General features: G+C 42.9%; 4 protein-coding genes across 4 annotated transcripts; all 4 read left to right on the top strand.

The window, feature by feature from the left end:
* The first annotated feature begins 1308 nt into the window (after positions 1-1308).
* Positions 1309-2286, top strand: LOC139660553 (trace amine-associated receptor 1-like). The gene has a single exon (XM_071538726.1). It carries the CDS (start codon positions 1309-1311, stop codon positions 2284-2286), a length of 978 nt encoding a protein of 325 aa, XP_071394827.1.
* Positions 2287-9842: 7556 nt separating this feature from the next.
* Positions 9843-10820, top strand: LOC139660558 (trace amine-associated receptor 1-like). Its single transcript, XM_071538732.1, has one exon. The coding sequence runs from the start codon at positions 9843-9845 to the stop codon at positions 10818-10820; it is 978 nt and encodes a 325-aa protein (XP_071394833.1).
* A 27626-nt stretch (positions 10821-38446) lies between these two features.
* On the top strand, positions 38447-54616 carry LOC139660557 (trace amine-associated receptor 1-like). The gene is made up of 3 exons (XM_071538731.1): positions 38447-38857; positions 48783-48798; positions 54066-54616. The coding sequence occupies exons 1-3, from the start codon at positions 38447-38449 to the stop codon at positions 54614-54616; spliced, it is 978 nt and encodes a 325-aa protein (XP_071394832.1).
* A 4131-nt stretch (positions 54617-58747) lies between these two features.
* Positions 58748-66132, top strand: LOC139660556 (trace amine-associated receptor 1-like). The gene is made up of 4 exons (XM_071538730.1): positions 58748-59077; positions 59171-59416; positions 61312-61356; positions 65155-66132. The coding sequence occupies exons 1-4, from the start codon at positions 58748-58750 to the stop codon at positions 66130-66132; spliced, it is 1599 nt and encodes a 532-aa protein (XP_071394831.1).
* The last annotated feature ends 5957 nt before the right edge of the window (positions 66133-72089 follow it).

Below are 72089 nucleotides of genomic sequence, written 5' to 3'. Positions count from 1 at the left end.
TTGGTTGACTGTTCGTCTCCATAAAATGATTTCTTCTCTGATTAATTATTGAGGGAATGATTAGCTAAATATCACAACATCCTCAGTGGCAGTGGTGTAAAATGAAGACACCACAAATCATATGGCAGTTCTCCACTCCTGCCATAGAACTACATAAGAGGAGTGGAGCAGTAGATGTGTATGTGAAAAAACAAATCAGGCCATCCCATGTGAACAGGACAAATTTTGGTTTAATCATGGCTGGTGATTTGAATAAATCTAAACCATTTGCGTGAAATTACTGTGAAACATCACTGAAAATAATAATTCCACAAGCAGTGTGCTCTTTTGTCATGGTAGATTAGCTGAAACATTGCAGTAAAATCTATTTAAGAGCTTATTCAAGAATGTATCATAATCTCCAGGTATTTTTGCAAATATAAGTTTTTAAACTGAACAGTTTTCAACAATAGGAGAGGTTTGTTCTTTTAGTCCTGAAGAAGTAAAAAGCAAGCAGAAACATTAGATAGCCTTTGCTAAACAGGGAGTCAATTGGCTGCTGATATTTCTGTGACTTCTTGGCATGATTTTTTTTTCTGCCCGGAATAGCAGCATCAAATCACTTTTCAGATCAAGGAATTTTTCTATATGAGCTTTATGTCACTAACCCAATATGTGTTATATCTGCTTTTTTCCACATATTGTAAATAGTATGATTTGATAACATCTCTGTTCAAATAGGAAAAAAGGAGAATTGACAACATGTTTGTTTCGCTGGTGAACCAAACATAAGATACATAAGTTACAGGTGAAAATTTGACTGTTATGAACCTTTTTCACAACTAGGAAGACACTCAGATGAGTGGGCATGCCAATATATTGAATTTCACACAGCTGAAGCTATGCTCAAGTGTAAAGTTTTATTATGATAAATATTTTATTAAATGAAGAACTCTTCACCTATAAGTTCCTTACTGTATATGAGTATGGTTCATTGCCTTGTGGAACAGATGTGAATCATCTTTTAAATCACTCGTAAAAACAGACTTTTATTGGAAAGCTTACCTTTAATCCTGGTCTGATTTTAGCCAAGTTTGTCTCGTTCATTATTGCATTTCTTTTGCATTTTTTTCATCTGATTTTGTGTTACATTTGTCCTTTATTTTATTTATTGTCATTTGTTTGTCTTTTTATCTCTTTCCTATGCTTATTTTATCAGTAATTTCAGTTTAATTTTAATGTTTTCTTCCTTGCACTTGGTCCTTGTTGTGAAGCACTTTGTAACTTTTGTTTTGAAAAGTGCTTTATGAATAAAGTTTATCCAGACAGATGGAGCCAGCGCTCTGTTTTGAGTCCAGGAACACTTCCTGTCTGAGGACCATCTATCCTCTGTCTGTCCGCGTCTCTCTCTACCTGTTCCTGGGTGTCATGGTCGTCTTGACGGTGTGTGGGAACCTTCTGGTCGTCATGTCGGTCGCTCAGTTCAAGCAGCTCCACACTCCCACCAACTACCTCATCCTCTCCCTGGCCGTCTCCGACCTGCTGCTGGGGCTGCTGGTCATGGTCCCCAGTATGATCCAATCTGTGGAGACCTGCTGGTATTTTGGAGATGTGTTCTGTAAAGTCTGGAATAGTACTGATGTCTTGCTGTGCACAGCCTCAATTCTAAATCTGTCTTTCATATCAATTGATCGATATTATGCTGTTTGCCAGCCTCTGCTGTATAGAAGTAAAATAACTGTTAATGCTGTGTTGATCATGATTCTGGTCACTTGGAGTGTTTCGGCTGTAGTGGGCTTTGGAATGATCTTCCTCAAGCTCAATATTTTGGGAATTGAGGAGTTCTACTATGATCATGTTGCATGTGACGGAGGATGTGTTTTGTTTCAGAGTGGAGTATCAAGTACAGTCTCATCGGCTTTCTCCTTTTACATTCCCGGAGTTGTCATGCTCGGCATTTACCTGAAGATTTTCCTGGTGGCACAGAGACAAGTGCGCAGCATCCACAACACGAGAACATCTGATCCGTCCCAAACTAAAGCCACCAAAACACTCGCTATCATCATGGGGGCATTTCTTTCTTTTTGGACTCCTTTTTTTGTGTGTAACATCATTGATCCCTTTATCAGTTACTCGACTCCACCGGCATTGTTCGGAACATTGGCGTGGGTCGCCTACTTGAATTCTACTGTGAATCCTTTGGTGTACGCATTCTTTTACAGTTGGTTCAGAAAGGCATTTCGAGTGATCATTTCAGGTAAAATCTTTAATTCTGACATTTCAGACATAAAACTGTTCACAGAATAAATCTTAAACTAGAAATAACCGCCTTACGGTTGTATGCCTCCACCAATAAACTTTGTTTTATCATTGCAAGGACAGTCTTTATTTATTGAACATATATAATTAATGTGATTATTACGTCAACTTAAAGGATTTTGGTGTCTGCAAAAGTAAGTGACAGCACTTTCACCGTTTTCGTAGAATGACCCAAGATCATTTTCTCAGCTAGAGTGGTAAGGAAAACATTATGATGTCACAGTGAAGTTGACCTTTGAACTTTTGGATATAAAATTATCCTATCAGACATTTGTGTGAAATGTTGTCATAATTAGCATATGAATTCTTGAGTTATGGCCAAAAATGTCTTTTGTGAGGTCACAGTGACCTTGATTTTTGACCTTTGACCACCAAAATCTAATCAGTTCATCCTTGAGTCCAAGTGGACGTTTGTGCCAAAGAAATTCCCTCAAGGCGTTCTTGAGATATTGCGTTCACAAGAATTGGACGGATGGACAACCCGAAAACATAATGCCTCCGGTCACAGCTGAGGCATAAAAATGATGGCATGGCAGGTGCCTCAGAGAAATGAGCTTATGAATGTATGGCAGAAAAAAGTATGGCAGAAAAAAATAAAGCTTATTACACTTTGTTTTCTCAACAGTCACTGCTGATGGGGGTCACGTGATGCAGCGAAGCTAGGTAGACGCTAGCCCAGGGGCTCTCCAAACGAATTCATTTTAAAACCTTTAAAAACACCCAAACACACTTTTAATTTGGTCGGACTGGACCTGAGACCCAGGAACAAACTACTAAATTCAGCTAGTGAGCAAATTCCGTCGTCTGCAGAGAAAACTACTCCGGGGGCTGGTGACCACATAATGGCGGTGGCACAGGAACACCTGAGCGGAGGAGACTCACTTATTCTTCAAGAGATAAGAAACGTAATCAAGCCCTCTCCAGTAAATTCGACTCTAAAACCGCAGAAATTAATCAGTCTATCTCCGGACTGAAAACTATGCTGAATAAGCTGAGCTCACGCGTAGCCGAAGTGGAAGAGTGTATTGGCACGGCGGAAGACCAGTTGGTGGAGCTGGACTCTCGTGTTATCAAGTTGAGAAAATGACTTTTTAATGGAGAAAGTCGACCAACTGGAAAACTACAGCCGACGCAACAATGTACGTGTCGTTAATCTTCGGGAAGGCTGCGAGGGGAACGTGTACCTGTAAACTTTTTTGTTGACTGGATCCCTGCCACCCTGGGACAAGAGCATTTCACTGAGCCCCTGATAATAGAGCGAGCACACCAGGCTCTTGCACCCCGTCCACCTGCAGACCAGAGACCGAGACCTGTCTTGATATGCCTGCTCAAATATCAAGATTGGGACAAAATCGAGTGGTCCAGAGAGAATAAGGGTCCCGTCATGTACGATGATAAGCCGGTGCTGTTTTTTCCCGACCTGAGCGCCAGCCTAATGAAACGCAGGAAGGAGTACGACCAAGTTAAGAGGGAGCTTCGGTCTAAGGATGTTCCGTTTGCCCTACTCCATCCCGCAACACTGAGGATCACGCTCCCCGATGGAAGGAGAAGATTCTTCAAAACACCTAAGGAAGCGGCGGCATTCCTGCGTAACTCTCTAGGAGAAACATGACGGACGAAAACAGGTGGATGAAAACCGGACAGGCAGCCAGGGTTTTCACAAGCTGCCATGTCTTTATGCTTAAAACTGTCGTCACTCTTGTTATATTAAAGACGTTCTAGATAATGTAAGTGATGACAGCACTCTAAGTTTACACTTGATAGACTAGTTTCAGCTTAAGTCGACTAATATGGTAACAATTTTTGAAACGGGTGTTTTCAGCATTTGTAATAATTTCTTGTTTAACTTAAAATTGGACTTAAAATTGGCTGTGTTGCGCTTTTTCTTATTGTCAGTGCTTCATTTTATTTTTTGGTTACTTTACTACACATTTCGCTTGCACAGGGACTTTACAAAGAAGTCATAACACTTTGATAGATGTATACGCTTATTGTTGACGAACAGGGTAGTGAAATTTGTTAGCTTTAATGTGAATGGACTAAATTAGTGTTTCTGAACGGGGGTGGTACTGCCCCCCAGGGGGCGTTCAGAGAACATTGGGGGGCGCTGGAAGCAATATTTTTGAAAGGGGGGCGTTGAGGTGTTCTTGGGGGGCATTTGTTTAAGGCGAGTTTACACCACAGATTCACGACGAGACGAGTTGAAATTTGCAACTACTTGCAAAAGAATGTGGTCTGCAACATTCTAAAACCTGCCAGTTTACACCAATGAGACTAGACGAGACGAGAGTATCGTTTCCATACTCTTCAGTGTTTCTGTCAGCTTTCTGTAGCGCAGCTTCATGCTGCCTTCACGGGCACAGGACGTCAGAGTTCCATCTATAAAATGTCACCAACATTGTGTTTACTGTGCCAACTCAGGAAAATGGATGCTCTCTTGCTTGGTATTCCCCGTGGGGGAAATTAAGAGTTCCTTCCTCTTGAAAGCATTAATTTCTCCCCAGGATCAAGCCGTGTTATCGCCGTGGTTACAAATGTACAAGAGGGATATTCCGCTGTCGGACTTCCTATGAAAGCACCTTAGCGTCTAGCATCCAGACACACACACTATAACTGTCACGGGTTTGAGGTTGGCGGACTCTTAAGGCAGAGACAACACGAGGAGGCAGCAGGACAGTTCAAACAATGGTTTAATGGAGGATCAGGTAAGGTGGCGTGGAGGAAGGAAAGGGGAGGCCAGGATGGGCGGACTGTGGAGGGGGAGGACGAGGCTGGTCTGGAGAATGGAGGAGTCCGGGCTTGATAACTGGCCTGGGGAGTGGAGTAGTCCGGGCTTGACAGCTGGCTGGAGAGAGGGCAGGCTGGATGAAGGACTGAGTCTTCCAGAGCTGGAGCAGGCAGCAGGAGTCAGGACAGGATCTGAACACAGAAGCAAAAGTGAGTCACAGCAAAAAATGCAGGACGGAACTGCAAAAACAGGCTAAATGGCTTGAAAGTGACTAACAGCATGAACTGAGTCGACAATCTGGCGGAGTCTGGAGGTTTGAGCCGGGCTTATGTAGTAGAGGAAGATTGGTGATGAGTTGCAGCTTGAGCAGGCCGGCTCCTGACTCCGCACACCTGACTCCAGCTCTGTAATCAGACCACACACACACAAAGAGAGAGACTAGGAGGCAGAGGACATGACAATAACACTATCCAATTCAAGTGGCTTTATTGGCATGACTGCATACAACGTTGCCGAAGCATATTAACACAAACTATACAATCAATAAACCTAAATAAACAATTTCCTAAAACAATATTCTAAAACCAGACACCTGCCTGACAAGCTGAGTCACAGCAACGCCATCAACCGACTTGATTCCAGCTGAGATGGGGGAGTTTACACTGATGCAACTTTTCTCTGCAGCATTATAAAATGGTTTTGTCTAGTCGTGAACTTTAAAGTCTCCATTAAACATCATAAGTCTATGAATAATCCCTTTATCCCTTTAATCCCTTTATCCCTTATTAATTGTGATATTAAATTGTATGCAAAGGTACTGGCCCGTCGTCTCGAGACAGTACTGCCGAAGTTGGTCCACCTGGACCAAACGGGTTTTGTTAAGCACAGATTGTCTTCAGACAATATGAGACGTCTCCTACATATTATACATTTAGGGCAAACTCTATCATCACCATGCGCAGTGCTGTCTGTAGACGCGGAAAAAGCCTTTGACCAGCTTCAGTGGTCATATTTGTGGTACATAATGCAGCATATGGGTTTTGGGATGGATTTCATTAACATGTTTAAAACTTTATATTCTAATCCAATGGCTATGGTCTTAACAGGCAATCAATGTTCTCCACAGTTTGCTATTGCACGGGGTACCCGTTAGGGGTGCCCAGCCTCGGCACTGCTATTTGTCCTATCCTTAGAGCCGTTAGCCCAAAAAATACGGATTTCTCAAGAAGTGAAGGGGATAGCAGTGAAGGACACCATTCATAAGACATCCTTATACGCCGATGATTTGTTAATATATCTTGACCAGGTACCGACTTCTCTTCCAATCGTTTTAAATATTCTTGAAGAATTTGGATCAATATCTGGTTATAAGATCAATTTGGAAAAGTCTTCTCTACTTCCTCTAAACGCGGCAATGAATACTACTAACACAAATCTTTATTCAGGTATACCAATAGTTTCAAATTTTAGATACTTGGGACTCGACTTTTATTCTTCTTTGGACAAAATTGTGACAAAAAATTATAAAAAACTTTCTAAATCCATTACAGAGGATTTAGATAGATGGTCAAAGTTGACAATATCATTAGTTGCCCGAATTTCTACTGTAAAAATGAACTTACTCCCAAGGGTTATTTTTTATAGTAGTATGTTGCAAATGCCTCGCTCAGCGGGTTACTGGAATATATTGCAGAATATTGTTTCAAAATGTATTTGGAAAGGACAAAAACCGAGGATTAGAACCACAATACTCCAGCGTGATAATAGATCAGGAGGTTTAAATGTCCCAAATTTTGAATGGTATTATTTATCTTTTATGCTCCGTTCATTGACAAAATGGTTTGAAGAGGAGTTAAAGACACCTTGGGTCCAATTAGAAAAACATATTATATCACCATACACAATTCATTTCAAGAGGGGATCAAGGATTTGCTGTCAGGGCCCCGAAAGTATGGAATGCGCTTCCCGAAGAGCTCAGATTAGCTAAGGGTGTATTGACCTTTAAAATACTCTTAAAGACCCTCTTTCTTAGTGTTTTTTTTCTTTTTGCTCTATGCATTCTCACGTTACCATTTGTCATTTTACCCTTGTTTTTCTTTGTGTTGAATTGTCACTGTTTTACTACTGTTTTATTGTGTTGTGTTGTTTTATTATTCTTTTTATTGTGTAAAGCACTATGTAACTTTTGTTTTGAAAAGTGTTCATATATTCAAAAATGTATAATAATAATAATAATAATAATAATAATAATAATTATTATTATTATTATTATTATTATACATTTTTGAATGATTATATCCTGGCCTGATTGGATTACAAACATTTTAGTCAGTAGTCAAGTTATCCTTACAACATGAAAAGATATGTAAAAAGAGTTGAATATAAACAGCAGTGAGTGCGGCCCATCATCCACTGGCCCATCATCCACTGTCCAGCTTCACTCCCTGAGGTGGCTGTCGGCCAGGAGTCACTGCAGTCCACAGGAGACATTGCAGTCCACAGGAGACACTGCAGTCCACAGAGCCTCGGGCTTTAAAGGCCAGACAGAGACCGACAGTTACAGCTGTGACGGTCTGTGTCAGGAAACACGCAGGAAGCTCATTCTGTCCAGCTGTGAGTGTGTGAGGTAAGAGACACTTTAACTAAATGTTTCTGCATTCAGGTATGATGTGTTTCTGGGAAGCTAGCTTGTGTTCACACATTGAGTATTGTATAAACACTTTTTATTATTGCTGCATTATTGCTATGCTAGGATTACTTAAGAATGTAGTACTTTTTAAAGGATAATTCTGCTTATTTTCAACATGTGCCTTAGTTTTTGCCATCATGACGTTTGATTGTGTTGAAAATGTGTGAAAATTTCATGACTTACTTCACTGTAGAGCTTGATGTATCTTAGCTGTAGCTTCAGTTCTACACACACACACACACACACACACACACACAGGGCCAACAGGTAATCTCTTATAGCTGAATCCAGAAAGTGATTAAAACACATTAACACTCACTGCAGTCAGACCTTCCTACATCCAATTACCGATTATCCATTGCCTGAAACTCTATATTGCAGTATTAGTTATGTTATTTTAACTAGCATGAGCTAGAACTCAAGAACTCTGATGCTGCGTTCAGTGCATATTGGATTTTCTGTAAATATGACTTGCTGACTGGGAAAAAACATTTACATCAACCTCCTAGTGGTAATGAAGCAGAATATGTGGGGATTTTTTTGCGCCTCTGTTATTTCCCACCTGGCATCACAAATTTAGGAAGTGAGTTTTAAAAATGATCAGTTCTATTCACACTAATCCAATCTATTGGTGTGCTATTTAAAGACATGTTCAACTGCAGTGTGGGTGTTATTGTGTTGAAAAGATGGTTTTTAATCACTTTTTGGGTTCAGCTGTTGGACATGACGTTGGCCCTGTATGTGTGTATTGGACAGCAGTGCTCCTGTTTAACTGAAACCATGTCAAGAAAAAACAACAGGAAAATAAGGGCCATGTTGAAAATGACCGGTTTTATCCTTTAACTATTGACTGTTGGTTGATGTCTCCATAAAATTATTTCTTCTCTGATTAATTATTGAGGGAATGATTAGCTAAATATCACAACATCCTCAGTGGCAGTGGTGTAAAATGAAGACATCACAAGTCATATGGCAGTTCTCAACTCCTGCCATAGAACTACATAAGAGGAGTAGAGCAGTAGATGTGTATGTGAAAAAAAAATCAAGCCCATCCTATGTGAACAGGTCAAATTTTGGTTTAATCATGGCTGGTGATTTGAATAAATCTAAACCATTTGCCTGAATTTACTGTGAAACACCACTGAAAATAATAATTCCACAAGCAGTGTGCTATTTTGTCATGGTAGATTAGCTTAAACATTGCAGTAAAATCTATTTAAGAGCTTATTCAAGATTGCATCATAATCTCCAGGTATTAAACTAAACAGTTTTCAACAACAGGAGAGGTTTGTTCTTTGTGTCCGTCCTGAAGAAGTAAAAAGCAAGCAGAAACATCAGATAGCCTTTGCTAAACAGGGAGTCAGTTGGCTGCTGATATTTCTGTGACTTGGCATGATTTTTTTTCTGACCTGAATAGCAGTATCAAATCACCTTTCATTGTCAAATCAAGGAATTTTTCTATATGAGCTTTATGTCACTAACCCAATATGTGCTTTTTTCCACATATTGTAAACAGTATGATTTCATAACATCTCTGTTCAAATAGGAAAAAAGGACAACATGTTTGTTTCCCTGGTGAACCAAACATAAGATACATAAGTTACAGGTAAAAATGTGACTTTTATGAACCTTTTTCACAACTAGGAAGACACTCAGATGAGTGGGCATGCCAATATATTGAATTCCACATAGTTGAAGCTATTCTCAAGTGTAAAGTTTTATTATGACAAATATTTTATTAAATGAAGAACTCTTCACCTATAAGGTCCTTACTGTATATGAGTATGGTTCATTGCCTTGTGGAACAGGTGTGAATCATCTTTTAAATCACTCCTAAAAACAGACTTTTATCGGAACGCTTACCTCTAATCCTGGTCTGATTTTAGCCAAGTTTGCCTCGTTCATTATTGCAATTTTTTTCTTTTTTTTTTATCTGATTTTGTGTTACATTTGTCCTTTATTTTATTTATTGTCATTTGTTTGTCTTTTTATCTCTTTGCTATGCTTATTTCATCAATACCTTCAGTTTAATTTTAATGTTTTCTACCTTGCACTTGTTCCTTGTTGTGAAGCACTTTGTAACTTTGGTTTTGAAAAATGCATTTTAAATAAAGTTTATCCAGACAGATGGAGCCAGCGCTCTGTTTTGAGTCCAGGAACGCTTCCTGTCTGAGGACCATCTATCCTCTGTCTGTCCGTGTCTCTCTCTACCTGTTCCTGGGCGTCATGGTCGTCTTGACGGTGTGTGGGAACGTTCTGGTCGTCATGTCGGTCGCTCAGTTCAAGCAGCTCCACACTCCCACCAACTACCTCATCCTCTCCCTGGCCGTCTCCGACCTGCTGCTGGGGCTGCTGGTCATGTTCCCCGGTATGATCCTATTTGTGGAGACCTGCTGGTATTTTGGAGATGTGTTCTGTAAAGTCTGGAATAGTACTGATGTCTTGCTGTGCACAGCCTCAATTCTAAATCTGTCTTTCATATCAATTGACCGATATTATGCTGTTTGCCAGCCTCTGCTGTATAGAAGTAAAATAACTGTTAATGCTGTGTTGATCATGATTCTGGTCACTTGGAGTGTTTCGGCTGTAGTGGGCTTTGGAATGATCTTCCTCAAGCTCAATATTTTGGGAATTGAGGAGTTCTACTATGATCATGTTGCATGTGAAGGAGGATGTGTTTTGTTTCAGAGTGCAGTATCAAGTACAGTCTCATCGCTTCTCTCCTTTTACATTCCTGGCGTTGTCATGCTCGGTATTTACCTGAAGATTTTCCTGGTGGCACGGAGACAAGCGCGCAGCATCCACAACATGAGAACATCTGATCCATCCCAAACTAAAGCCACCAAAACACTCGCTATCATCATGGGGGCATTTCTTTCTTTTTGGACTCCTTTTTTTGTGTGTAACATCATTAATCCCTTTATCAGTTACTCGAGTCCACCGGCATTGTTCAAAATACTGTTGTGGGTCGGCTATTTGAATTCCACTGTGAATCCTTTGGTGTACGCATTCTTTTACAGTTGGTTCAGAAAGGCATTTCGAATGATCATTTCACGTAAAATCTGTAATTCTGACATTTCAGACATAAAACTGTTCACAGAATAAATCTGAAAAATTTGGCATGGCAGAAAAAATAAAGCTTATTACACTTTTCTCTCTCAACAGTCACTGCTGATGTCTCCATTAACAAGACACTTATTCCTCAATAATAATAATAATTATAATAATAAAAATAATAATGATAGTAATAATAACAATAACTTACCTTATATAGCATTTATCAAAACAGAGTTACAAAGTTCTTATAAAGTGCCTCACGGGAGAAAAGACAGCTGGGATAGAAATAACAGATAAAATGTGAAACAAAATACATGGAATAAAACATTCCAGTACATTAAGCATAAACAAGCACAGATCCTGTACAGACCCACGGTGCGTGTGTTTAATTCAGTTCACTGCACTGAAGCATTACAACACGGTTATCAGTTCAATAATTTCGCTAACGTCACTTAAATACCACAGGTAATAATGTTACCTAACGTTAAAATTTATAGGGCAACTGAAGACGTGGATATATGTAAATTAACGGCAGAGAGTGGGGCTCAGTGTGGGAGCCAGGGGCCTCACCAAAGTTTGAATACATTTGGGGCTGAGCCCAAGTAATGTGGGGCTGAACCTGGGAGGGACATTCCATGTATTTTACCTTACAGATCAAATTGGGCAGCATTTGGGGCACTCTACTGCGTACAAGCCAAGTTACAAGATGCTTCGCATTAATGGAAGATGGAAGATTTCCATCAAACTTGGCACCAACAGCTGCAAACAAAATAAACAGAAAAAGGCTTTTGTAAAGCCATGGGTGGTGCAGTGTCCTGTCTAGATCTGGGTTTGGTTGGTGACCCTGACTTCCTCAATCTCTTGTTGTCCTTGCTAAGATACTGATAGAATGGACAACATTACCTTTGATAAAATACAATTCATTTGGTTCATATTTTACGAGCATTTCCCCCTTTGAAGGTGATTGTACCTGAGTATCACTATTTTGTGCCACTTCCCTCAAAACTGGCTCAACTTCCTTCTGCTAGAGGAAACATGACGTGACCAAAAAGTCAGCTCTCAAAATATTATTCATTAATATTTATTATACATGTGCTGATTGGCTGGAGGGGGGTTGATTAATTTCAGATAACCAGATGACTCTGACATAGTAGTCCTTATTACTGGTCTAAATTAATGCACCATGTTGAGACTTGCTTATGAACTGAATATTATTGTGTACAAGGGTACCAGTTAGGGGGTTGGAATCACTTTTATTATATCAGCAGCTTTAGCCAAACCAGGAACACACTTTTTTTATTAAAGGTACTGTTTGTAAGATTCAGAAAATGCTTGTTATTAGTGACACCTGTGGCCGTTGAGGTAACTGCAGTCAGCATCCTGTTGCTCGTGCTCGTGCGTGTGCCCGCACTCCGTAGGCGCAAGCGAGCATCCTGTGTATCGGCCAAAACAGTGACCATATGAACGTGATGGACCGGCATCATGTTGATAGATGAGGAAGCAGTTTCTTTTTTTTTTTTTACTTGCATTCAAATGTCAGTCACATTTGCTGATCGCCATGGTGGCACAGAGAAAAAAGTACGACCTGAAATTCAAGCTGTCAGTTGTCAAACAGCAGCAAGAAATTTCTCCGTTGATCTTTTTTTTAATTTTTTTAATCTTTTTTCTAAGGTAGGCTACCAGTATTTTGATACGGGGCTCTCCCTCCCTCTTTCTGTGCTTTAGAACGTAACCGCTGTGAAACAATCAGAAAATAACGTTTTATTTCTCTGATTCACCGGCTTTCTCGCTACTACCGCTCCCTCTCTTCATTCACTTTCTAGCTCGCTCGACCATCTCTCTCTCTCTCTCTCTAGCTCGCTTGACCATCTCTCTCTCTCTCTCTCTCTCTCTCTCGGGCTATTAATTGAAGTTGTATGTATGTTAAGTATGTTTTCAGTGCTGTGTTTTTGTGAGGAGGAACTGTGACTATGTGTGAACTTTTTCGGGTGATAACATTGGCTGTATTTATAACATTATAGGTCGGCGTTAGCTTGCTAGCCAGTTTTCATATGTGAAAACATCAATAGTTTCACCGTGAGGCTCAGCAATGTAGCTATCTGTTATCTGCAATAACGCTAACTGTTAGTGAACTACACAGAATATGTATATGTATTCATCATTTCCTGAATGACTGTAGTTCACCTTGCTGTGTCATTACAGCTTACCATTGTTTATTTCACCGTTACTGTAAATCAGCATTGTAGTTCACTGTACAAACGCCAGATCCATGCAGTGTAGCTAAGTTACAGCTAGCTGGCTAACCTTAGCATAGCTTTGTTTACAGTTAGATAACGTTATTTGGCCGCCGCTGCCGCACACGGGAGAAGTTTGCCTTCAGGGCTTTCTGCCAGAAAGCCTTTCTGACAGAAATCCACAGTTATGGTTTGGGTAAGGGTTAGGGTTACCCTAAGGCAAACTGGTCCCGTGTGCGCTGCTGCCTTGCATCGCTCTTGGCTAGTAGAAGGCAATCGTTATACACCTTTGCTTTGTAACGTTACATCATTTATTGTTGGCTAAAATCAACACTATTTGTCATAATAGCTACATAACTTAGTATCATGGATCACGTTAGCTGGTGAAGTGATTTGGCAAGCTAGCCAACTAACATATCCACTCAGAAAGTATTACGTTACGAGCAAGCAAGCTATAAGCTAGTGAAGTAGTGAAGCTGAAGAGACACCACGGGAGCGCGCATAATGTCACATCCGTTGGAGTCTCCCGGAAAAAACGGCCCGAGTCCTTCACATAGAACGTAGCTTTACACACTGTTACCACTGATACAGGCAACGGAGAAAGTCGGCGGAGGTCTCATTTTTTAACGTTACAACCCGCTCACACATTGGCAATAAAAAACGATTTATACATGTAAAAAGTTTGTAAAAGTTACATATAGAACCTTTAACTTTGTACATCATCTGGTCACTTGAACTCTGCTGACATATTCCTTCACTCTCCGGTAGCAAACTGTACTCACAGTAATTTCAGTTACATAAACATCGAACAAAAAGTTCGGAAATTTGTGTTTGGTAGATTATTTCTCTGTTGTAACAATGCTTCTTGGCAATACATTTTATACCGTTGGAAAGCCTGTTTCCCTTTTAAATGGTGCCTCATTTGTAAGGAACATGCATTTGTGGGATGAGCAGCACAGCTGAGTATGTGGGTTGCGCTCATGTAAAATTTGCCAAATCGTCTCTGCCAATGCCAAACAGCTTATTCTGCTGTTGCTATTGACTCTTGTTTGGTGTTGTTTGGTGGATTGGATGATTGAAGTCTATCAGTAACAAGGAAGAAACAAGACATATTGGCAATTTTACAATTTATTCATTTAACAAACAGTCAGGAGCCTCAGTAGCGTGTGGAAGAACCATACACAGCCACAACAGCCTGGCACCTCCTCCTCATGCTGGTCACCAGCCTGGTCACACACTGCTGTGGGATGGCATTCCACTCCTCAACCAGGATTTGTCGCAAGTCAGCCAACGTGGTCGTGTTGGTCACTCTAGCATGAACAGCACGCCCAAGCTGATCCCATAAGTGTTCAATTGGGTTGAGGTCAGGACTGTTGGCAGGCCATTCCATTCTCTCTACTCCCAAACTCTGGAGGTAGTCTCTGATAAACCCCGCTCTGTGGGGGTGAGCGTTGTCATCTTGGAGGATGGAGTTCGGTCCCAGACTGTGGAGATATGGGATCGCCACCGGTTGCAGAATCTCATCTCGATATCTCTCTGCATTGAGATCGCCTCCAATGATGACAAGCCTCGTTTTTCCAGTGATGGAGATGCCGCCCCACACCATCACACTGCCTCCACCAAAAGGTGTTACTCTATCGGTGCAGCAATCAGCATAGCGTTCTCCCCGTCTTCTCCACACTTTGACCCTACGATCCAACTTCCGTAGGCAGAATCTGGACTCATCGCTGAACATAACGTTCCTCCACATTCAGGTTCAGGTTCCAGTGCAGGTGTTGCCGACACCAGTGCAAACGGGCCTGACGGTGAAGGGCAGTCATGGCAGGCCTCCTGGCAGCCCCATGAGACCGGAGATCGGCTGCGTGCAGTCTGTTCCGGATCGTCTGGGCTGACAGCCGTGTGCCATATCGTCCTGCAAACCTTGACTGCAAATCTGTAGAAGACAGCCTTCCTAAGTGCTGAAAGGGTGAGGAACCGGTCTTCTTGGGGTGTCGTCTTCTTGGGACGCCCACTTCGTGGTCTGTCTCTGACATCCCCCGTTTCATGGAACTTGGCCTTCAGTTTGGAGATGTTACTATGGCTCACTCCAAATAATGCCGCAACTTGCTTTTGTGGAACACCAGCTTGAAGTTGCCCTATCGCACAGGCCTTATCGAGATCAGACAAACGTGGCATACCGATTCTTGGAGCAGACACCAATTGACCACTGTAGCAGGGCCCATGCTCACAGGTGCTGCCAATCAGGTGCCAATCAGGTACCTGATTGTCAGCACCTGGGGGTACCGGAAGCTCAAAACAAGAGTCAATAGCAACAGCAGAATAAGCTGTTTAGCATTGGCAGAGAAGATTTGGCAAATTTTTCATGAGCGCAACCCACATACTCAGCTGTGCTGCTCATCCCACAAATGCATGTTCCTTACAAATGGGGCACCATTTAAAAGGGAAATAAACAGGCTTTCCAACGGTATAAAATGTATTGCCAAGAAGCATTGTTACAACAGAGAAATAATCTACCAAACACAAAATTCCGAACTTTTTGTTCGATGTTTATTTGGGATAAGGTAAAACTATAATCTGCTGGTCCTAATTGTTCATCAAATTATTACCCAATTAATATATCATCTCCTCACAAACATTTATATAGTCCTAATTACATTGCATTGTGTAGCCTATTCTTATATGCCAATATTTTTAATATGTCTGGAGAGTGAAACTCATGGCCTGCTGCTTTTTCATATAGGCAAATAGGCTTTTGCCTTTAGTCAGTATGAAATTATTAGGCTACTCAATTTCTCCTTTTTCAACAACTTTTGATTAAGTGTTGATGAAAACATAATACACATATGCGTCAGCTGTAGGCCTTAAACCAACATCAAAACGCCATAGCCTATTTAATTTTTTTTATCTTTCTAATATAAACAACACAATGAAATTAGTGTCTGTGCATTTATTTGTTAAATGCAATAGATACAGGGGTAAACGGATGCATATTACTTTATTATATTAAATATACCAAAAGCACTTGAGTGAGCAAAACTACAAAAATAACTAAGCAAAAAAGCAATTAAATGATAAAGAGTAATGAACTATAAGTTATTTAAAAAACATGACAGAATTCTTCAAAAATAGGGAATTTACTGTATGGAATTCTGGGAACATGCATTTACGCACGCACTCATCTCACATTTGCTATAGCCTACCTTACATTGTTATGAAATAATAGGAAATAACCAGTATGGATAACATTTGCTAAATGTAAAATATTTATACATTTGTAATTAGCTCTGTCCATTAAATCCTTTTGGGAATGTGCTTTTACGCATGCACTTGTCTCTCTCCTCTCCTCTGTTCAGCCTTCTTCACCAATGGAAAAACTGAGGCAAGACGTAGAATGTGATTCATAAATGTAAACTAAGGATTCAAAGCAGGAGTTGCAATCCTGTTAGATTTACAGAACTGACTAGATTTTCAGATCCGTTTTTTACAATTGAACCATTTCACAATCTTGGGTTTACATAAAACATTTTTTGGTGGAAACATTCCTCCATACAGGAGCTAGTCAAACTTTGGAATGATAAATGCACAAATATTCTGGACTCTATTGCGCATATGAAAATAAGGACCTCCAAGCCAAAGTCTTAATAAGCACACTCAGACTCTAAAAAGAGTGTCGCAAAGCAGAGCGTAACTGGAAATCAAATAAACTGCAGGTTTCTTACGGGATCTTAAAAAGCTTAATGTGCACCTACCAGAAAGCTGTTAAAGATGCAAGAATGGCCTTCTTTTCTGAATTGGTCTCGAAACATTGTCACAACTCAAGGGTGTTATTCAATACTATTGATCGTGTTGTCAGCCCCTCATCACATACTGAATGTTCCCCTATCAAACGCAAATAATTTCTCACATTCTTTAACAAGACAGTTGCTGACATCAGAGCTCAGATTGTTCCCACCACTCCCTCTCAACATAACGGCCACGTTTGACAGTTTTGAGCCCCCCTTTGAGTCTCTTTTTAAGTATGAGGTCAACATCTTGTTCTCTTGATGTGCTTCCAACTCACCTGCTTACTCTGCAACCTTGCTCTGATGAAAAACAACAAGCCTGATATGTGGTCTCTCTCTAACATCATCCCAGTGCCTAAATCTGGAGATCTCTCGAAACCAGACAACTACCGCGGCATCAGTCTGACATGTATCATTGCAAAGATGTACAACCGCATGATACTAAACCGGATACGGTGCGCCATCGACCCCCATTTGAGAGAGACACAAAATGGCTTTCGAGAGGGAAGAACCACCGTAGCCCAGATCTTGGCCTTAAGGAGGATCATCGAGGAGGTGAAAAAGAACAACCTGACAGCGGTGCTGTGTTTTATCAATTTCAAAAAGGCATTTGACTCGATACACAGAGGCGTGATGATGAAGATACTCAAGGCTTACGGTGTCCCTCCCAACCTACTCCGGGCCATAGGGACCATGTACACGGGTACAAGAGCCAAGGTGGTGACCCCAAACAGCAACATTGAGGAGTCTGACATCCTGGCGGGGGTGTTGCAAGGGGACACCCTCGCTCCCTTCCTCTTCATTATAGTCCTGGGCTATGCATTTAGGCAAACCATCAGTGGACGGGAGCAGGAACTCGGCCTCACTATTAAACCTAGGAGGTCTAGACGACTCCCTGCTGTAGTCCTAATGGACCTAGAATACGCAAATGACATCAGCCTGCTATCTGACCGTGTGGAACAGGCACAGGAGCTCTTGACCAGAGTGGAGACAGAGTGTGCCAAGGTTGGTCTCAGGCTAAATGGCAAGAAAACCGAGGTTATCACCTACAACATCCTCCCGCACCATCCACCTATAATGACAACAGGAGGCACTGCTCTGAAAGAAGTCAATGTTTTCAAATACCTGGGCTCATGGGTCAACTCGTCAGAGCAAGACCTTCAAGTGAGGAAGGCGCTCGCATGGAAGGCTCTGAGCCGCATGGCCAGTGTGTGGAACTCCAACCTCCCCCGACATATCAAGCTCAGCTTCTTCTCTGCGACTGTAGAGTCCGTTCTCCTATATGGCTGTGAATGCTGGACCCTGAAACCCACTCTGCATAAGTCCCTGGATGGGTGCTACACCAAAATGCTGCGAGCAGTGCTAAACATTGACCAGAACGAGCACGTTACCAACAAGCATCTGTATGGGGGGTTACCAAGGATGAGTGAGAAGATATAAGATGCATCCAGGAGAATGAGGTTAGCCGGTCACTGCCAGAGACACCGGGAGCTCCCAGCCAGCAAACCGGTGCTGTGGGAGCACACGGGCATCGATCACGAAGGCGTCCCACACCAACGTACATGGATGTACTAAAGAAAGATGCAGGGGCAGAAAGTACTGGCGAGCTAGCCAGATGCATGCAGGATCGAGATGACTGGAAACGCCTCTGGAGGGCTCGTCCGAGGACGACCTAATTGATTGATTTCTTAAAGAGTTTCTGTTGTTTCCAGTATTCTTTCTATTATTAATAGCTCATTAAATAGTGGAACTGTTCCCTCCAGCTTTAAACATGCTGTTGTACATCCCCTTCTAAAAAAAACTCAGTCTTGATCATGCAGTTACAGGCCCATCTCAAAACTTCAATTTTTATTGAAGCTATTAGAAAAAGTAGTACTCAGTCAATTGTTGGATTTCCTAAATGGAAATCAGATTTTCGAAAGATTTCAGTCTGGTTTCAGGTCTCTACATAGCACAGAGACAGCACTTCTTAAAATCACTAAAGACCTCCTTTTAACTGCAGATGCAGGGCATTGCTTTATTTTAGTTCTTTTAGACTTGAGCATAGCATTTGATACTGTTAATCATGATATTCTTTTATTTTAGAGATTTATTTTAGGCATTTAATGCTTTATTTGATAGAGACAGTGAGAGAGAGAGACAGGAGGCTATGGGAGAGAAAGAGGGAAGACATGCAGCAAATGACTGTGGGCCGGATTTGAACCCGGGTCGCTGAGCCTTATGGTACACGCACTACTCAGTGAGCCACCAGGGCGCCCCGATAATGATATCCTTTTAGGTCGTCTTGACAACTGGGTTGGTATCTCTGGCTCTGCTCCAAATTGGTTTAGATCCTATCTGCCATGTTGACTTTATTCTGTTATGGCAGGTAGCTCTTCATTCTCGACTGCCCACGTTACATGTGTTGTACCTCAAGGCAGAATTTTGGGTCCTTCTCCCTATATATGCTCCCATTAGATCACATAATTTGTGATCATAACATCTCCTTCCATTGTTACGCAGATGATACACAGCTATATGTGTCTATCACTCCCAATGATCCTCATGGACTAGCCTCCCTTCACAAATGCATACAAGACATTAAAAGATGGATGTCCCAAAGCTATTTGCAGCTAAACGACAATAAGTCTGAAATATTGCTAATTGGCCCGCCTCACTCCATCAACTCTTTTCAGAATGATCTAGGTTCTTTGGGACCTTACGTCAAAACTTCTGCAAGGAACTTGGGTGTGGTTTTTGGTCAGGACCTCAATTTGAGGAGCAGGTTAAGAAAGTTGTTCAGACTTGCTTTCTTCAACTTAGAACTATTTCTAAAATCAGAACATTCCTGTCTTTTAATGACTTGCAGACAGTTATTCATGCTTTCATATACTCTCGCCTGGATTACTGTAACTCCCTCTATTCCTGCCTCACCCAGAAACAAATCTCGCGCCTTCAGCTAGTCCAAAACGCTGCTGCCAGAATGCTAATGGGTCTAAAGAAATGGGAGAATAGCACCCCTGTAGTGGATGCACCTTCATCATCATCATCATCATCACACATCTGGAAGGGCCTCGCATCCTGTGTGAATCTCTTCCCTGATAACAGATCAGGAATGTGGTTGGATCGTAAAGGAGGTCACTGACCTCTTGGTAAATCACTCCATTTTCACTCTTCATGGATGGTACCAAGAAACAGACTCAGTAAACAACCATAAAACACCAACACACAGCCTGTCTCTGATAAGCCCCTAGGCTCCAGAGAGTCTGTAATGACACCCATTGGAATGTTGCCAAAATAAGAAGAAATCTGTGATACAGACTAATGAAAATTTGGATATCACATTGTGATGGACTTTAATGTATGTCTGTAATTTTGTGTGTAACTGTGATGTTTTATATGATAGTTATTCCTGGTATTCGTGTTGTGCATCTTTACATGGGACTTAGATGGCCATGTTTGATATTAAAATACTCAGTAATGTGTGCTGAATGCAATCAGGTTAATGTTATGACGGTAAAGTATATTGCATAGAGCTGGGAGACAAAACCTAAGTTTTATGCATAGGAAATGAGATTTTTCCCGCTGTAACACTACACACACTAACCCACACACACGCCCCCTCACACATCACAACAAAACCACATGCACACAAGCCCAACGCGGATTTCACGCCTACGTGGTCATGAACACGTTACAGTGAATCTACACAACTTTGCCTTAAACTTTGTCTCTGAGACTTTGTCTCCGAGATTCGACTCAACATCAGCTCCACGAGCCAAGAAGAAGAACCTGCTTCACCCTCCAACTGGTGAAGTGAGTCTGCCGCATCTGCCTGACAAACACACACACAAACGCCTAGTCAGCGCGTGTGTCCTGCGTCTGTTAAGACATCGCTATTCAGCTAAAACGCAAATCTGACAATCATCGGATCCGCTGGTCGGCGAGAGCCTTGAGAGACCAGCACGTCATTCGTCCAGAACTTCGAGTGGGTCAGCCTTGAGAGACCCACACACCACCAACTCGCCGAGTGTGCAGCCTGCTCCGCCCCGCTGTGACCCTGCCGAGTTCAACTCAGAATCTTCGTTGGATCTTCATCACCTACCAGGCCCGTTGAGCTGAGATTCTTCACAGCCTCCCAGGCTCTGCGTGCCTCCTCCTCCTCCAGTCCCCGTCTGTGGCGTATGTATGATCATTGTCCGCTGGGCATCACGCATGCACTACACATAGTTATTCCATTACATGACACTCCACTTCATCCGCTTAGTGTCTCCCTATGATTCGTAACTCAGCGCTCTGCAAGTCTGTGCATAATCAGATATACCTCCGTTATTGATTATTCAGCTTGTTTCAGTGTTCAGGTATTATTGCCTTTGGTCCCACTTCTTAGCTGGGTCATATCCTCCAGCGTTCAATTTATACCATTGTGTGTTGATTACCTCATTACTATTATAAACGCATTTATTCATGTTACTCATTCACCACATTTCACTTGTATCTACCTCATATGCCTTTATTGATTTCACTGTTTATTGAGTGTGCTTTAGTAGAAATAAACATATTCTTTCACATAAAGTTCTCTCTTGTGTTTATTGTCTGGGTTTAAATTCAAGCAAGCTCGGAATTCATTCCTTCAAATGAGACTAATTGATTTGTCTGTTATCTGGTGCCCCATTCTTTAAATTCCATTGAACTAATTCTAAATTGTTTGATATCAGACACCATCAATACCTAACACCCACTACATCTTGGTGCGGCCCGCGTGAGGCGGACTTGCTTGAATTGCCCATACAATCAACTCAATATTCAGTGTTCATGTGCAATAGCAGGAGATATACTGTATATGTGGCTCATGTGCTTGTGAACTGGAAGTACGGATTGTTGATACTTGTGCCGTCAGAAGACGCTTAGGAAGTGCTTGAAACTGTAGCTATTGCCTGGTTAAATAGCGGCTTAGTTGTGTGCATTAATATTAATGTTGCAGTATTGTGCGGCATCCGCCTTTGTACTGTAGATTGAGGCATTTACGCCTGATTGTGCGTGTATCGCACCTTAGCCGATAATAGTGCTTTTGAGTAGTACTCAGAAAGTTACTACAGGCTCATTGTGTCTAGACTGTTGTTTTGAAGTGCTGATCTATACGGACGTGCCTGTAGATTTAGCCAAGCGATCGCATTGTGTAAAGTTCCGCGGTGGTAAAAGCTTAGCCCCCTTTTATCGTCTCTGCTGGGCCGCAGATCGGAACGTGTGGGTAAATCTCCGCTCTTAGTGAGCAATTGAGCGAGTTTGTTAACTTGTTGCATGCAGACTCAGCTGGAGAACTACTGTTTACCCTTAGCTTACCAACTAACCGTTAGTCGCGCTCGTAGCCGAACTAACTTCTCAAGCTGTGCTGTAAGCTGTTAAAGACCCTCTTGATTAACGTTTGAATAGACGAAGCTAACGTCGGGTCGATTGTGCCGCACAATCACCATTGTGAGCCATAGTGCCATAAGGTCAATTTATTGTGTGTAGCTTTTCTCTTGCTGGCCGCCGAGCCACAGCTGCGAGTATTCCACTTCCGGTGTATCCAGGTCACCGTGGTGACGTTGCAGTAGACCACTCACGTTACAGCGCCAACCTCCAGCCGCGGAGGAACGTGTAACTGTCGGTGTGTATTTTAAAAGCCCACCTGAGTGGCGAAATTGTGTGTTTCTTGCTTGTACGCTTGACACAAGATTGTGAATGCAGTGTACATTCACCCGAATAAATTAATCAGACAATTAGGCAGACAATTTATTGTGTGGTGGTTTGGTTGGAGTGGCTCACCAGCAACGCCCAAGCATTGCTCCAGCTTACTAAGCTAACTACTGTAGCCTCCCCACAATAAGCAAGGTGTGCTAATGCTCTCCTAGCCTAGCCTAGCCTAGCCTAGCCTAACCTAGCCTGACCTAGCTTGACCATAGCCTAGCCTAGCCTAGCCTCCTAGCCTAGCTCAAACTAGCCTAGCTTTTGCTTACCTTAGCTAAGCTCATAGTTTTAGCGTAACACAGGCCGTGCTCACCTAACAAATAGGGATTTCTAGCACCTTTGTCGCCTGATGCATGCTTACCTCAGCTAAGCTACTAGCTCATACCACTAGCAGTATTCACAGAACTAGTGTCGCTAACAGCCCCTTTGCATAGCTGTGCCGACTGCCTTAGCCTAACACTAGCTGTGTGTGTTGAATGCTTGAATCAATTGGCTTACTGTCAACTCATTAGCATTGCTCAAGGCCTGCTAACTTTAGCAGTAGCATTACAGGAGCTATTGTTGCTTGAGAGAAGAGGCTTGCTAACACCCTGATTAGCCATTAGCCCAGATAGTGATAACTTGAATGCATGTCCCCTGTCACTAATTACATTGACTAAATTGATGCATTGGATTAACCCTGCAGAATACTACTTCAGTAATTAGCTGTCTGCATTAACCACCTGTTGAATGCGTGCATGTTGCATGCCTTCTGAACTGTACTTTCACAGTTATTTCTTAACTAGGGTTCAATAACCATTCTGAAAATATTGTAGCTCACACGTGTTGCATGTGTACACCTCCTCATCAACCAGGGTATACAGCCAGAGCACACACGTAGCAATAGTGAAAGGAAGCCTAGCCTTAAAGTGCCTATCCATCCATAGATCAAAATGGCTCAGGGCCTTACCACTATAGAGCAGCTCGTGATTGATTTAACTGACACAATCAATCCAAATTATGTTGAGAAGATTAAAGATCACACGACAGATCAATTGCTCGATACAATCGAAGATCTCCGCGAGTCGGTTGACTTGAGCAAAGCAAGGGATAAAACAGCGGCGATAAAATTCCTTGCGAGTCTCTCACTCGCTGCGCTTGCACTGACCAAGACCCTTCGAGCCGAGCTTGGTGCATCACAGAACGTGACCGTGAGACAACAAGATGTCATCACGAAGCTTCAAAGTGACAAGCTTGCAACAGAAGGTAGACTAAACGAGGTGCGAGACCAAGTAAAAGTGAGTACAGGTAAGGTTGAACAGCTCACTAAAGAAACACAGGAGATGCAAACCCAAGTCGGACAGCTCATCAATGAGAATGACGAGTTGCAAGCCCAGGTCGACCAACTCACCAAGGAAAAGGAGTTGCTGCAAGAAGACCTCGAGGCGGAACAATCAGAGAAGGGTGGTGAAACCCTCTCTGGAGCCACCATGGTGGTGATTGATCTCAAAGCCCAGATCGTAGAAAAGGAGAGGCAGATTGAAGAGCTAAGCAGGCGTATGGATAGGGAACATGTTCTGCTAACAGAGGCAGACACCCACCATGCTCTTGAAATGGTGAAGCTCAGAGGCCATGTCACGCAACTCACCCAACAGCTTGATCAGTCTCAACTGCTAGCTCAGGAAACCGACAGGGAACTCAGAGATGTGAAATTCAAATACGATGTTGAGAAGGAATCATGCGATGGTTACATCGATGCACTCCAGCAACAGAAGGATGCCATTTGAGAAACTAAATGTAAGTATGAAGACCTCCTAAGGAAACATGAGGCAACACAGTCGGAGCTTGACACCACCAAAAGAGAGTATGAGTACACCAGGGCTGAGAGAAGAAGACAGCAGGAAATCTTGAAGCATGTTCTCCCTGCTGCGACGTCGGCCAACACAGGCCAGGAGGACAGAACACCTCCTTATGGCTCAAACACATTCTATACCACAGTGGATGAAATCACATCTACCCCAGCTGTGGGAGGAGCCTCTTCGCCTCCTCAAATTCCCCGAGCAGACCCTCAGGAGGCGTATCGACTTTATCAGCCTCCAGTCCCAAAGGGTATGTACACCAGAGACCTAGACAAAATTGCTAGGAACATCTCAAGGTTCGACCCGGTCCTGGGTGGCTCAAATGATACTGCTATGTACCTTAGACAGTTGGAATACCACCTTCATAGACATCCAGAAGCACGAGTGGATGACAAGGTGTACCTCTTGAAAGCCACCTCCAGTCGAGAGGTGAACAGCTTCATCGAACGACAAGCTCCCATAGTCCAAGCTGACTACAACGCATTGACTCAAGCCCTAATGCGAGAATTTTCCAATATCAGCGACAACGAACCTGATTTAGCAGCCGCCATGGCTATCAAACAGTCCAAATATGAGACGCCCCATAGCTACTACCACCGCTTACGCAAGACATATTTCGGCAATAAGAATGAGCCAGGAATGGAGGAAGATAAGTCATTCAAACAGCTCTTTGTCCGCAATTTACACCCAGCCACAAGCCTTCATCTGGGTGTTGCTGCAGATGAACGCACATTGAACAGCCTCCAATTGCGTGAACTTGCTACAAGGGCCTTCAACAAACTGAAATCTTCACAGAGTAAATCTGCTGAACCCCAGATTGTGAGCATGGATGATGAGTCACGTATGAGGGAACTACAACTTGAAGGCGTCCCAAGCTCCCACATGCCACTCACCACCGTGGAAGCATCGCGGCCAACACACGGTAAGAACTCTAGGTTTCACTCCAGGCACACTGATTCTCCGAAAGACTCTGTCTGGTAAGTATAGAGTCGGAAACCGCCCCGCTAGCCAAAATGAACGCCAACCTGCACGTGACCGCCCGCGGTCACGAAACTTTGGCAACGATAGGACTCATCAGAGGTCCAGCGATTATCATCGTCGCGATGGGTCTCACGACGACAGGCGCCGCCAACGGTCATACCGTTACCGCCGTGATAGATCACCAGAGGACGGTGAACCACATAAGGAAAACCAGGAGCATGGTAAGACATCCAACGTGTTATCTCAAGACATGAAGACCCTGTGTAAAGAGTTCATGAGTGAAACAGTGAAGGAAATGCTCCGAAAGCGCAAGGAAAAGGATAACAAGCAAGCATGACTGGCGGCGGATCAGGACGTCGCATCTCCCCACATCAGTGACAGCTGTGGGCAGAGAAAGGCGCCTGATCCACCAAGGGGTGCACGCAAGCAATCCCAGACCCGCTTGCCCATCACAACTGAAACTAACCAGAGCATTTTGGTGACTCAGACAATGGCCCCTGGCATCGGCAACAATGACAGCCCAGATCCTGGAGATTCAGACAATGAGTTGTACTTGGGAATAGATGATGAACGAGTCACATCTCTGACACCTCCATCCACAGATCCCAATTCACATGCTGAGATGGTAACCAGGGATCTGGTCATGCCTGCCGAATCAGAAGCCGACGCTACAGTTCTTACGGTTCAACTAGAGTCAGACATGGCGCCTGTCAATGCAGAGATCCTAATGGTGAATGGAAGCCCTCCCTTCCGTCAGTTCTTATGTGACCTCACCAGGAAAGGGACAGGACGAAAGTTGTACCTCACAACCATGCTTGAAAACTCTTTAGTCTGTGAGGCTCTTGTGGACACAGCAGCTGACTTGACAGTCATGTCTAGTGCCTTGTACGAACAACTGCAGAAATCCTGTCGCTTGAATAACAGATATCTCAGACTGAACCAGTGTGAAGTTAGCGTGAGCGGCTTCACCCAAAACAAGACTCCCCTTGACCGGGTGATACTTGCTGAATTCAAAATCGGACCACTGCATCTTGTCCACCCAGTCTATGTGTCAAGAATAGACGCATTTCCAGTGCTTCTGGGGTTGGACCTCTTAGAACGGTTTGAAGCCTTGATTGACATCAAGAACCTTAAAATCTACGCTCAGGTCAGAGAGCCATTGCCCATTTCCGATAAACGGATACGGGAAGTCCAATGCAATTCTCTGTGCATGAGCCTTCCAACTCAGACTGCCGCCCTTGAAAACGCCACTCTTGAATCAGCATCAGGAGGAACCAGTCAGGCTCCAGAGCCATGGCCACCTGCTGAGCTCATCCACAACCAAGACACATTTCTGTGCTCTTTGGATCCGTCACAGTCTGAAGGATACCGCCCCCTTGTGGTAAACGGCATTGAAGTGCAAGGTGTTCATGTTAAGGATGTCACATTGGCCCTCTGGGCAGAAAAATCTGCCATCAGCCTTGAACTCTTCTCCCAACTTGAAAAGGATCACTCCTGCTTCCCATTAGTGGAGAAAGCTGTCAGATTTCCTTTGGGTACAGTTCCCCAAACAACGGCTACTGCCAAGGGCATTGCCGCCATTCCTGTGCGTTGGGGAAAGAAGCACTTTGTTCACTACGTGCTGGTGGTGCCTGATCTGCCATCCTCTGTGTGCATCGGCTGTGACATGTTGGTCCGTTTGGGCGTTCAGCTCGACACCATCAACAACGCACTATGGTCTTTGGCCAGTGTGGCTCCAGATGCCTGCACCTTTGACCCAAAGCACATGCGCTCAGGACAGACAATACCTGACGCTTGTCAAGCTATCGCCGAGCACGCCGTCACCGTGCCAGCGCGTACCGCGGAAGTCGCAATTCGTCTAAACATGCAGAAAGACCAAAAACTTAATGGCACGTTGACATACTTCCAACCTTCACCCACATTCTTTGATTTGGGCCTGTCTCTTGAAGGTACACCACTTCTTGAACTCCAATCCCGCTCCACCTATCTATTGGTGCAGAACCTCACCACAACGGCTGTCGTGATCCCCAGGAATGAAGTTCTAGGCCACTTCATAAGTGCAGACTTCTATGACTTCGAGTTAACTGTTCCGGTGATTGGGGACATCCCCGCCGAATTGCAACCTGACCATCGACATGGCAATGTTGTGTTCACAAGCCCAGCAAAAGCCATCGCTCTTGTCACTCAACTTCCAGTCAGTCAAGATCTGGTGTGTAGGGTCGACTTAACTGACACCCAACATATGATTGTTCACACCATGACCGAAGGTTCTCCCTCAGATGATGACCAGGGACCTTCCGGTCCCACAATCCAGTCCTTGGACACCGAGAATGTCCACTTGATCTCCACCAAGCCACCGGATGGCATGGTGGAACCTTTCCCAGGTTTTGAGGCACAGGTACAGCACAAGCTAGCTGAAGCTGATGCTCTCGAAACCGATGAACAGCGTGAACAGCTACGCAGACTCTTCTACAAATATGGGAACTCTTTCGCCAAAGACTCCTTTGACTGTGGCCTCGCCACAGTCAAAGGAGACCTACCATTGACTATCGCGAACTAAACAAACAGGTTCCTTTGTCCAGGTGGCCCATGACCCAACTGGGTCAAGAACTCCCGAAAGTCAGGGATGCACAATTTCACAGCACGCTGGACTTGACATCCGGCTACTGGAACCTGCACGTTGAAGAGGAAGACCAGCACAAGCTGGCATTCACTTTTGCAAACAAACAATACACCTTCACTCGGTGTCCCTTTGGGTACAATAATGCACCCGCTGAGTTCAACATCTTCTTGCATAAGGCTTGTCCAGATGCTGCCGCCCGCGGCACGATTATCTACGTCGATGACATCTTGATGAGGAGTCACACCTTTCTTGATCACTTGGCTGAGTTGGATCACGTCTTAGGCCAATTGACCACAGCCGGCGCTAAGGTCAGCATGGAAAAGGGCCAATGGTGCCGCCGGAAAGTTGACTATGTGGGCGTCCTTGTCGGTCCAGATGGCATTGAGCCACAGGCCAGTCGCATACAAGGCGTCCGCGATCTCAAGACACCCTCCAAGCTGACTGAGCTTCGGAGCTTCCTTGGCATTGTCAACTATTCAAGGCAGTTCATTGAGAACTATGCCGACATCGCCAGACCACTGACCTTGCTCCTGCACAAGGACACATCTTTTGTCTGGGGCAAAGCACAAGACCATGCCTTCCAGACCTTGAAAGACAAACTCTGTTCTGCACCTTGTCTGGTCTATCCGAACGCGGATAAAGAGTTCCACCTCGAAGTTGGATTCTCTGAGCACTGCCTCAGTGCTGGTCTCTATCAAAAGTATGACGACGACAAAAGGGTAATTGGCTACGCTAGAAAAATGCTCCTCTTGAACGAGTGTAAGTATTCTGACTGTGAAAAAGCCCTCCTTGCGACCGTCTGGGCAGTTAAACACTTCACGTGTGTCATCGGAGGTCAAAAGGTCGTCATGGAGACTTGCCACCAACCCATCACTTTCCTCAACAGCCAAAGAATTAAGCATAGCAATGTAACAAGCTACCGCATTGCAAATTGGTTGTTGGCTTTGCAAAGTCATGACGTGCATGTCAAGTATGCTCAAAACAACAAAGCCGCCTTGGGTCAAGGCCTGGCTGCCTGCACCGAGTGCATTCGGGGGGACGCTGCTCCAGCCCCTCCGCAGCTCGACCCTCCACTTGAACCCTCTCGGCACCACTACCACGACGACAATGCCTGCCAAAACATGATCACAGCCTATGTTGATGGCTGTTCTTTCCACCACAAACATGAACTCCAGGCCGGTGTGGGTGTGGTATGGATTGAGGATCAGCCCTGCACACCCCAGTGTTTTCAACTTGGGCCAAAATCCTCACAGTATGCCGAAATTGCTGGTATTCTCATTGTTCTGCAAACCGCTGTGAAACACGGCCTCAAGCAGTTGGTCATTTGTACTGACTCCAACTACGCTAGGTTGAGTTTCATGTGCCACCTGCCAACCTGGAAGCGAAATGGCTTTGTCACCTCAGCCAAGAAGCCCGTCAAACACAAGGAACTCATAATGGTATGCGACCATCTCGTGAACATGCATGACATGCAAGTTTACTGGAAGAAGGTCAAAGGCCATTCACGTCTGCCCGGTCTTGACAAGGAGCTCAACGACCGCACCGACATCCTTGCCAAGGAGGGAGCCGTTGCCGGCACCTCCTGGACGTTCTCTGAGGAATGGCTTCCTAATGAGCCTCCTCCCATAATCCTTGCTGTGACTCATGGCCAGGCAGCCAAGACCGCTGCCCAGGCCCACACCGACCCAACCGCCTACAAAAATGACTTTGTGGCAGTTTCACTCGCGCCACCATTCACTGACTCGGATCTTGTCTCCATGCAAGCTCGAGACCCAGCCATCCATGCTATGATCCGACACCTGACCTACCCTGATGACCACCCCATCTCTGATGAAGACAAGCGCGATGTTCTTGACCTCAAGCATCTGTATACTGCAAAACGCAACTTGAGGCTTGAGAAAGGTCTTCTCGTACATGTCTCCGAGCAACTAACTTCGCCTCAGCTCGTTGTTCCTCGGAGCCATCGGGGGGTGATGCTCGTCCATGCGCATGACACGCCCTGTGGCGGCCACAGAGGCGTCAAAGCAACTTGCGACTCATTGCGCCAAGTAGCCTACTGGCCACACATGCAGCAAGATGTGGCTGACTACGTCAAAGGCTGCTTGGTTTGTTGCCAGTTCCAACCTGCCAACGCCAGTCACAGAGCCCCTTTACAACGTAGAGGTGTCGCTTTTCCTTGGTCTGACCTGCAAATCGACTGGGTCGGCCCTGTCCCCACTTCGACAAGACAAAATAAGTACTTTCTCACTGTGACGTGTGCCTTCACCAAATGGGTAGAATATCTTCCTGCCCCTAATGACACGGCACACACCACTGCCCAACTGCTGATGAACCACGTGTTCTCCAGGTATGGGTTGCCCACTCGCGTGGACTCAGACAGAGGAAGCCACTTTACCGCAGCAGTCATGACCGAACTTTGGCAAATCCTGGGTGTAAAATCCCAGGTTCACATTGCTTACCACCCACGAGCCTCAGGCCAGGTGGAGCGTGCCAATCGAACAGTTGTCAGCATGTTGAAGAAATATGTGTCGGCAAACCAACGTGACTGGGATGTCAAGCTGCCTTTGGTGTTGATGGCCATCAGGGCCACACCCCATGCAGCGACGGGGGTCTCCCCCTTTGAAATGATGACGGGAAGACGGATGACACTCCCGTTGCATCTGCTGTATCAGCCAGGAGACACCAATGTCACTACTGCATACACCACCCACCAATATGTCTCAGACTTGAAAGCGCACCTGAAATCCACCTTTGCCTTTGCACAAAAGAACTTGCAACAAAGTGTCGAAGGCAGGAAGGCTTACTATGACCACAAAGCTTCCCACGATGAACTCCAAGTGGGGGACAAGGTCTGGTATTACATTTTCAGCCACCCAGTGGGGGTCTCCAAGAAATTTCTGCCCCATTGGGCAGGCCCCTATGAGATCACTGAGAAACTCTCCCCAGTGGCCTACCGAATCAAGGTCAGCAGGGGACAACAGGACCCCACCTTTAAATGGGTTCACAGGAACCAAATCAAGCTGCACAAAAACCCCATGGGACGCGTAGGGGCATTGCCTGCTGTAGATTAGAACAACCCATAGAATTTCTTTCACTGCACCGCTGTGTGCACTCCCCTCAACAACCCCTGCCGTTGTGTGATTAGTAGTGTAACCGTTAGTGGCCGAGTCACCTGGCAACTGTCCAGGGTGCCCGCAATTAATTTTAGTGACAGTAAGGAACACTCCCAACAACCATAACTGACCATTGGGTCAATTCAGGGTGCGCTAGAGCACACCTGTCCTGATACGTGTGAGAAGCCTCCAGCTTGGCTAGCTTCGCACCTGTGAAATAACCCGTGCTGTGACTAACTAACCTCTGCCGTCAGCTGATCTGCTTAACCAAGTCTCACTAGCCAGAGTCATGTGTGGTGTGCTGTCTAACCACCGCGCTTCATCTGCTTGCATGCCCCTCTCTGTTGTCCTCAGGATGGAGATTTTCTGGTTGATGCTGATCCTATGCTGTGCGTCGGTGACCCCCCAGTCTGGTGTCGTGTCCCCGGGACCCACCTCAGGCATTGTCCTGCGTGAGCAACAGGGGCTTTTGATCACCGAATGCAAGACACACATACAGCGAGTTTATGTCCGATTAAACCCAAAGGAAGTGTATAAGAAACACATTAACATTGGCCGTGACACAAGTTGGGCTAGTCAGAATTGGGCCAGAGATCAACTCAGCCATGCTGAAGTTGACACCACACACATGTTGCACCAGCTTGAGAAGTTCACGGTTACACAAGCGGAATTGCATGGCTCGCCGCGATCTAAACGTTTTCTGGGTGGACTGTTGACAGCTGCCTCTGCCATTGGCTCCCTGTTTTCCATCGGGACATCCACAGTGAATGCAGTCCGTCTTTCCACTGTTAAACAACAGATCACCGATTTGCATGCAGAACTGCCCGAGATTCGCCAACAGATAACGGAGCAGACTTCAAAGCTCCAGACGATTGGTAGAACCCTCCAAGACACCATAGTTGTCCTTAACACCCACAGCACTATTATCAATAAGACCCTTCACTCTGTAAGTCATTTACTAGAGGTAGTGCACTATGACGTTGCCCACATGCAAACTGTTAGTATGTTAATGATGGACATGCTCAGAGAAATCAGTTCCTCCATTGACAATCTAGCCATGAGCCGCATACCTTCCTATCTAGTACCCCTTAGCTTGGTGCAGGACATCCTCACAAGAGCTACCGCTAATGAAGCTAATTCCTTGCAGGTACACTTAGCCTACAGCCTAGGTAGTGCTCTTCCCTTGTATGTGAATCCAGAGGCTCGAGAACTGGCCTTTCTGCTTAGCCTCCCAATAATTGACAAGAGGAACATCTACAGGTTGAAAGATGTGGTGAATGTTGGCATGTGGCGGGGTGACACTCATGTAAAAATCAACACCCCTCCAGTTGTAGCTTACCATGATAGCAACCCAAACTTGCATTTAGTGCCTAACCTCATGATGTGCACATTGACTAAAGACATCCATTATTTGTGTCCCAGCAAACCTTTCGCCAGGGACGACACTGACAGATTGTGTGGAATTCGACCGTTGAGTGACACCTCACGTTGCAGAGCCCAGGTTACTCCCCGCTCTGATGTCACCGACACGCAGGTAGAACTAGTTGGAAAACGGTGGTTAGTGAATTCACCTGCGTCCTCTGCCACCCTCACGTATGGAAGATATGACACTGCTAACAAGATCACTCTGCTTAATCACACTATGTGGATTGAGGTCCCACCGGAGGCAATCCTCCATATTTCGGACCTAGCCCTCTATCCGTTGCCCAAGGAAAGCTATGAGAGTGAAATTGAAATTCCTGATGCCTTTGGCAAACACCCTCTCGAGATCGACCCCATTCTGCAGGACCAAATTGATTATAAAGGGACCAAGGCTATTGATTTGAGTGTCCTGAACTCTGTTCTGCATGTGACCCCAGTGCAAACAAACGATGTGTCCCTTCTCCATGCCTGGTCGACTGCAGACAGCCTTCTGTGTGCATTAGTAGTTCTTGGCTATGTTCTAATTGGTATGATCGCGTACCGTGGCAAGCCACACTTGCAGAGCTGCATGAATTGCTGTAAGAAGCAGGGTCTCACCATGAGCCTTAGAGAGTCAACACAGGTTCCCAAGACTGACAATTCTGATAGCCGAGACACTGACCCTGTAGAACTCCCGAGCCTGCGTGCCGCCCACTCTGGCGCTGCCCCTCAGCTGCTCATCAATGAGTCAGGTAGCATGCCCTCACTGATGCTTCCCTTTTAGCCATGATATAGGCTCAGTTAGATATCGCCAGTAGCGTTAGGACATTGAATATAGTTATTAGTACATGCATACACTTAGTGCATGCCGAGCAGACAATATAGTGGTAAGATTTAGTATATGTGTCCACCACATCACTCCACCACACGACACTCATTTGTGTCAAGTATACTGTGAACATGGACACACCTCACTGCCCATGCCTGATGATGATCATGCTGTATGTCAATGCTGCTTGTCTGTGCCCTGCAATGCTGTTCCAGTTTCTTCCAGTGATACATCATTGCCGGACAAGTGGGGGATATGTAGTGGATGCACCTTCATCATCATCATCATCATCATCACACATCTGGAAGGGCCTCGCATCCTGTGTGAATCTCTTCCCTGATAACAGATCAGGAATGTGGTTGGATCGTAAAGGAGGTCACTGACCTCTTGGTAAATCACTCCATTTTCACTCTTCATGGATGGTACCAAGAAACAGACTCAGTAAACAACCATAAAACACCAACACACAGCCTGTCTCTGATAAGCCCCTAGGCTCCAGAGAGTCTGTAATGACACCCATTGGAATGTTGCCAAAATAAGAAGAAATCTGTGATACAGACTAATGAAAATTTGGATATCACATTGTGATGGACTTTAATGTATGTCTGTAATTTTGTGTGTAACTGTGATGTTTTATATGATAGTTATTCCTGGTATTCGTGTTGTGCATCTTTACATGGGACTTAGATGGCCATGTTTGATATTAAAATACTCAGTAATGTGTGCTGAATGCAATCAGGTTAATGTTATGACGGTAAAGTATATTGCATAGAGCTGGGAGACAAAACCTAAGTTTTATGCATAGGAAATGAGATTTTTCCCGCTGTAACACTACACACACTAACCCACACACACGCCCCCTCACACATCACAACAAAACCACATGCACACAAGCCCAACGCGGATTTCACGCCTACGTGGTCATGAACACGTTACAGTGAATCTACACAACTTTGCCTTAAACTTTGTCTCTGAGACTTTGTCTCCGAGATTCGACTCAACATCAGCTCCACGAGCCAAGAAGAAGAACCTGCTTCACCCTCCAACTGGTGAAGTGAGTCTGCCGCATCTGCCTGACAAACACACACACAAACGCCTAGTCAGCGCGTGTGTCCTGCGTCTGTTAAGACATCGCTATTCAGCTAAAACGCAAATCTGACAATCATCGGATCCGCTGGTCGGCGAGAGCCTTGAGAGACCAGCACGTCATTCGTCCAGAACTTCGAGTGGGTCAGCCTTGAGAGACCCACACACCACCAACTCGCCGAGTGTGCAGCCTGCTCCGCCCCGCTGTGACCCTGCCGAGTTCAACTCAGAATCTTCGTTGGATCTTCATCACCTACCAGGCCCGTTGAGCTGAGATTCTTCACAGCCTCCCAGGCTCTGCGTGCCTCCTCCTCCTCCAGTCCCCGTCTGTGGCGTATGTATGATCATTGTCCGCTGGGCATCACGCATGCACTACACATAGTTATTCCATTACATGACACTCCACTTCATCCGCTTAGTGTCTCCCTATGATTCGTAACTCAGCGCTCTGCAAGTCTGTGCATAATCAGATATACCTCCGTTATTGATTATTCAGCTTGTTTCAGTGTTCAGGTATTATTGCCTTTGGTCCCACTTCTTAGCTGGGTCATATCCTCCAGCGTTCAATTTATACCATTGTGTGTTGATTACCTCATTACTATTATAAACGCATTTATTCATGTTACTCATTCACCACATTTCACTTGTATCTACCTCATATGCCTTTATTGATTTCACTGTTTATTGAGTGTGCTTTAGTAGAAATAAACATATTCTTTCACATAAAGTTCTCTCTTGTGTTTATTGTCTGGGTTTAAATTCAAGCAAGCTCGGAATTCATTCCTTCAAATGAGACTAATTGATTTGTCTGTTATCTGGTGCCCCATTCTTTAAATTCCATTGAACTAATTCTAAATTGTTTGATATCAGACACCATCAATACGTAACACCCACTACACCCCTGTCCTGGCATCCTTGCACTGGCTGCCTATAAACTTGAGAATTGATTTTAAATTTTACTTATCACTTTTAAAGCATGTCTTGGACAGGCCACAGACTACATTTTAGATCTTTTAATTCCTGATGAGCCTGTAACCTGAAGTCTGCAGGAAAGTCTCTCGTAGTTGTTCTTAGATCGAAATTTGTTTCAAGAGGGGACCGAAGATTTGCTGTCAGGGCCCCGAAACTATGGAATGCGCTTCCCGAAGAGCTCAGATTAACTAAGGGGTGTATTGACTTTTAAAACACTCTTAAAGATCCTCTTTTTTAGTGTTTTTTTTTAGTTTCATTGGCTTTTCTGTAAACTTTTTGCTCTACGCATTCTCAAGTTACCATTTGTCATTTTACCCTTGTTGAATTGTCACTGTTTAACTACTTTTTATTGTGTAGTGTTTTGTTGTATTATTCTTTTTATTGTGTAAATCACTTTGTAACTTCTGTTTTGAAAAGTGCTATATTAAAATGTATTATTATTATTGTTATTATCATTATTATATATAATCTATCCTGGCCTGATCGGATGACAAACATTTTAGTCAGTAGTCAAGTTATCCTTACAACATGAAAAGAGATGTAAGAAGAGTTGAATATAAACAGCAGTGAGTGTGGCCCATCATCCACTGGGACGAGTGTCCAGCTTCACTCCACGAGGCGGCTGTCGGCCAGGAGACACTGCAGTCCACAGGAGACACTGCAGTCCACAGGAGACACTGCAGTCCACAGAGCCTCGGGCTTTAAAGGCCAGACAGAGACCGACAGTTACAGCTGTGACGGTCTGTGTCAGGAAACACACAGGAAGCTCATTCTGTCCAGCTGTGAGTGTGTGAGGTAAGAGACACTTTAACTAAATGTTTGTGCATTCAGGTATGATGTGTTTCTGGGAAGCTAGCTTGTGTTCACACATTGAGTATTGTATAAACACTTTTTATTATTCCTGCATTATTGCTATGCTAGGATTACTTAAGAATGTAGTACTTTTTAAAGGATAATTCCGCTTATTTTCAACATGTGCCTTAGTTTTTGCTATCATGACGTTTGATTGTGTTGAAAATGTGTGAAAAGTTCATGTCTTACTTCACTGTAGAGCTTGATGTATCTTAGCTGTTTCTTCAGTTCTACACACACACACACACACACACACACACACAGGGCCAACAGGTAATCTCTTATAGCTGAACCCAGAAAGTGATTAAAACACATTAACACTCACTGCAGTGGAAACTTCCTGCATCCAATTACCAATTATCTATTGGCTGAAACTCTATATTGCAGTATTAGTTATGTTATTTTAACTAGCATGAGCTAGAACTCAAGAACTCTGATGCTGCATTCAATGCATATTGGATTTTCTGTAAATATGACTTGCTGACTGGGAAAAAACATTTACATCAATGTCCTAGTGATAATGAAGTAGAATATGTGGGGAATTTTTTTGCGCCTCTGTTATTTCCCAATTGGCATCACAAATTTAGGAAGTGAGTCAACACAAGTGGTGAACACAGCAGGGAATCCACCGATGTCAGCAGTCAGTTTTAAAAATGATCAGTTCTATTCACACTAATCCAATCTATTGGTGTGCCATTTAAAGACATGTTCAACTGTGGGTGTTATTGTGTCACTTTTTGGGTTCAGCTGTTGGACATGACGTTGGCCCTGTATGTGTGTATTGGACAGCAGTGCTCCTGTTTAACTGAAACCACGTAAAGCTCCACAGTGAAGTGAGTGATGACATCTTGAACACAGTCAATCGTCATGACGGCAAAAAAGAACAAAACAGGAAAATAAGGCCCATGTTGAAAATGACCAGATTTATCCTTTAACTATTGACTGTTGGTTGATGTCTCCATAAAATGATTTCTTCTCTGATTAATTATTGAGGGAATGATTAGCTAAATATCACAACATCCTCAGTGGCAGTGGTGTAAAATGAAGCCACCACAAATCATATGGCAATTCTCAACTCCTGCCATAGAACTACATAAAAGGAGTGGAGCAGTAGATGTTTATGTGAAAAAACAAATCAGGCCATCCCATGTGAACAGGACAAATTTTGGTTTAATCATGGCTGGTGATTTGAATAAATCTAAACCATTTGCGTGAAATTACTGTGAAACATCACTGAAAATAATAATTCCACAAGCAGTGTGCTATTTTGTCATGGTAGATTAGCTGAAACATTGCAGTAAAATCTATTTAAGAGCTTATTCAAGAATGCATCATAATCTCCAGGTATTTTTACAAATATAAATTTTTAAACTAAACAGTTTTCAACAACAGGAGAGGTTTGTTCTTTGTGTCCGTCCTGAAGAAGTAAAAAGCAAGCAGAAACATCAGATAGCCTTTGCTAAACAGCGAGTCAGTTGGCTGCTGATATTTCTGTGACTTCTTGGCATGATTTTTTTTCTGACCAGAATAGCAGTATCAAATCACCTTTCATTGTCAGATCAAGGAATTTTTCTATATGAGCTTTATGTCACTAACCCAATATGTGTTATATCTGCTTTTTCCACATATTGTAAACAGTATGATTTCATAACATCTCTGTTCAAATAGGAAAAAAGGAGGAGAATTGTTAGACAACATGTTTGTTTCCCTGGTGAACCAAACATAAGATACATAAGTTACAGGTGAAAATGTGACTTTTATGAATCTTTTTCACAACTTCGAAGACACTCAGATGATTGGGCATGCCAATATATTGAATTTCACAGAGTTGAAGCTATGCTCAAGTGTAAAGTTTTATTATGATAAATATTTTATTAAATGAAGACCTCGTCACCTATAAGTTCCTTACTGTATATGAGTATGGTTCATTGCCTTGTGGAACAGGTGTGAATCATCTTTTAAATCACTCCTAAAAACAGACTTTTATCGGAAAGCTTACCTTTAATCCTGGTCTTTGTTTGCCTCGTTCATTATTGCATTTCTTTTGCATTTATTTTCATCTGATTTTGTGTTACATTTGTCCTTTATTTTATTTATTGTCATTTGTTTGTCTTTTTATCTCTTTCCTATGCTTATTTTATCAGTAATTTCAGTTTAATTTTAATGTTTTCTTCCTTGCACGTGGTCCTTGTTGTGAAGCACTTTGTAACTTTGGTCTTGAAAAGTGCTTTATAAATAAAGTTTATCCAGACAGATGGAGCCAGCGCTCTGTTTTGAGTCCAGGAACGCTTCCTGTCTGAGGACCATCTATCCTCTGTCTGTCCGTGTCTCTCTCTACCTGTTCCTGGGCGTCATGGTCGTCTTGACGGTGTGCGGGAACGTTCTGGTCGTCATGTCGGTCGCTCAGTTCAAGCAGCTCCACACTCCCACCAACTACCTCATCCTCTCCCTGGCCGTCACCGACCTGCTGCTGGGGCTGCTGGTCATGGTCCCCAGTATGATCCTATCTGTGGAGACCTGCTGGTATTTTGGAGATGTGTTCTGTAAAGTCTGGAATAGTGCTGATGTCTTGCTGTGCACAGCCTCAATTCTAAATCTGTCTTTCATATCGATTGACCGATATTATGCTGTTTGCCAGCCTCTGCTGTATAGAAGTAAAATAACTGTTAGAGAGAGATATAAAGAACAGCTTTCATCAGAATATTAATGTGACAGGTCTAGGTCAAAGGTCAGGGTACCCCCCCCCCCCCCCCCCCCGCGCCCGCCCGCCCGCCCTCCCTCCCTCCCTCCCGCTATGACATGATGTCATGGGAATCTCCCCCCCCCCCCCCCCCCCCCCTCTTTCCCTCCCTCCTCCCGCTCCTCCTCCCCCCAGGGTTTCGTCTCCCTGCATTTAAGGCCCTCCGTTTCATGAGGGGAAAAGTGTGGCAAAGCGGCAAAATGGCAAAGAGACCTAACATGGCGGGGTTTATCTGCGAAGTACCTGTGACTACGTTCCAAGAATCACCGTTGTGGTTCGCTCCTAAGAAACGTGTCATGTATCTGTGTAGGACCCAGTTGCCTCCTGCAGAACCACTTTGCGGGGAATGGAACCTGGGGTCGGACGGCATCCTGGGGTATGTGTTTAATTACACCGTCAGTGAACTCTGCTTTTATCATCTGCCGGTCGGGGAGTCTTTTGGTCCCGACACGGTAAAAACTACGCTCACATCTAATGACTGGGGTGTGTTGAATCTGGTGGTAACACACTGCCTTAAAGTGAAAGACGCTGTTATAATTTGTGATCTGTGGGACGGAGATGTGGAAGAAAGAACGTTAATGGTGAAGGAGCAGGAGGAAAATAAGGAAAACATTGATCCAAACTCGGCCGGTGACAACGATGAGAAACAGGAGAAGTCCGGCAAACAAAAAACGTTCAGAGCTGTATGGGAGACTAAGAACATACCTACAGGCAAATGGTACTATCGAGCGAGTTGTTGCGTGAATGCAGAAGATGATCCCGTTGGACAATTTGTCATCGAGCGTTTTAATTCTGAATGTGGAGTCTTTCAGACCACGTTATGCGTGCCCGTCAAAGCCTGGTTGATGATGTTTGAAGAATGCGCTGCAAGGATTACGTCTCTCTTCCAGCGCAGCCGGTGTTGGAATGAGCAAGTGCTTGTGAAAAGGAATCTCTCCTTTTCATAGACACACCCCCTGGACCTTTGTATCCCCGCCCCCTGTTATCGTTTATAACAGGGTTCTGTGGGGGTTGACGAACACAGAGAAGAAGAAGAAACAAAACCCATCATGTCACTCCCTCCTACACCACCGTTATCCCCGCAGGCCGTGAGTCCGGACAATACTATTGCTTCATCAGCTGAAAACTCAGAGGCTGAAAACTCAGAGACTGAAAACTCATCAACGTCTTATGATTCTGATTCTGATTCTGACTCTGATTCACTGAGAGATGATCCTGACGGGTTGCTGCCTCGTGTATATGTGGACGCGGTGAAAGCCGCTGTAGTTGTTTTGCTGGGAGCGGTTTTACGCAAATATAGAACCGAGATCTGCCACGAGTGCCATATTAACCATCCGTTTGTAAAAGAACACTCTTGCTTTGCCGACAAGCTACCAGAGGGTTTTTACCTAACCCATTATAGCAAGTTGATAGAAAGACTCTGGACGAAACGTTTTATCCCCTCCATCCTGCAACTGCTGAAATCGCACAACTTCAACGTATCAGAATCCAGAGTCTGCGGCGTTACAGAGACATTTCTTCATGAACTAAAATCGGCGGTCTGTGTAGAAGACCAACTTGCTGAAGTTTACAATTCGCATATCGGAGAAGACAAAAACAAGCTGGAAAAACTGCAAGAAGTTGTCGAGTTTTGGAAAGGACCTGAATACTCTTCAGCATCAAATTCTGATTCACCACCATTATTGAGGCCTACAGGTTTATCCGGCACTCCGACAGCGGACGGATGGCTGTCTGGTCTATTTCCGGACACGGTAAAAGCCTCAGTAGTTAATTTGCTGATACCGGTTTTAAGTAAATATAAAACCGAAATCTGCTACGGTTGTCAAATTAACCACGGGAGTCAAAAACATCACGAATGCCTGAAGGAGTTACCCTTTTTTTTCCCAATCCACTATAGCAGATTGATTAAAAGACTCTGGACGATTCGCTTTATCCCCTCCATCCAGCGAGTGCTCAAATCGCACAACATCATCGCATCAGATCCCAAAGTCCGTGGCGTTACAGAGACATTTCTTCACCAACTGAAAAAGGTGGACTGTGTAGAAGACCGACTTACTGAGATTTACAATTCACATATCAGTGAAGACGAAAACAACCTGAAAATACTGCAAGAAGCTTTCCGGTTTTGGGAAGGACTTTAAAACTCATCTCCTCTGAGAGATGGGTAATCATATTACAAGAGTGTTTGTAGCTGTAGAGGAGTACTTTTTAATTTCAGAGTTACAGGGTCTTATAGTTCGAGTCATTGAAAACAAGGTAAACGATAGGCCTAGCAGAGAGGTTAAAGTAACTAGACTAGAAGAGATTACAGAAATTGTTCGGGCGCAGTCTCAATACACACCATGGGAACTGCTTGTACAAACAACATCACGTTTATGTGAAAATTCAGTATCTGAGAGGTTTTGTAAAATTGTTGAACACATGCTCCTGCATTCCTCAAAAATGAATGTGTTCCATCTAATTACTATTTACGCGTTGTTTATCGACGCTGTGTGTTACTGCTTAAAAAACAAGCAGGCTGTGAACACCATGCATGAATTGCAAATATTGCATAATGTTATTCGCCGTAAATTCGGATCCGCGGTTTTGATTCATGCTTTAAAAGTGATCAAACATACATAACCCGGTGACCACATGTGTTTGATGTGTATGTAATGTTCAATGTGTTTGTAGTGTTCAGTATGTAGTAGTTCAGAATGATTTGTTTCTAGTTGTTTGTATTTTTATGTTTTAATGTTTGATTCTTTTTTGTTTGTTTTTACTCATATCATTCTGTTTGTAATTGATGATTTTTTTTTTTTTTTTTCTACTCGTATTAAAAAGTTTAATTTGTAATGTGTAATGTTTGTAGCGTTTGTAGTTTCTGAATAATTTAATGTTTTTTTCTACTCGTATTAAAAAGTTTAATTTGTAATGTGTAATGTTTGTAGTGTTTGTAGTTTCTGAATGATTTAATGTTTTTTTGTACTCCTATTAAAAAGTTTAAATTGTAGTGTGTAATGTTTGTAGCGTTTGTAGTTTCTGAATGATTTGGTTTTTTTTTTTTTTTTTTTTTTACTCACATCAAAATGTTGTAGCGTGTAATGATTCAATAAAAAATAAAAAAAACTCTGAAAACCGTGAAAACTCTGAAAACACGTCATTTCCAAGAAAGACTTCCTGAAGGAGAGATGGATATGGGGAGAGAAATGAAAAATATGTATTATGATCCTGCCCATCCAGGTAGTTTTGGGGGAGTGGATCGACTCCACAGAGCCGTACAAGATGAAACGGGGGTCAAAGTAAACGTCGACAGGGTGAAAGATTTTCTGTCTGAACAGGACGCTTATACTCTGCATAAGCCCGCCAGGATACATTTTCCCAGAAACAAAGTTTTTGTGCCGCGACCTCTAAATCAGTTTCAGGCTGATCTCTGCGATATGCAGGCCTTGGCCGAGCATAATGACGGGTTTCATTATTTATTAACGGTCATCGATGTATTTTCAAAAAAGGCTTACGCGAGACCCTTAAAGAAAAAAACAGGATCCGAGGTCTCTAAGGCCTTTGCCTCTATTTTAAAAGACAGCGGGACGCCTGAAAAGTTACAAACTGATGCGGGAAAAGAATTTTTTAACAAAAGTTTTGAGGCCTTGATGAAGAAACACAGTATTACACATTTTGCTACAGCCAGCGACCTGAAAGCGTCTGTGGTCGAAAGATTTAATCGTACCTTGAAAACTCGGATGTGGAGATATTTTACGGCTAAAAACACCAGACGCTACCTGGACGTTTTACAGGATTTACTTGAAAGCTACAATAACAGTTATCATAAAAGTATAAAAATGACTCCTAAGCAGGTGACGATGGAGAACACCCCTCAGGTTTTTCAAAACCTGTACGGTAGTGCAGGGAATCCGGCGCTATGGGATAGCACCAAGTTCAAGAAGGGAGATCTGGTAAGAATATCCAAACTGAGAGGAGTGTTTGATAAAAAATATGAACAGAGTTATACGGATGAGTTGTTTACAGTGGTCGAACGCATACCTCGCCTCCCCCCTGTGTACAAACTGAGAGATTACGACGGAGAACCTATCGACGGCACGTTTTACGAAGCAGAGTTACAAAAAGTAAAGGTTGCTAAAGACAAAACGTATCAAGTAGAAGAAATTCTGGGAGAGCGTAAACAAAAAGGTGAAAAGTACGTCTTGGTGCGCTGGAAAAATTGGCCGGAGAAATTCAACAGCTGGGTCAAGGCTCGTGATCTTAAAAATGTATAAAAACAATAGGTAACCCTCTCTGGGTTTCATACTCTTTTAGGCAGCATATCAAACAAGATAACAAAAATAGAGTCAGAGTCATGGATCAAATGTCCGGGGAAGGTTTTTATGTGACTCTACCCTCCAACGCCAGTCTGGATGTTTTTAAAAATAATACAACTTCTAGTTTTCGCGTGGATTTAGCTCAGCATATCGATTTAGAGGGCCCGTGGCAGGTAGCCTTGACGGAAATTTCATACCCCCACACATGGTTTAACATTCCCTCAGAGTCGGCCTACTTTGATTGGAGGCCTAAACCAGTCAAGCCCGGCGCAGAGACCGAGGCCCGTCGTCAAAGGTTTAGAGGAGGTTATTACAACAGCCTGAGTCAACTCAAGGTGGAGCTGGAGACGTTTCTTAGAAAAGTTGGAAGCGACGTTTTTTTAAACTTGAGCGGCATTCAAAAGAGATTTGAATTTCAGGCCGGAGGTCAATGTCATCTACGCTTTTTTCCACCCGTGGCTTACATGTTGGGCATGAAACCGGGAGAATGGTTCATTTTCGATGAACGCATGGCTCCCTACCCGGCGGATATAAAGTCTGGGTTTTATCAACTGTACTGTTATAGCGACGTGGTTCGTCATCAGATGGTTGGAGACGCTTACGCGCCGCTCTTGAGAACGGTTGAAATACGAGGGACGTACGGTGACATAGTCACACAGTGTTTTAACCCAGCCGATTATCTACCCGTGGCAAGGAAACACATTGAAAACATTCATATTGAGATCAAAACGGACCAAAACATTCCCGTAAACTTTACCTACGGGAAGTGTATTGTGAAACTGCATTTTAGACCCGCGAAATCATGATCATGAACGATCCTCATCGCTTTGTCAGCTATTATGAAAATCAAGTCGGGGGAGGTCTCGAGGGTTTTTATGGAGCCCCTGTAATGTACGGGAGAGGAATAGGCTCTATATTTTCAAAATTATTTCGGTTCGTAGCACCCCTGATGAAAAAAGGTTTTTCTCTCGCCAAACCTCATCTTAAAACGGCCGCACGAAACATTGCCTCGGACGTATTTGGCCGAGTCGTTAGTAAAATAACCCGTAATCAAGACCAGGGGTCAGAAGGTCAAGAAGGAGCGGGTGTTATGATGCTGTCTAGAAGAGCGAGGAAGAGACCGCCGGGGCGACGTGTAAAAGGAGGCAAATCAAGAAAAAGAAAATCAGTCGAAAGACGCAGGCCTAAAGGAAAGAGCTCTGACGCAAGATCCAGAGATATATTTTAAAATGGCTCTTTTACATGAAAAATCACCCGAATGCACCATGACGGAGCTGGATTTATTTTCCGCACCCATGACGCAGCTGTCTATAGAAGAAAAACACTACACAGAAGTGATGCCTCTGTCGGCCATTACTGATAGAGGTCCTATTGAATTCTTTATTCCCGGGGACGGTGAAAAATACCTGGATCTCAACGATACTTTGCTACATCTCCGTCTAAAAATTACCAACGCCGACGGCACAAACCTGGCTCAGGACGCCGCTGTGAGCGTCATTAATTACCCTCTGAATACCATTTTTTCACAATGCGACGTAATTCTCGGAGACAGACTGATTTCTCAGGCCAGCGCCACTCATCCGTACAGAGCTATGATAGAGACCCTGCTAAACTTTTCAGAAGATACGCTAAAAAGTCAGTTTAGCGCGGGGTTATTTTACAAAGACACAGCAGGCGCTATGGACTCTGTAGTGATTAATAACGGGCCTAATAAAGGAGCTGTTCAGAGAGGTCGATTCAGCGCAGACTCTAGAGAGTTTCACTTGCTGGGCCCCCTTCACGCCGACATATTTTTCTGCGAGAGGTTACTTTTGAACTCTGTGGATTTGAGAATTAAGCTGACCCGGGGAAGCGACGCCTTCTGCCTCATGGCGGGCGCCAACGCCGATTACCGTTTAAAAATACTCGGGGCTGCCCTGTTTGTCAAGAAAGCCACAGTCTCCCCCGCCGTGCGTTTAGGTCATTCGGCAGCCCTGCTAAAAGGTAACGCTCTGTACCCGTTGTCGCGTATTAATGTGAAAACATACTCCATCCCCCAGAATTCCAGAATATGTAATCAAGAGAATCTATTTCTGGGGACCATGCCCAAGTACCTAGTACTCGGAATGGTTAACCACGAAGCCTTTACGGGGAGAAATGACTTGTCACCTTTTAACTTTATTCATAACGATGTGGAATACATGGCCCTCTGTCAGGACGGCAGACAGGTTCCCGCCAAAGCTTTCCAGCCACAATTTAACAACAACCAGTCGGTCAGAGAGTTTTACAATATGTTTACAGCCACGGGGAGACATCTTAAAGATTTACCTCTCTGTATTAACCGAGAAGATTTTCAACAGGGATACGCCTTATTTGTTTTTAATCTAAACCCCGAAGAAGACAGCAACGCCTTATCACCCGTTTCCAGCGGAAATCTAAGACTGGAAATGAGATTCAGAGTCCCCTTACCTCATACGACCACGCTCATCGTGTACGCCTGTTACGATTCTATTTTGGAGATAAACTCCAAACGACAAGTGATGGTAGATTACTACTAAACCTGACTCCATTATGAATAATCATCAGTTGGAAGGCCTCTTGCGTCATTTACTGGGAGATATATTCTGCGGCGTATGGGCCTCCGATGAATTACCGTTACTGCAGAGGACGTTTAGGCCTCCGGCCTATTTTATAGTAAACACGGACCCCCGTCATCGACCCGGACAGCACTGGCTCGCCCTGACTCTGGAGGAAGACGGAAAGGCTACTTTTTTTGACTCTTTTGGATTTCCCCCTGATTATCCCCATTACCCTAAAAGTATCTTACAATTTATGGATTTCAATTCCATAAATTCAATTTTCTACCACGAGAGAGAGCTTCAACACCCTCTATCAGTGGTTTGCGGGGAACATTGCGTTTATTATTTATGTCACAGGGCCAGCGGCCTGTCCTACGAACGTGTGTTATCTCTGTATCAAAATGATTCGATAAAAAATGATGTCATGGTATCAGATTTTGTGAAAAGATATAGACGATGTGTAAGGAATCAGCGCGCAGGGTCCTTTAACCATGCCTCTTGTTCTTTAAAATTGTTTAACGAGTGTCATTTTTGATTTTAGATTTAGAGTGTCACAATTGAGTGTCACAAAAAAAAAAAAAATGTAGTACTTTACTAAAAATGAAATGTTCTTTATCCTTAAAAATATGTACTTGAAACAATATTGGAAAAATGAATACGCTGACGTTTGTCTTTAAATAAAAATGTTCTTTATTGAAGAAAAAAAGTTGAATTGAATCTTATTTATGAAATTTGTAACCAACGAGGGGAGAGTTCAATATTCCTCTTTTTCTTCTTTCTCTCTCCGACGGCCTCTGAATCTTCTGAGACATCTTGACCGATAGACCAGCGTGGAGAAAGTACAATATTCCTCTTTTCCTTCTTTTTCTCTCCGACGACGGATTCAGAACCGTCTAGGTCCGAATCTTCCGAGAGGTCTTTGAGCTTTAGAATATATTGACGCGCTTGAGTATTAGTCACGGTTGAAAGAGGTATTTTCAGATCAGACAACGCCTTCAGAAACACATCCCAACCTATAGGTTTGGTTTTACGGGCGGATGTTTTATGGGTGGATGTTAAATGTTTCATTAAATCCAACATGTGCGATCCTCTGACGGGGATATCTCTGTAGATAAATTCACCGTCCTTGTTCCATCCGGTCGCTCCTTTTGACTCTAATATTTTGCGCATAATATAGTCCGTATTCTTTTGAAAACGAGGATTAACGTTCCCGAGTACTTCGTTAAAGATATCTCGGTGAGATTCAGTTTCAGTCAGATTCGATTCAGTCTCTTTAGGAAGGCTAAGGGTAATTTCCCTAGTTTCACCTTCCTTTTGTTTTTGGAGATTAAGATATCTTTGTAGGAGCATGTTGTATTTTTTAATTTTCTCATCGGGTAATAATCCTTTTTGATTAAGAATCTCTCTCATTTTCTCATCCAGCTCATTTTCGGCCTTTTGTCTGATATTTTCAGAACTCTTTTGCGTTTCCTGTAGACGGTTTAGATGCTCGGGAGAGATCATATACATTTTCTGCATTTTCTTTTTAGGATCTGTGAATGAGTCCGCTGACGAGTTGACCCACAAACGGTAAAACAGAAGTGAGCAGAGGCATCAAAAATCCCCCTTTTTGAGTCAATAATTTTCGTTTCTTGCTTAGGCCGGTGTTTTTATTTGCCATCAGTCTGATGTGTTTCTTGTGTCGTTTTAGTTTTTTGTATTGACAACCGGTGAGGGGGATGTTTCCTTTCAAAAGATTATGGCTGATTTCGCATAAAGCCTGTATGACGTCGTTCGGGCATCCTTCTATAGTGGATTTGCGTCGGCTCGGAGAGCTGTTGGCCAGCTTTCTCAGCAGCGGGAGGTTTCTTTTCAAACGTACGGACATGTTAATTTTTCTTCTTGGGCAAATACACGCAGGAGGGTTCTCCGGGTAGTAGACCCGTTCTTAGTCTAAAGTGTTCTGGACAGGTTGGAGTCAAGTCTAACAATAAATAACCGTGAGGGGTTTTGGTAGCGTCGTCATAACTTTCCATAAAAAAGGCTTTTTGTCGGGGATATATCTGATGAGCCAAGATGTTCATCTGTAACTTGTCACGAGGATTTTTAAACAAGATGAGATAATTACTGTTTAGGCTGATGGTGCGGCTGTATTTACCTCGGTGAAAAATATTCTGAGTCAAAAACATGACGCTCATATTTCTGTGATGTCTATACTGTGTAAAGATTTTTACAATTTCAGGATGGTCATTCGCTTGAAAAATAACATCGTCCAAAATAACCAGGTGTGATTTTGCAGAGGGAAAAAGTTGTTCATCTTCAAAAGAATCAGGTAGTCCGTGAACAAACGTAATCTTTTTATTCAGTTTTTGTAATTCAGCATACATGGGTTGAAACGATGTATAAATCCATACAATGTTTTCAGGTACTGAATCCATCACATCATCACAGTTTTCCAGTACATTTTTTACAAAAAAAGTTTTTCCACTACCGCTGGGTCCCACAATCAGACAGGAAAAGGGTAACCGTAGCCTATGATCATAATCAGTTTCTTGTATTACACCGAGGTGTGACATCTTTATTTACAAAATTGATCAGGCGTTAATAACCAAAAGTTAATAACCAAAGGGTACAGTTCGACCGTGGGATAAGAGTCGCCTCTTGTCATACACCACTCTAAACTTTTTGTGAACTGAAGAGTTTTTTAGATGAAACCCCTTTTTATAGCGCACAATGTTATGCTGCGGGGCCGTTATCACATCTGTCTGTCTAGAGTTTTCGATGTAACCTTCTACCAACTCTTTAATGCTGTCAAAGTTGACCCGTTCTCTACACTCGTGAGTCTGAGTGATGCCCTTTGCTCGCAGCACTACTTTGTTGTTTCTGGTTTGATAAGCATAACTTTTGGGTCCCGCCGCCACAAATTCCTATATGCTGTCACCTTCTAACTCGTCCGTCAGCTCCCCCAGATAATGACCCAGTTCAAGTTGCGTCTCCCCCGGTTTTGTGACATAGACCAGACTATCGGTATCGTAGTACAGAACCCTGTCTTGGAGCGGTTCCATAAAACTGTACAGCTTGAGACGCCCGTAAGCGGTGGTAAAAGCCGCTATGAAGACGTTATTAGCCTTGTTCGGGGGTGCTACACTGCGTTCACTGTGACACCACTGAAGCAGAGCCGTTTTGTCGTTGAGAAAAGTGAAGTACTTGACCGTGTATGTTTCTGAAAACATGATCTGGAAAAACTCATGAGGCTCTTTGACTAGCTGGGTTTGGGGCAGATTACTTCTCTGTGCAAACTTTCCCCAAAAGCTGTTGAGACAGAGTTTAGACACTTGTCTTTTGGCAGGGTTTGATGCTATTTTAGAAGGGTCTAACCAAATGCCCTGATTTGCGTGATAGTCCCTGATGTATTTTTCTCTGCTTTCTTGATTTTTCAACGCTTCGACGGGGTAGCCTGAAGCTTCCTGCTTTCCCTTGAGAAAAGTGTGAATGTATTCGACAAATATACAACTGCTACGCCTCTGAAAGTCCCACACCTCTGTGATTTTAGCGACCCTATAACCCATCTCTAAGGCCTTGTTAAATTCAGGAGTGACCCAGACCCCCGTCAACGCTCTAGCCTCATCGTTATGTGCACAAGGACCCTCTTGAAAATTCAATTCGGCGCACGTACGACAGAGAGTAAACACTAGTTTACCTTTTCCTGTTTTGTACGGTAACACGGGGAAAAACAATCCTCTCGGAGGGTAGACAACGGCCCTGATTAATCCGAAGTAAGCCTGAGGCTCTTTGAAATCTTTGTAGATTATTTCGGGGTGTCCTAGAGGGTAAGGATACTTACAGTTTACATAGGGGTAGAGGGAAGTCACGTCTACGTACTGTACAGTTTCATCAGAAGCGGCTGTGTACCTGAGCTGTACGGCGCACGTCCGACCTCCGTACAAAGCCTCTCGGGGTGAGAGAGGCTGAGGAGCGTCGTATTGTTTTAGAAAATCCTGCAACCCTCGATCAGATTTTTTCATCTCTGTCCAGACGTGTTCTCTCATCACTACCACTTTTACACCGTGCACGGATTGTAGCGTTTGTAATTTTACCTCGCAGGCCTCGTGCAGATATCCGTAACTACTATGCGTCAGAGGGCTAACGTCATGAGACGGAAAACAGGTGGGACAACCGTGGTAAAAACACCCCAGAAACTCCCAGACCCATTTTTCACCGTTAATTTCAGCGTATCCGTCTACAAAATACTTTCCTAGTTGTTTTTCTCCGAGATTCAGCGCGTGTTGAATAAAAATGTTATCTGTGGACATGACCCACTCTAACCACTGGATGCCGGCGCTTGAATATGTTTTAAATTGTTGTCTGTAGTCGTAGGGTGAGGGTATGGCGATGGTATGAGGTTCTAAGAAATTGGTGACAAAAACTTTCATGCACGCTGAGGCGATGGTGACGCAGCTGAAAGGGTCTACTTTTGTCTCTTTAATATACTCGTTCCTAAATATCAAGCAAGCCTGCTTGAGGATGTCTGTGTCATTTTCGCAGTAAAGTTTAGCTTCCTTCTGAAAATCAAAAATCCCATGAAGAGCCGTAGTATTGTACCAGGCGTCAAATTCCTGTTTTTGTTTTTCAGTCATTTGGTCTACTCCGTAAAGCTCACGAGGGGGGTAGGGGCCCACGTAATTTAAATTGGCCTCTGAGCTGAAGCGGTGAGGGAAAAACCCTTTGACTTTATTGGTAAAGCCTAAGGCCTTTGGCATAGCGGCTAGTGACATGAATAGAAACGACAGCGAGTCTATGTATTTTTGTCTGTAGTCGTTGTCTTTGAAACAAATGACTTTGCTACCTTGCATGATTAAGGTGGGATGTACACCCAACTCGACCATGGCGTTCAGAACGAGATAGCTGTCAAATCCTTTAGAATTATGTGCTATAAACAGCGATTTGGCATATCTGGGATTTCTGAAATGCAGAACAAAGTCTTTGGCACATTGGAGCCCGCTAGAGTACCACTCCTCTCCCTCCAATGTTTTAGTAGTCACAAGAAAAGGGACGTGAACGCCGCTTTCGTCCGGAAACGTTTCAAAGTCATAAAATATCAAGTTCTGGTTATAATCTTCCTCGGGGCGCAGAGGCTGTATATAACACTCGTGCCTCTCGTCGGGGTCAGAGTAAGGCGACCGGCGTTCTCCGCAGATTAAACACCCCGGCGTCGGACACTCGTGCGGTTCGGCGTCCTTAGTCAGAGCCACGTAGTATAGCAGACCGCATTTTTTACATTTTTTGTGCATTTCGCATTCGCTGGCGTATACTAGGGCTTTTGGATGCCATTTAGGCTTTTTGTGCGCTTCCAAACAGAAAAGGGAACGGCACGTCCTGTTGCAATCGTTACACGCAGTAAGTTTCAACTCATGCCGTGTACAATCAGAGTCTAAGCAAACTTTACAGTATTTGTCACAGCTGTGATTCAAAACATTGTTGTATCCCGCGTAACAATGCTCACACACGTAACTAACGCCTAGAAAAGCGCTGAGATTTTTAATGCCGTAGTAGTGATTTAGGAAGAGGAATAAAAACAGTGTAGACCCGTTAGTCGGCTTTTGGAAAGACGTCTGGTATTTAGAGAGCGCTTTTGAATTATCTGTTCTGTAAAACACAACAATTTTACGGTTCAGAATTTGTTCAAATTTACCGATGTCGCTAAAAGTCACAGCCGTCTGTGCGGTCAACCCCGCCTTATGCTGAATTTGAGCGCCGAGTATAGCGGCTCCCCTGTCACAGAGACTGGGACGCAGAAGATGAGCTATATTGATGGCAAAACACAGTTGATTATCGGGGTTTTCTACCACGTACAGAAAGCGAACCTTCTTTTTAAGGATTTCACACTCTAATGTTTTTTCCAACATTCTTCTTTTACCGCCTCCTCGCGGGTTGTGGATTACTTGGACGACTAATTCTAGAGTATCGTCCGTTGCTACGGACTGGTTTGACTGTACTAGTCGATCCAAGAGGTTCTGAAAACCATTTCTATCCATTTCATCGCCGACGGTTAAAATGCGGGATACGCTATTTTGTAACCTTTCACCTCTCAACTCCATCTGGATTACATCACCGCGCCGCGCGTGTGAAAAAGCTCTTTCCGTCATGTTGTTTATTTGAACCGCTACATTATTATAGAACGCAACAAAATCAATCTCGGCATCACCCTCGGAGCGAGGAAAAGTTAGAAGCTCTCTTATTTCTACGTTATTAAATGTAGTGCGTGTTACCACTCTCGGTTCTGTGCGAGGCTCGGGGATAGGCTCTGTATGGGACTCTGTACGAGGCTCTGCGTGCTCAGGCGTTTGTTGTTGTTGTGAGTTGTTTACACCGTTTACTACGTTTACATTTTCACCCCCTCGCTGTAATTCAGAGAGAGCGTTGTTTATTTCACTTAAACAATCTGTTTGAGTTTCTGCGAGGGTTTGTGAATGGTCCGGTGCATTGAGGCTAGCGATAGCGTTGTTGAGGGGTCTAAAAGGGTCTAAAAGATCAGCGTCTACTCCTTCCTGATTTAGTTCACCTATGGCATCTAGTAACGGGGCAGGCAGTTCTTGTAAGGGGTCATTATCGGGGAGAACTCTAAAAGATTCGGATAAAGATTCTGATAAAGCCCTTAACTGTCTAAGGTCTAATTCTGTATTATTGTTTTCACCCATGATCAAATGAACAAAAATGTCACACCTAGGTTTACATCAATTTACGGTTTAGAGGCCAGATACAGTATCTTACTCATATTGCAGACGATGGAGCCCACGCTGTTGAAAACATCATTCACATTACAGCAAACATCGCTCATGGTCAGCAGACACTCTTGCGTAATCGACCTCCTCAAGTTCAAAGACCTTCCTCTTCCCTCTCTGGCTCTTTGTCTTCCGCTTGTCTCTGTGTGCGTGAGAGAGAGAGAGAGAGAGAGAGAGAGAGAGAGAGAGAGGGGAGGAGTTTAGGGAGGGGACGGTGAGAGAGAGAGAGAGAGAGGGGAGGAGTTTAGGGAGGGGACGGTGAGCGAGAGAGAGCGAGAGAGAGAGAGAGCGAGAGAGAGGGAGGAGTTTGGGGAGAGGGGCGGAGAGAGAAAGAGAGTGAGAACAAGTTTTCATTTGAGGATTCAGTCATCACTTTTCCTGGCTAAAGAAACTTACCACTTCTGCGCGATCTTCTAACAAAAGAAGAAGCTCTGGAGCTAGAGCTGGAGCTAGAGCTGGAGCTAGAGCTGGAGCTGGAGGATGACAAATTTTCACCCGGCTGAGCAGCCGGTGGATCGGTTTGCGTTGCTACGGAATTCACCGGCGGCGGCGGCGGGGGTGGTTCTGAAATCTGTGGATCCTCAGCGGCTTTCTGTTCGGGTTGCGAGTTCCAGGGTGTCAGACACGCTTCCAGATCAGCCAGAGGTTCTATCGTGTGATAAAATATATATCGTTAATAGATGAATATACTATTATAATAATAATAACGGGATAATAATAATAAAAATAATATTCACCATAATTGTCTTGAGAAAGTTGAGAGAATCCAGGAAAGTCTGAGATAAAGGAATTTCTGTCTGAAATAAGGAAAATAATATATATATTAATGATAAGAGTACTTTTTGTAAAAATAATAATAAATAAATAAATAATAACCTACCCTCTACGTCCTCAGCAGCATTATGGTTTGTTGTTGATGTCGGGGATCCACCACGTGTTCCAGGAACTGTAAGAAGAAAAACAAAAACTCAATATTTAAAAAATAAAAAAATAAAAAATAAAAAGTAACTTTAACTAAAAGCAATATCTAAATAGGAATGTACCAGCAGCCATGGTTTTGTCTGTCTGTGTCTGTCTTCTTTTTACTAACGGCTCACACAATTTGAATTTATAGGCTAAAGTTCCCGCCAAAAGTTAAGCCTGAGAATAAAAATGAATAATAATCATACCTTTTTCTTTAGTCTTCTTTTGTCTTCTTTAGTCTTCTTTAGCCTTAGTTGTTGTAAATGATGCTTTGTCTTTTATTCATATTGTGTTGTGACTATTCAGCGTACCGAACCCCTGCACCGAACCCCTGCGATGATATCATATAGGTCCGCCGATTTAATATTCGGGGAAAGGAAAGCTTTTCTTTCTTTAGTCTCACCGGGAATAAAGGCTAAATGATAATAGCCTAAAACCTACTAGTCACCACAACATCACTCATCAATCATCCTGACCTTTGACCTAGACCTGTCACATTAATATTCTGATGAAAGCTGTTCTTTATATCTCTCTACTGTTAATGCTGTGTTGATCATGATTCTGGTCAGTTGGAGTGTTTCGGCTGTAGTGGGCTTTGGAATGATCTTCCTCAAGCTCAATATTTTGGGAGTTGAGGACTTCTACTATGATCATGTTGCATGTGAAGGAGGATGTGTTTTGTTTCAGAGTGGAGTATCAAGTACAGTCTCATCAGTTCTCTCCTTTTACATTCCTGGCGTTGTCATGCTCGGCATTTACCTGAAGATTTTCCTGGTGGCACAGAGACAAGTGCGCAGCATCCACAACACAAAAACATCTGATCCGTCCCAAACTAAAGCCACCAAAACACTCGCTATCATCATGGGGGCATTTCTTTCTTTTTGGACTCCTTTTTTTGTGTGTAACGTCATTAATCCCTTCATCAGTTACTCGATTCCACCGGCATTGTTCGAAATACTTTTGTGGGTCAGCTGTTTGAATTCTACTGTGAATCCTTTGGTGTACGCATTCTTTTACAGTTGGTTCAGAAAGGCATTTCAAGTGATCATTTCACGTAAAATCTTTAATTCTGACATTTCAGACATAAAACTGTTCACAGAATAAATCTTAAAAAAACAGAAAAAGGCTTTTGTGAAGCCATGGGTGGTGCCGTGTCCTGTCTAGATCTGGGTTTGGTTGGTGACCCTGACTTCCTCAATCTCTTGTTGTCCTTGCTAAGATACTGATAGAATGGACAACATTACCTTTAAAAAAATACAATTTGGTTCATATTTTACTAGCATTTCCCTGTTTGAAGGTGATGGTACCTGAGTATCACTATTTTGTGCCACTTCCCTCAAAACTGGCTCAACTTCCTCCTGCTAGAGGAAACATGACGTGACAAAAAAGTCAGCTCCCAAATATTATTCATTAATATTTATTATACAAGTGTTGGATGATTTGATTCTGATTGGCTGGAGGGGTGTTGATTAATTTCACTTACCAGATAGTAATCCTTATTATAGCATTGACAGCTTTAGCCAAACCAGGAACATGCTAAGCAAAACCTGACTGACTGACTGGTGACTGAATGCATGACTTGAACTTGCCGTGTGATGCCCTCGGCTGCGCTGTGGGAAAAATACTGCTTCCACCAGCTTCTACTACTACTACTACTGCTGCTATTGCTACTACTACTACTGAGGTAGCTACCACTACTGCTACCGCTACTACTACTACTGCTGCTGCTACAAGATACTACTGCTGCTGCTACTATTACTACTACTGCTACTAATAGGCCTACTACTACTATTACTACTACTCCAACAAACGCAGGCACATACTGTAAACTAATATGGTGTTAGCTAACACAGTCAGCACTCTAGAAAAGTTAGCCATGTTAGCTCCCAGGAGGGTGCGTAAGTTGGTAGCATACATAATCTTTCACTCTCCCCGGGATAGGCTAAAGCTAGAGAACTTCTCAGTATCTGTAAAATTGATCGCCCAGCACTTTACGGTCTGGTCGGCTACTGTCCCGTTTTATGTACCATTTAAATGTCAATAAAGAAAATAAACATTGTCACATTGTATGAATTATTGTCCACTTACACCCGCTTCATATTACAGGTCGCGGTACTATGTAAATACATATGAACGCAAATATTTTGTTGTATAATTATTTTTTGTTTATGAACAGTTCATACATTGTTAGAAATTAACAGTGCAATAACTAAATGGTAAGTTAGTCCACTTAGACAATAACATAATTTAAGATCAAATAACGCAGCCACGTTACTGTGTAATAGCCTTTTTGTTTATGTCTAATTAGGAATAGTTCATACGTTGTTAGGGACCTGTAAAAGGAAGGGTAACCCTAATTTATTTTTGAACTGAACATTGGCAGGTTTTTATGAAGATTATTTTTTTTGTTGTTGATGAAGAGAACTGAACTTCGATAGAACTGTCCGACTGATTTGTGATTGGCTGGATTACTTCCTTTTGATGTTTCATTTGGAGTACCACGAAAACCCAAAGTGATTTTTTTTGTTACGTTATGAACTGAACTAAAATTAACTCAACTCACATTCTTTCTTATTTTGATCTAATACAATTATTACTTGAAATTGAGAATTTTGTGTTGTTCGTGCTTATTTATCTTATGTTGAGTGTTTATTGCTATTTATATTGCAAAGCTACATTCTATTGATTACCGGTTATCTTCTGCTTGGTTATAATTCTGGTTCAGGATAATGCTCATGATGTACATGGATCCTTTGTGTGGTTTGACTCTTGACTCTGACTTAATGTAACAGAGTTGTTCTAATTATAATTATAATTATAATTATGTATAATTACACTAAACCTGTTATTTTAATTTGTATACCTGACAGTTTTCTTCTACCTCCACTTCTGCTGTCATATAGGCTACAGTATGTACAGTAAGTACAGTACAGTCATTTTTCCTCCCGTATTATCACAATCCATCTTATAGTTTCTTATCATTCATATTTCTATTTTTGTTATCCCTACTGTCATAAAGTCTGGATGCACCTGTTAGTTTATAGATTGTCATTTATTGGCCCTTATATAAAGTTATATTTAACAACGAAAACTGCTAGCTAAAAACTGTATGAGTTAAGCTAACATTCCCCTTTTTTTCTTCATAATTTAATTTGTGTAGGAGCTAGAGTGACATATTCACTTGGAGGATTTGTTTTCAGGGTTCGTACAAAGTTTTGAAAGTTTGGAAAATGCTTAATTTTAACCATTATGTTTTCAAGGTTAGGAATATGCTTGAATTCGAATATACTCCTTGAACAATGCTTGATTTTCAACATAATCTGGTGTTTCATCTACACAATCACTCATGCAAACCAAAAATCTTTTCATATTTGAAATTAAACGATTCCGTCGTCATATTTGTTTTATTGTCTCCTGACGTCTCACACAAGATGCGGACCAGAGCTAGATTGATTGACATGGGCGCCGAAATGAAAAGGGGGCGTTTTTCTGTTCCGCTCCGCATCATGAGGGCGACCATCTGCTCTCAGAATGCGAGCGCGCCCTCTGACCTTTGACGTTTTGCGTGCATGCACATTGAAGTAGCTGACTATTGTACCTGCTCATCAGCTACTAGAGAACAGGTGGATTTTGTCATCACTTTAGCAACATGCCGGGCTGTCGTTTTAATGACAACTGGCTGGCCAACGAAAAATATAAAAAATGGCTTTGGAGAGGAGCCACAGGAAGGAAGGAAGGCGTACTGCACAACCTGCAGAAAGGAGATTGATAAAAGATTTGAGAGTCTGGAAATTTTTGGTTTAGGTACCTTGAAAGACATCACGGTTGTGGGTCCTTCCTTCACCTTCCACACAACGCAGAATTTCAGCGGTCACATAAACAGTCAATCTTTTGTCAGACTGTTCTGACTGGCACCCAGTTAAACTTACTCAAACCCTACAACATACACAAATAATGATGAAAATTCTGAAGACCTAACATGGAATGATAACAGCTCTCTGCAAAGCTGTTAAAATACCAAAGGAATGTGTCAGCCATGGATTCAAAAAGATGTAATGCTGAGCCTGCATTTTGACTTATTGCCTCCAAATTAACAAAACCCAAGGGAGCAGCAGTTTTGTTATGTTTCAGAGAATACTTGATTAACAGTGATGTTTCTTTAAACCCTGTTGTGAGTCCTGCTGCTGCCAATCAAAGGTTAAAGTTACGAGCCTTCTCTAATGTTTTCACCCACATCTGTGTGTGTGTCCGTCTGTCCATCTGTTAACAGGATATCTCAAAAGGTTGGGCACGGATTTGGACAAACCTTGATATGAAGGTTGGTTATGGGCCAAGGAAGAACTGATTAACTTTTCATGTTGATTGGCCAAAAGTGGGTGTGGTGGTGGGCGTGGCATATCACCACAAGGTTCATAACTGCCTTGCGGAGTGTGACATGGAGGAGGTCTGTGCTCTACTGAGCACATTTCCTAGTTTTTATCTTGGTTGATCTAAATTTTGCAACAAAAGTTGCAAGGGCTTGCTGAAGTGCAGCCCAAGACAAAGAATATGCCAGTAATGTAATACAGATGGTCAAATCCCCAGTAAACAGTTAAGGTTTGTCCATTGAATTCATATCTATGGCTATGAAACAGCCATAAAATTAAAAATCTCCAGTCACCAGCCTGCCTCTCTAATGCTTGGCTGCTGCTGCTCCATTAGAAGTGTTTCTAATATAATATGAACCCTCATCAAAAACATGTGCAACCACCTTTCACCTAAAATGATGTGTTGACAGTATTAATTTAAATCTGTAACCACATTAACTTTCCCCAAACTTTCTCCCCATTCCTCTTTATTGTTCAAATGTGCTTTTATCCTGGATTGTGTCCAGACTAATTCTGGTCACAATACAATCCTTACCACCTCCAGATCAGACATGAAACACCAGATAACAATGCTGCCAAAATCTGATTCTATGATTAGGATCTACCTATCATATGCCATATTTTATTGATTGTTTTAGCCTGTCCCAGTCTGTTAAAGGGCCTACCGATGAAAAAGGACACACTTTGGACCTTGTTCTATCATCTGGTATTTGTCTTGACTCAGTTACTGTAATAGATTACTCGACCATAAGGCTATTGTTTTTAATGTACCCATATACCAGCCTGCTCCTGTACGTTGTTCTTGTGTCTATTCACGTGTTTTAAATTCAAGCTCTGCAAGTAAGTTCTCTGAGGCATTTCTAACAACATGCTGAAGCTCCCCATCAGCAGCCTGAGTGAGGAGTTCAAGGTGACCCGTACAAGGGAGGTTCTGCAGTACCGGCAATCTTGCGACCCAAAAGTCTCCCAGGCTGGCATCGAAGTCAGGACAAGAAGGAAGTGGAGGGCAGTAGAGGCAGTGGAGAATGCAGAGTCTTGGTTGCAGCACAGCATGCTGGTGGGGATGGTGACCTGTGGAAGAGCTGGCCTTGGTAGCATTTCAACACCATGCTACGACAAGGCCCAGGGGAAGTATGGGAGGAAGCTGGTCCAGGCAGAGGTCCGTGCAGCAGTTGAGGAGGAGCGAGCCAGCAGGATGGTCAGGATGAGGCAGCAGGGAGCTTGGACAAGATGGGAGCAGGTGGTGGAGTGAAAGGTCTCATGGCCTGAGCTCAGGAAATCCGAGCCTCAGCGCATCAAGTTCTTAATCCAATCGGTTTACGCTGTCCTACTGAGCCCGTCCAACCTATTCGGCTGGGGGAAGATCGATTATCCAGCGTGCCTGCTGTGCCTGAAGAGGGGAACCCTCGAGTACATCCTCAGCTGCTGTCTGAGAGCCCTGGGCGAGGGGCGCTACCACTGGCGCCATGACCAGGTGCTGAAGGTCATAGCAGACACCATCTGCAGTGGGATCAGCAACTGTAAGCGCCTCCGCCCAGTGAAGAAAACTGTCATGTTTGACAGAGGCAACTGAAGTTGCCTGCAGGTGGTTGTGGGTCAGGAGAGTGGATCCATGGGTGAAGTAGTGCTACTTGGGCACAAGCCGGGGCTTGTTCAAGCCTGGCTGGGTCGTCTGGGTGAGGGTGTCTGATGTTGTGAGACCCGAAACACCCAATTAACATCACTGATGATGTGTCCAGGTGTATCACAAGACGTATGCTTAACCACCTTCACAGTTTCAAAATACAAGTTCTGGTTTAAGCAAGGCACTTACAGTACTACACCAGTAGATGGAAGTATTATTTGTCTAACTATTCTTTATTATTATTATTATCATTGTGTAGCCTATTCTTATATGGCAATATTTTTCATATGTCTGGAGAGTAAAACTCATGGCTGCTTTTTTATATAGGAAAATAGGCTTATGCCTTTCGCCAGTATGAAATAAATTTTTAGGCTACTCAATTTCTCATTTTTCAACAACTTTTTGATGTGTGTTGATGAAAGTGTTGATGAAAACATAATGCACATATGTGTCAGCTGTAGGCCTTAAACCAACATCAAAACGCCATAGCCTGCTTCAGAACTCCTGCTTTTGAATATAAAGAACACAGTCAAATTAGTGTTATTGTGTTAGTGTTATTTATTTGTTAAATACAATAGATACAGGGGTAAACAGAGGCATATTACTTTATTATATTAAATATTAGGTACATTGTCAAAAGCACTTGAGTGAGCAAAACTACAAAAAGAATTGCGCGATTAAATGATAAACAGTAACGAACTATAAGTTATTTAAAAAACATGGCAGGATTCTTCAAAAATCGTGAATTTACTGTAAGGAATTCTGGGAATGCGCGTTTATGCACCCACTCATCTCACATTTCCTATAGCCTATCTTACAGTTTTATAAAATAATAGGAAATAACCAGTATGGATAACATTTGTTAATGTCAAATATTTATACATTATACATTTGTCCATTAAATAATTTTGGGAATGTGCTTTTACGCACGCACTTTTCACTCTCCTCTCCTCTCTTCAGCCTACTTCTCCAGTGGGAAAACTGAGGCAAGGCGTAAATGGTGATTCGTAAATGTAAACTGAGGATTGTACTTGCAAAACAGGAGTTGCAATCCAATCAAAAGCTATTCAATGTTTGAAATGATAAATGCACAAATATTCTGGACTCTATTGCTCCTATGAAAATAAGGACTTCCAAGCCAAAGTCATTGCCCTGGCTTAATGAGTACACTCTAAAAAGAGTGTGTCGCAAAGCCGAGCGTAACTGGAAATCAAATAAACTACAGGTCTCTTATGAGATCCTAAAAAGCTTTATGTGCACCTACCAGAAAGCCGTTAAAGAAGAAAGAATGGCTTTGTTTTCTCAAAAAATTGTCAGAATTCAAGGGTGTTAGTCAATACTGTTAATCGTGTTGTCAGCCCCTCCTCTCATACTGAATGTTCCCCTATCAAACACTAAGAATTTCTCACATTCTTTAACAAGAAAGTTGCTGACGTCAGAGCTCAGATTGTTCCCCCCACTCCATTTCTGTCATCCCTCTCAACATGATGACCACGTTTGACAGTTTTGAGCCCCTATCTCTTTTTAAGTTTAAGAAAATTGTTACAAGTATGAGGTCAACATCTTGTTCTCTTGATGTGCTTCCTACTCACCTGCTTAAAGAGTTTTCTAAATCTGTTGGTCCCAGTATTCCTTCTATTATTAATAGCTCATTAAGTATTGAAATGTTCCATCCAGCTTTAAACATGCTATTGTACATCCTTGATCCTGCAGTTCCAGCCAACTACAGGCCCATCTCAAAACCTCTGTTTTTATCAAATCTATTAGAAAAAGTAGTACTCAGTCAATTGTTTTTCGAAAAATTTCAGTCTGGTTTCCGCTCTGTGAATAGCACAGAGACAGCACTTCTTAAAGTCACTAATGACCATCCATTGCTCTATTTTAGTTCTTTTAGAGTTGAGTGCAGCATTTGATACTGTTGATCATGATATTCTTTTGGGTCATCTTGAAAACTGGGTTGGTATCTCTGGCTCTGCTCTAAATTGGTTTAGATCCTATCTGTCATGTAGAACTTATTCTGTCTTGTCAGGTACCTCCTCATCCTGCTCACATTACATGTTTCGTACCTCAAGGTTCAATTTTGGGTCCAATTCTCTTCTCCCTATATACGCTCCCATTAGGTCACATAATTTGTGATCATAACATCTCCTTCCATTGTTACGCAGATGATACACAGCTATATGTGCCTATCATTCCCAATGATCCTCATGGACTAGCCTCCCTTCGCAACTGCCTAAAAGACATTAAAAGTTGGATGTCCCAAAACCATTTGCACCAAAATGACAATAAGTCTGAAATATTGCTAATTGGCCCCCCTCACTCCATCTGCGAGGAACTTCTGCGAGGAACTGCGAGGTGTGTTTTTTGATCAGGACCTTAATTTAAGAAGCAGGTTAAGAAAGTTGTTCAGACTTGCTTCCTTCATCTTAGAACTATTTCTAAAATCAGAACATTCCTGTCTTTTAATGACTTGCAAAAAGTTATTCATGCTTTTATATACTCTCGCCTGGATTACTGTAACTCCCTCTATTCCTGCCTCACCCAGAAGCAAATCTCACGCCTTCAGCTAGTCCAAAACGCTGCTGCCAGAATGCTAATGGGTTTAAAGAAACAGGAGCATATCACCCCTGTCCTAGCATCCTTGCATTGGCTGCCTATAAACTTGAGAATTGATTTTAAAAAAACTGTACTTATCACTTTTAAAGCATGTCTTGGACAGGCCACAGACTACATTTTAGATCTTTTAATTCCTTATGAGCCTGTAACCTGAGGTCTGCAGGAAAGTCTCTCCTAGTTGTTCTTAGATCCAAATTCATTTCAAGAGGGGATCGAGGATTTGCTGTCAGGGCCCCAAAAGTATGGAATGCGCTTCGCGAAGAGCTCAGATTAGCTAAGGGTGTATTGACCTTTAAAACACTCTTAAAGACCCTCTTTCTTAGTGTTTTTTTTTCTTTTTGCTCTATGCATTCTCACGTTACCGTTTGTCATTTCACCCGTGTTTTTCTTTGTGTTGAATTGTCACTGTTTTACTACTGTTTTATTGTGTTGTGTTGTGTTGTTTTATTCTTTTTTTATTGTGTAAAGCACTTTGTAACTTTTGTTTTGAAAAGTGTTATATTCCAAAAATGTATAATAATAATATTATTATTATTAATAATAATAATAATAATAATAATTATTATTATTATTATTATTATATATAATCTATCCTGGCCTGATTGGATGACAAACATTTTAGTCAGTAGTCAAGTTATCCTTACAACATGAAAAGAGATGTAAGAAGAGTTGAATAATAACAGCAGTGAGTGCGGTCCATCATCCACTGGGACAAGTGTCCAGCTTCACTCCCTGAGGTGGCTGTCGGCCAGGAGACACTGCAGTCCACAGGAGACACTGCAGTCCACAGAGCCTCGGGCTTTAAAGGCCAGACAGAGACCGACAGTTACAGCTGTGATGGTCTGTGTCAGGAAACACACAGGAAGCTCATTCTGTCCAGCTGTGAGTGTTTGAGGTAAGAGACACTTTAACTAAATGTTTCTGCATTCAGGTATGATGTGTTTCTGGGAAGCTAGCTCGTGTTCACACATTGAGTATTGTATAAACACTTTTTATTATTGCTATGCTAGGATCACTGAATGTAGTAAGAAGAATGTAGTACTTTTTAAAGGATAATTCCGCTTATTTTCAACATGTGCCTTAGTTTTTGCTATCATGACGTTTGATTGTGTTGAAAATGTGTGAAAATTTCATGGCGTACTTCACTGTAGAGCTTGATGTATCTTAGCTGTAGCTTCAGTTCTATAGACACACACACACACACACACACAGACACACACACAGTGCCAACAGGTAATCTCTTATAGCTGAACCCAGAAAGTGATTAAAACACATTAACACTCACTGCAGTCAGACCTTCCTGCATCCAATTACCGATTGTCCATTGCCTGAAACTCTATATTGTAGTATTAGTTATGTTATTTTAACTAGCATGAGCTAGAACTCAAGAACTCTGATGCTGCGTTCAGTGCATATTGGATTTTCTGTAAATATGACTTGCTGACTGGGAAAAAACATTTACATCAACCTCCTGGTAATGAAGCAGAATATGTGGGGGTTTTTTGCGCCTCTGTTATTTCCCACCTGGCATCACAAATTTAGGAAGTGAGTTTTAAAAATGATCAGTTCTATTCACACTAATCCAATCTATTGATGTGCTATTTAAAGACATGTTCAACTGCAGTGTGGGTGTTACTGTGTTGAAAAGATGGTTTTTAATCACTTTTTGGGTTCAGCTGTTGGACATGACGGGAATGTCCTGTATGTGTATATTGGCAGCACTGCTCCTGTTTAACTGAAACCACGTCAAGAAAAACAACAGGAAAATAAGGCCCATGTTGAAAATGACCGGATTTATCCTTTAACTATTGACTGTTGGTTGACTGTTCGTCTCCATAAAATGATTTCTTCTCTGATTAATTATTGAGGGAATGATTAGCTAAATATCACAACATCCTCAGTGGCAGTGGTGTAAAATGAAGACATCACAAATCATATGGCAGTTCTCCACTCCTGCCATAGAACTACATAAGAGGAGTGGAGCAGTAGATGTGTATGTGAAAAAAAATCAAGCCCATCCCATGTGAACAGGACAAATTTTGGTTTAATCATGGCTGGTGATTTATTTGAATAAATCTAAACCATTTGTTTGAAATTACTGTGAAACATCACTGAAAATAATAATTCCACAAGCAGTGTGCTATTTTGTCATGGTAGATTATCTTAAACATTGCAGTAAAATCTATTTAAGAGCTTATTCAAGAATGTATAATGATATCCGGGTATTTGTGCAAATATAAGAATTTGAAGTTTTCAGCAATAGGAGAGGTTTGTTCTTTGTGTTCTGAAGAAGTAAAAAGCAAGCAGACACATCAGATAGCCTTTGTTAAACAGGAAGTCAGTCGGCTGCTGATATTTCTGTGAATTCTTGGCATTATTTTTTTTTCTGACCGGAATAGCAGCATCAAATCACCTTTCATTGTCAGATCAAGGAATTTTCCTATATGAGCTTCATGTCATTAACCCAATATGTGTTATATCTGCTTTTTCTCCACATATTGTGAACAGTATGATTTCATGACATCTCTGTTCAAATAGGAAAAAAAGGAGGAGAATTGTTAGACAACATGTTTGTTTCCCTGGTGAACTAAACATAAGATACATAAGTTACAGGTAAAAATTTGACTTTTATTAACCTTTTCACAAATATTTTATTAAATGAAGAACTCTTCACCTATAAGTTCATTACTGTATATGAGTATGGTTCATTGTCTTGTGGAACAGATGTGAATCATCTTTTAAATCACTCCTAAAAACAGACTTTTATCGGAAAGCTTATCTTTAATCCTGGTCTGATTTTAGCCAAGTTTGCCTCGTTCATTATTGCATTTTTTTCATCTGATTTTGTGTTACATTTGTCCTTTATTTAATTTATTGTAATTTGTTTGTCTTTTTATCTCTTTGCTATGCTTATTTTATCTGTACTTTAAGTTTAATTTTAGTTTAGTTTTCTTCCTTGCACTTGGTCCTTGTTGTGAAGCACTTTGTAACTTTGGTCTTGGAAAGTGCTTTATAAATAAAATTTATCCAGACAGATGGAGCCAGCGCTCTGTTTTGAGTCCAGGAACACTTCCTGTCTGAGGACCATCTATCCTCTGTCTGTCCGCGTCTCTCTCTACCTGCTGCTGGGCGCCATGGTCGTCTTGACGGTGTGTGGGAACGTTCTGGTCGTCATGTCGGTCGCTCAGTTCAAGCAGCTCCACACTCCCACCAACTACCTCATCCTCTCCCTGGCCGTCTCCGACCTGCTGCTGGGGCTGCTGGTCATGGTCCCCAATATGATCCTATGTGTGGAGACCTGCTGGTATTTTGGAGATGTGTTCTGTAAGGTCTGGAATAGTACTGATGTCTTGCTGTGCACAGCCTCAATTCTAAATCTGTCTTTCATATCGATTGACCGATATTATGCTGTTTGCCAGCCTCTGCTGTATAGAAGTAAAATAACTGTTAATGCTGTGTTGATCATGATTCTGGTCACTTGGAGTGTTTCGGCTGTAGTGGGCTTTGGAATGATCTTCCTCAAGCTCAATATTTTGGGAGTTGAGGAGTTCTACTATACCCATGTTGCATGTGAAGGAGGATGTGTTTTGTTTCAGAGTGGAGTATCAAGCACAGTCTCATCGGTTCTCTCCTTTTACATTCCCGGAGTTGTCATGCTCGGTATTTACCTGAAGATTTTCCTGGTGGCACAGAGACAAGTGCGCAGCATCCATAACACGAGAACATCTGATCCATCCCAAACAAAAGCCACCAAAACACTCGCTATCATCATGGGGGCATTTCTTTCTTTTTGGACTCCTTTTTTTGTGTGTAACGCCATTAATCCCTTCATCAGTTACTCGACTCCACTGGTATTGATCGAAATACTGTTGGGAGTTGGCTATTTTAATTCTACTGTGAATCCTTTGGTGTACGCATTCTTTTACAGTTGGTTCAGAAAGGCATTTCGAGTGATCATTTCACGTAAAATCTTTAATTCTGACATTTCAGACATAAAACTGTTCACAGAATAAATCTGAAAAATTTGGCATGGCTGGTGCCTCTCAGAGAAATTAGCTTATGAATGTATGGCAGAAAAACGTATGGCAGAAAAAATAAAGTTTATTACACTTTTCTTTCCCAACAGTCACTGCTGATGTCTCCATTAACAAGACACTTATTCCTCAATAATATTAATAATAATAATAATATTAATAATAATAACAATAATAAAAACTTACCTTTTACCTTACCATTTTTCAAAACAGAGTTACAACGTTCTTACAAAGTGCCTCACAGGAGAAAGACAGCTGGGATAGAAATAAGAGATAAAATGTGAAACAAAATACATGGAATAAAACATTCCAATACATTAAGCATAAACAAGCACAGATCCTGTACAGACCCACGGCGCGTGCGTTTAATTCACTGCACTGAAGAATTACGACATGGTTATCAGTTAAATAATTCAGTTAACGTCACTTAAATACCACAGGTAATAATGTTACCTAACGTTAAAGTTTATAGGGCAACGGAAAACGTAGATATATGTTAATTAATAGCAGAGAGTGGGGCTCAGTGTGGGAGCTAGGGGCGTCACTAAGGTTTGAAAACATTTGGGGCTGAGCCCAAGTAATGTGGGGCTGAACCTGGGACGGACATTCCATGTATTTTATTGCGTTACAAGCCAAGTTACAAGATGCTTCGCATTGAAGAATCCTGTAATGTACACATAACTATGCAGTTAACTTAAATCTTAAATTGATGAAATTAAAGATCTTATAATAAACCTCTCTATTATAATAGAATGGAATTGTTTTAAATAATTATTATAACTTGGCACCAACAGCTGCGAACATAAAATAAACAGAAAAAGGCTTTTGTGAAGCCATGGGTGGTGCAGTGTCCTGTCTAGATCTGGGTTTGGTTGGTGACCCTGACTTCCTCAATCTCTTGTTCCTCAATCTCCTTGCTAAGATACTGATAGAATGGACAACATTACCTTTAAAAAAATACAATTTGGTTCATATTTTACTAGCATTACCCTGTTTGAAGGTGATTGTACCCGAGTATCACTATTTTGTGCCACTTGCCTCAAAACTGGCTCAACTTCCTCCTGCTAGAGGAAACATGACGTGACAAAAAAGTCAGCTCCCAAATATTATTCATTAATATTTATTATACATGTGTTGGATGATTTGATTCTGATTGGCTGGAGGGGTGTTGATTAATTTCACTTACCACATAGTAATCCTTATTATAGCATTGACAGCTTTAACCAAACCAGGAACATGCTAAGCAAAACTTGACTGACTGACTGGTGACTGAATGCATGACTTGAACTTGCTGTGTGATGCCCTCGGCTGCGCTGTGGGAAAAATACTGCTTCCACCAGCTTCTACTACTACTACTGCTTACTACTACTACTGCTTACTACTGCTATTGCTACTACTACTACTGGGGTAGCTACCACTATTGCTACCGCTACTACTACTGCTGCTACAAGAAACTACTGCTGCTGCTACTACTACTACTGCTACTAATAGGCCTATTGCTACTATTACTACTACTCCAACAAACGCAGGCACATACTGTAAGCTAATATGGTGTTAGCTAACACAGTCAGCACTCTAGAAAAGTTAGTCATGTTAGCTCCCAGGAGGGTGCTTAAGTTGGTAGCATACATAATCTTTCACTCTCCCCGGGATAGGCTAAAGCTAGAGAACTTCTCAGTATCTGTAAAATTGATCGCCCAGCACTTTACGGTCTGGTCGGCTACTGTCCTGTTTTATGTACCATTTAAATGTCAATAAAGAAAATAAACATGGTCACATTGTATGAATTCTTGTCCACTTACACCGGCTTCATATTACAGGTCACGGTACCATGTAAATACATATGAACGCAAATATGTTGTAGTATAATTACTTTTTGTTTATGAACAGTTCATACATTGTTAGAAATTAACAGTGCAATAACTAAATGGTAAGTTAGTCCACTTAGACAATAACATAATTTAAGATCAAATAACGCAGCCACGTTACTGTGTAATAGCCTTTTTGTTTATGTCTAATTAGGAATAGTTCATACGTTGTTAGGGACCTGTAAAAGGAAGGGTAACCCTAATTTATTTTTGAACTGAACATTGGCAGGTTTTTATGAAGATTATTTTTTTTGTTGTTGATGAAGAGAACTGAACTTCGATAGAACTGTCCGACTGATTTGTGATTGGCTGGATTACTTCCTTTTGATGTTTCATTTGGAGTACCACGAAAACCCAAAGTGATTTTTTTTGTTACGTTATGAACTGAACTAAAATTAACTCAACTCACATTCTTTCTTATTTTGATCTAATACAATTATTACTTGAAATTGAGAATTTTGTGTTGTTCGTGCTTATTTATCTTATGTTGAGTGTTTATTGCTATTTATATTGCAAAGCTACATTCTATTGATTACCGGTTATCTTCTGCTTGGTTATAATTCCGGTTCAGGATAATGCTCATGATGTACATGAATCCTTTGTGTGGTTTGACTCTTGACTCTGACTTAATGTAACAGAGTTGTTATTATGTATAATTACACTAAACCTGTTATTTTAATTTGTATACCTGACAGTTTTCTTCTACCTCCACTTCTGCTGTCATATAAGCTACAGTATGTACAGTAAGTACAGTACAGTCATTTTTCCTCCTGTATTATTATTATTTTTATTATTATTATTATTAGGTTAGGAATATGCTTGAATTCGAATATACTCCTTGAACAATGCTTGATTTTCAACATAATCTGGTGTTTCATCTACACAATCACTCATGCAAACCAAAAATCTTTTAATATTTGAAATTAAAGCTTGATTGATTGACATGGGCGCCGAAATGAGGGCGACCATCTGCTCTCAGAATGCGTGCGTGTCCTCTGACCTTTGACGTTTTGCATGCATGCACATTGAAGGTAGCTAGCTAATACTTTTACTACTTCGTAAGGAGCCAGCAGCCAATGTTGTGGACCAACAGCAGAGATGAAAGTTGTGTTGTGAGCCAATAAAGTGCTACAAGGTCTCAACCACAATCCAGAACTTCTGTGTCCAGTGCTCCTTCTCTCCACACAACACACCCTCACACATCAAGAAACACAACGCAGAGTCCCAGGGTGTGTAGAGAGGCTCCAGCACGTGTGGGTTACATCTTTGGTGCCGTGACCCGGATTGTGGTGCTCCGAGACCGAAGAGAAAGAGAGACTGACGGCAGCATCCCCCACTTTGCTTGTGTATTGAACTGTATTACCGTCTGTGAGTGGACAGTGTGTTGGACTGAGCTACTATCGCCTGCGAAGCTGTGTTGGTGGGATATTCGCCTTCTCCAACATATCCTTTGAAGACTGTAATGAAACTTGTTCTGTTGTGTTTTCATTTGGGAACTTTTCATGGTATCCTATAAACTGAACTGCTACTTGAATGGTAAAAGAGTATATTCTGTGTGAGACCCTTCCATAGGAATACTCTGTGACTAATATTAAGCTAGCGTTGCTGGTTTATCTCATTCATTTTATTTGTGTTAGGTATAGAGCTGTGCACTGACAATCTGGATTTAATTCAAGTCTAATGTAAGTTTTAGTTACGAGTTGATAGTCGTGTTACAAATTTTTTCATTACACTTTACTAGACTAGAAATAACAGTTCTACGTATTCATAACCAAACATATAACAACAACACACAATCAACTATTTTGCTGCTTAAGTCCTTGGCACCAGTTAATGTGAATTGAAAAAAAAAAAAAATTAAAATGTTGAGTGACTATGCAGATTCTCTAGTAAAGCTGGGGGATTCCTCTGCTGTGGCACCAGGCCTCCAACTCTCCCCTGGGCCTGCAACAAGCCACAACTATGATTCTCCAAATGAGACACAAACCCACCTTTTGAGTGAGGGGGCATTGGCTGACACCAACACAGTGAACCAGCAGCAACCAGTGAGGCCGAAGCTTACCAACCGGTTCACCAGGTTCGCTGACCCTCAACTGCAGTACCACATTCAAGACCACCAGACCTGCGGGCAGTACACAGACTCAGGACTAGGCCCACAGCTTACCCCACCACCCCCAAAGCTGTCACCTTATACTGATCAGTGTATTACAGCTCATGTGTCTACATTACCAGGCTCTGGAGCTTCAATGCAGGCACCCTCGCTCTGTTTTGACATCAGCCCAGCCACGAGACCAAGCTGCCAGACAAACAGGTCAGATTACAGCCTGTCAAGTGCAACCTCTCCAGCGCCCCAGCCGGCGGTGCAGACAGCAATGGCCTCTGCCCTCCCACCCCACGCAAGCGTGCACAGGCCCACCGCCACTCTGCCGCTTCAAAGTCTCCCACGCCCCACCTTCCCGGAAATGCAAACTGTACAGCAGTCCACCATGAACCATCCAAGCACTTACCCTTATCCAACTCGGGCTGTTCAGCCTACCTCCCAGGTCTACACCAGCTATGCATATTCCACTCCTGCGCCCCAGGTTCCCATGCCAAGTTTTCAAACACCACAAACAATGAACATTATGAATAACCCCCCTGCTGCTGGGCAAACCCTCCAAGGTTCAGAGTATGGACCAACCCCTCAGTTGCATGTGTCGCATGCTACTGTCCCCTACTCTCAGGACCTGGCCCGTGGTGAAGTGGCCCCCATACTCCCATCTGCCACCGGTGTATGGGGCCCCAACACAACTGCGCCCATCCCTCTGAATGTGACTTATGCAGCTTTTGACCACACAGCTCCTCTCCACGCCCCTGCTCCAGTACATCTGCGGACACCTGCTTCAGACCCTCAAGCCAGCATGTATCCCAATGCCCTCCCACCACCCACACCCCTACCTCCATCCTCCACTCCACACATGCACTCACACCTGTCCGAGCCACCATTAAAGACTCCTGTCAGAGCCATGGCCAACCCAAGCCTTCCACTGGCTGCCTATGGTGGTTTCATGCAGACCCATCAGGTGAAGAATGTCCAAGTCTTCACTGGTAATGCTGATAGAAAGATGCTTGTAGAGGACTGGATTCGTGACATGCAGTATCTCCTGGAGGCAATAGAGCTCCCCACGCACCTCCGCTTTTCCACTGTTGTGCGACACCTGAGTGGTGAGGCCAGAGAGCTGGTTCTGAATCTACCTCCCCATGACCAAACCCCTGAGAAGGCATTTGAGGAACTGAGGGCGGAGTACAGTGACACACAAGGCTCCTTAGACCCACTAGCTGACTCCCATGAGTGTAGCCAGAGGTTGGGAGAGTCTCCCTGCTCTTATGCTATATCACTGGAGGCAACATTGCGAGCTGTGGAAGAAAGTCAAAGAGGGGGCAGGCCTTTCCCTGACCGTGATAGTAAACTCACCCGGCAGTTCTTAAGAGGGCTTAATGACGAGGAGGTGTATGCAAGGATTTCACCAATGAAGCCCAGGCTTTTGAGCTTCCGAGAGCTGCAAGCTGAGCTCAGAAATCTAGCAAAAGAAACAAAAAAATTCCAGTCACAACACAGGGCAAAGAAAACATATACCCAGGTGCATGTCACATCAGAGTGTGGTACAAATGTGAAGACAGAAAGGACAAAACATACCTCAGAGTGGTCAGAGTTGACAGAGATGGTTAAGAAATTAGCTCTTAGCCAAGAGGAACAGATGGCCAAGTTGTCTCACCTTGAATCGAGAATTGCTGCTCCGCCCCCTGTTCCCCCACCAAGAGTCCAGCCATCTCCTGGAACTACAACTCAGAGCTCAAGTGTTACATGCTACCAGTGTGGGAAGCAAGGACATATAGCCCGGGTTTGCAGAGCGGTGTTCCCAGATCCCAATGTGGCCTGGGCTCGCCAACCCCAGCCTATGACCCCTCCAGAGGGGAACACACCACACTCAGCTCGGCCTTTAAACGCCTAGAGCCCATGGTAACCGGGGCCACCATGGGCAAGCAGCAAGACCCCCCACTGCAGGTGAACGAAACTGGTGATGGAGG

This window comes from Centroberyx affinis, unplaced genomic scaffold (genome assembly GCF_046629955.1).
Source record: "Centroberyx affinis isolate AG114_WGS23_722 - 3 ecotype Tasmania unplaced genomic scaffold, CSIRO-AGI_Caff_v1 ptg003336l_1, whole genome shotgun sequence".
In the NCBI taxonomy this organism is placed as follows: domain Eukaryota; kingdom Metazoa; phylum Chordata; class Actinopteri; order Beryciformes; family Berycidae; genus Centroberyx; species Centroberyx affinis.
Note: the sequence above shows the minus strand (reverse complement) of the source record. Positions and strands in the feature narration are given on the sequence as shown.

Bases quoted from the DNA above. Each gene is read 5' to 3' on its own strand.
- LOC139660553 (XM_071538726.1), top strand. From the start codon at position 1,309: ATGGAGCCAGCGCTCTGTTTTGAGTCCAGGAACACTTCCTGTCTGAGG.
- LOC139660558 (XM_071538732.1), top strand. From the start codon at position 9,843: ATGGAGCCAGCGCTCTGTTTTGAGTCCAGGAACGCTTCCTGTCTGAGG.
- LOC139660557 (XM_071538731.1), top strand. From the start codon at position 38,447: ATGGAGCCAGCGCTCTGTTTTGAGTCCAGGAACGCTTCCTGTCTGAGG.
- LOC139660556 (XM_071538730.1), top strand. From the start codon at position 58,748: ATGCTGAAGCTCCCCATCAGCAGCCTGAGTGAGGAGTTCAAGGTGACC. The intron at 59,078-59,170 runs GTCAGGATGAGG...TCCGAGCCTCAG, and splicing joins AGGAGCGAGCCAGCAGGATG to CGCATCAAGTTCTTAATCCA. The intron at 61,357-65,154 runs GTCACTAATGAC...TTATCCAGACAG, and splicing joins CAGAGACAGCACTTCTTAAA to ATGGAGCCAGCGCTCTGTTT.